We start from the raw sequence: 72,089 nt of genomic DNA, 5'->3' as shown, positions 1-72,089 counted from the left end.
ACACAAACTTCCTATCAACTTCTCTGTACTGAAAGATATTGAAATGCTGTCAAGAGTTCTCATGAGGAGTGGGTTAATAGACAAGAAGTTTCCTCATTAGGCAAATATTGTAGTTATAACTGAATTATCTAATAAAGGGCTACTTCTGTTAGGGTTGGATCTCCCACCATAACAGCGAAACAGGGCTGCCAGTCATCCATCCTGACAGCACCAAACATGCACGCTTGTCCTCTTTTCACTCAGAGAAAAGGACAACGTTGACTCCACAGCTTCAGCTAGAAAAGAGACCACCTTCCAGCTCTCTAGACCATACTGACCTAACTCTCCCTACAACTTTTGCTCAGAAAGCAGCAAAACTCTGGTGCATGCACAGAAACCGTGAAAACCTTCAGAATGGTGGCAGGCACCAAGAGAAAACATTCTAAGGCTTTCGTATTAAATAAAAACCCCTCTCCGTAGAAGTCACCCTGTTCTCACTCTCCGTGTTTGCCAAGCCAGTAGGGAGCCAGATGCAAGCAGACTGAAGCTGTCTACACAGGATTCCCCAGGTCACATTCCTAGAACAAAGCCCTTCCAGTCCCGTAGTGAGAAGGACAAGGCTGTTGAGACTGGCCAATCAGGCTGGTAATGTGACCTGAATGGGAATCTCGGGACCCCGGGGATGCTGCACTCGGAGTCCTGGGAACGCGCTCCACTCTGAGCGGTTCAGAAGAACAAGAGAGCGTCTTGTTGAGATGTCTCTTATCTCCCTTTTTGTTTGCCTGCACTGGGCTCGAGGCACTAGACAGGCACACAAAGATCACAGGCTTTTTATTTTTCCCTTTTACGATCTTTCAGTGTGTAAGAAAACAGAAACCCCTTGGTATTCGAGTGTATGCTTCTTCTAGCAGTCTTTCCCTCTAGTGATGTCGCGAAAGGGCTACTTTTAAACGGGTTAGCAACCGAGGAGCCGAGTCTTTGGACAGCCATTCTTTGTTGTGGCTTTGTTGTTTGTTTGTTTTTATTTTTAAAGCAATCTCTTCTCATTCTTACACACCAATCCCAGTTCCCACTCACTCCCCTTCTCCTGTTCCCCCCACCCAGCATCCATTACTCAGAGAGGGTAAGGCTTCCCATGAGGAGTCAACAAAGTCTGGCAAGGCCCCCAGCACTAGATCTAGCACAACCATTCCTACCTGAGGCATAATTTCATCCTTGTGTTCTGAAAACACCAAATGAAGACAAATGCATCACCTATGTGTCTACCTAAAAATATAATAAATTTTAGCATTTTACTATATGAGCTTCAGAGTTTTATTTTTTTAAAGAATGACATTTTAATTATAACAATGATCCCCCCCCACTTCCTCATGCTTTAACTCCCTCCTTGCTTAGAAGATTATTCTCCTGAATTTGAGCTTTATAGATATTTGTAACTTTTATTTCAGTCTCATATGATTGCATGTAATTTATAATTTTGCTTCTATAACAAAATTTACTCAACATCTATCATTTGGGAAATAAACTTTGCACACTGACTTTCCTTATTTTTTTTAAAGATTTATTTATTTATTATGTATACAACATTCTGCCTCCATGTATGCCCACACGCCAGAGGAGAGCGCCATATCTCATTACAGATGGTTGTGAGCCACCATGTGGTTGCTGGGAATTGCACTCAGGACCTCTGGAAGAGCAGCCGGTGCTCTAAACCACTGAGCCATCTCTCCAGCCCCTGACTTTCCTTATTTAATATTATGTTTCCAAGATTTTTTTTTCATGTTATTCTGTGTGCTTGGTGTAACTACCATGTGACTGTTTCTCTATCCATATTTCTATTTGTGGCCTAATCAGATGGCCTCCTATTCTTGTGATAATCATGTGCGGAGCCTGGAGAGATTACTCGGTTGTTAAGGGCACCTGCTGCTCCTGCAGAGGACTGGAGCTTGGTTCTCTGCACCTGTGTCCAACCAACCCTCTGTAACTCTAGTTCCAGAGAGTCCGACACCCTCTTCTGGCTTCCGTAGGCACCTGATCTCACTTGAGCATGTACACACACACAAAGGACTGATAAACACACTTGTCTTCTCAGTGTTTGAGAGACTGAGGCAGAAGGATTACAAGTTCAAGGTCATCCCAGACCACTTAACAAGACTCCATCTCAAAAGATTAAAAACAACACAAAAATCCTCTTCTCCTTGAGGAGTCCTGTGCTTCTTTCTCAATCATCATTTGTTTTCTAGTATTTATCACTTTTTTCCTTTTAGAGATGCTAATAAAAACAACATTAAAAAGCAGAATCAAGAGGTTAAGTTTATCTCTCTTGGTAATTTTCCTGTGTTGTCAGCAGCAAACATGGCCTATGCTTTCCTAAGCTGGAGAAACAACAGAGCATCCTCATCTCGGAAGGACCTGCTGTGACAAAAGCAAAGAGCCCTGCATTCATGAACTCACTGAGGATTCTGATTTGCCTAGGGGTTCATCATTCCTTGATCCTCAGTGAAATATTTGTACACATATCGAATAAATTCTTCTAGAACATGGCTTGTTCCTGACTTTTAGCAATGCATTTATTTCCCCTGTGTCATCTTGAAACTGTGTTTCCAACAGTTGCAGCTGCTGAGATACTGAGCCATGTGTTACACTCTCTGTTCCAAGCCTGGGAGATAATTCCTTCCAAATATACAATGTATTTCCTGCCCAAGCTCTGCAATAACAGTCTGGTCCCTGCAGTTGATCAGACACTGGGCCACAGGGCCCGCAATGTTCCTGGTCACTTCTGGGAAAGGTGGTGTGCCAGAGGGTGCCTCTGGGCTGTTCTTGGGAGCCAGTCTCTGAGCAGCTGTGGGAGATCACTGCCTGGGGCGCCCTTAATGAAAGAGGAGAGATCTGGAAGCCTGTGTGTGAGAAGAGGGATGTGATAACGTTTTAGAACAAGATATGGGGTTTTGGTGATTTCTTCTTTTCAGGAGAAAATCGGCCTGCATTTTGAAGTCAAATCAGAAGCAGGACTGTGCCTCTTGGGTTTCCTTACATGAAGGGTTGCTCTCAGTCCCAGCCCCTCCCATGGGGGGCTGCTCTCAATCCCAGCCCCTCCCATGGGGCGCTGCTCTCAGTCCCCTCACATGGGAGGTTGTTCTCACTCAAGGCTATTTCCTTACACTTACTTACTCCTCAAAGGCCTGGCTCTCCCATAACCCACAGCAGCGCTCCTCACCCCCCTCTTCTTCTACAAAGCAGCCCACAGGCAGTCTGACCTGTCTTCGTGTCACGGCAACCAGCAAATAAGACGCCATGCTGAAAGTCTGCTGTGAATCCCTCTCCCTCAGGCAAAGGATTCAGCTGTGTCTCTAGACCTCTTCTGATTCTGCAAATGCCCGTCATCACCTGAGAAGGCCCTTGCCAAGTTTCATGACCTCGCCTCACCCTGTACTGGACACTTCTATCCAAACACATCCATCCAACCCCACTACCACGCTGGCGAGTTTGTCCCTAAAGAATTCATCCTCCAAAAGCTTGTTCAGCAAGCAACTTGGCTGGTAGCTCAGGAACATCAGTGGCATCAGCAACCACCTGTGGTTTGGTTCCTACAGAAAGTGCCGCTGTGGGTCTCCTGCAACCAGGAGGAGACCACAGCCCAAGCCTTAGCAGGAGCCTGCAAATGCTGAGGTGACAGACAGCGCTGTACAACAGTGCAGACAGACCAAGCTTCCCCCGCAGGTCTCCATGACTACCAAGGTAGAGAAAGGAGGTTCAGGGAGAGCTGTGGGAACAGCGTTGTGAGCACAGCAAGCAGCTCACACAGAGGCTAGAGAGCAAGGGAAGGCAAGCCAAGCATCAAAGCACTCTGTAGCCTAGTGGTGAAAGGAAATAATATAATATTCTCATAAGTAATAGACCAAGCACATTTTGGGTCTTCAAAACTGTGGAAACGTGATCGTGTTCACTTAGCATCATGCAGAAAATAGTTACTAGCAACAAATACAGACTTAGGGCCCGGGCTACAACCTGTGGCAATAGATACTCAAATAGAACAAAGGGCAGAAAATTTCTTCCATGCTGACAAGACTGAGGGGACCCACTGCCTATTTCCTGCAAACTGGGTGACAGGGCAGGACTAACTCAGCCAGCCCGTGATTTTTCAGGTGAGATGGTGCTGGGTCTTCAAGAGCCCAAAAGCGAGTAAATTGAAACAGTTAAGTTTCATTCCTAGAGCCAAGACAGATGTAAGCGGCCATGACTGAACAGTGTAAGCGCGTCCTATTACACAGATTGAGTTTGTTTACTTGTGGGTTAGGAAGATCCTCTCCCAAGCACCTCGGAGGCAAAGTGCGCAGATGGCAGCTCCTCCGCAGGGCAGCGCTTGCTCGTGAACATGGGTCAGAAGAGTCATCGTTTCTCACAGAGGTGACAGAGCACACCGGTCAGCACACACAGGAGCCGGCTGGTGGGAGTCACCGTCAGGGCGGAAATGCAGACTGTTGGCGATGACTCCAACAGGGTGTTCCTGACCGCCAGATCATCAGGACCCACCATTACTGAGGATTGCCTGGACTTCCTAGCCAAGAACATAGGCCCGAGAGGACCAAAGGAGGAAATGGAAAAGGAAAGAGAGAAGCCAGGGACAAAGTACTTGATCTTTTTGTTTAATCTTGGATTAAACAAGCAATATCGGAGCTCTTTGGTTTTGAAAGACTGACTTAACTGCCAAGCGCAAGCCACTTTTTGCTTCTTCTCATTCGCTAGAGTAATTCACTCACGCCTAGGAAAGCAAGCCAGCGGCTTAAGCCTCTCTATACCTTGGGTAGATGCTGCCCTCCTGAGGACTCAACTGGTATTGCTGTTTGTCTCGTGCTTATGGTAAAAAAAAAAAAAAAAAAAAACCTGGAGATTGCACCGCTATTTATCCATTTGTACCTACAGTCAAGTTTCTACTAATCCATTCCGAAGCTATTATTTCTGCGTAAACATAATTTTATGATTGTCTATGAATAAATTTATTCAGATTAAATATTAAGAAAAAGAAGTGTTTTTTTTTCTTATATAAAACTATATTCCAAATCATGGGTCATGAAATCCTTGTTCAAAGTAGTCATGACCTGCTTTTAACAGAAATAATACAAAATAGAAAAATGTTAGAATTACTCGGCTGTCTTGAAGGCCGAGTGAATAAAAAAATGATCCCTTTGAGTAAGACTGATAACATGAAATTTTTCATCAGTGGGTGCCTTGATCCTTTCTGTTTACTTGACCATTAATTAGCACATGAAGCATGATAGGCGGTGTCCCAGGATTACTGCCCCCTAGTGGACAGTTTGTATAATTTCTCAAGTACCCACTAAAATGTGCTTCTTACAGACTTCTTGACTTCTGGGTTCACGTTTATCCGATTTGAGTCAGACAAGTTAGGTCTTAAAGGAGCCCGGATCTCTGCATAAAGTCTCTTGGAAGCCGGAGCAATAGCGGAAGGGCTCCAGGAACATACAGCTGGGCCCTGGGAGAAGCAGCCAGCAAAACAAGTTTCGATCCCACAGCTCCTAGCTTTTTGAAGACCTTGATCACTAAAAAGGAAAGCAATCACCGTGACATTCCAGGGTCAGCTTTGTAACAGGGCTATTCAGTTCAGCTGGGCTCTGACTTACAGGATGCTGTAAAACTCAGCTCTTCTGCAAAAGCAGTCCTTATTTTTAACTGCTTGTTTATGTTTTTATTAGTCTGGATGTTATTTTAAAACTAAGTTATTGTGACTATTGTTGACCATTGCACGACTTTATGAAACACTTATAAAATGGAGTCGAGTACCCGATCTTTGAAAGAGGTGTTTTATAGAACCATGTAGAATGTTAAAAAAAGAAAGCCTTGAAGAAACGTTTAGAATTTGTTTTAATACTTATATATTGCTATATATTTCTAGTATAGGAAATATATAATAATGCTGCTATATATTTCTAGTATAGGAAAATACATGAAATCAAAGAATGTTAGTCAATTATTCTGGAGAAATGGAGGATGTGAAACATTACAAAGGAGGTGAATGGCAGGATCCCAGGTCTGTCCCCTTCCTGAACATACAATGCCCTGTCCCCTGCTCGTTTTGCAGTGGAGAGGGGCCAGCAACAGACAGAGGAGGGTAACAGGTCTGTCAGTGAAGGACAGCAAAGTCAGCACGCGAAACTTCACTTTCTCTTCTGGCTTGGACTCCAGCGCCCCCTACTGGCTTTACAAAGTGACACACTTGAACTCGGAGTACAAGTGAGAACGGTTGTTTTGAACCTGAGACGAGGATTATTGTGATAAAAATCATGCCAATCAGAGATTGACCAGTCCTTTCCATAAAGTCACATTAGTGACTATTTCAGGCTTTGGAAGCCATAGAGTTTTCATGTCTATAAAAATCTAAAAACTCATTCTTCACCTGTAAAGTATAAAAGGCAGCTGGGGGCAGGATTTAATCTATGAGTCACAGCTTGACAACCCTGATTTAGACCGCTGTGGATGGCTCTTTAGTGACTGACAGATTGGCCCTCTAACACGAGGGCTCTGGAGGAACTCTCACACTCCTAGAGGCACACTTTCGCCACCCACTGATGGGGTGCTGCCCTAGCTGGTTTTCCAGTGTTGTTGATATAAAACCGTGACCAAAGCAACTTGGGGAGGAAAGGGTGTAATTGGCTTATGTGGGCCCGCCCCAGTCCTATTCTGGACCATCACTGAGAGAAGTCAGGGTAAGAACTCAAGGCAGGAACCTGGAGTCAGTTAGCAGAAGCCAGAACAGAATCAGTCTGTCTCAGCTCCTTTTCCTACAGCTCCCAGGACATTCTATCTATTCTATCTAGGGGTGCTACCACCCCTAGTGGACTGATGTTGGGAGCACAGCATGAAGATCCTGGCACCTCCAAATCTGCAGAAAAGCCAGAAATGTTAAGCACACAGGTTTATCCTCTCAGAGGAGTAGACATAAAACGGTTCTTCCACCCCAAAGACATGGCATCAGAAGTTACTAAACAGCCTGGTGATCTGTGCTATCTTTCAGGCAAAGCCATATCAAGCATCGGTAACCAGGACCAGAGGTGGCTAATAGCCCAAATGACCTCTGTGCTGTCTGTATTACCGAGACCAGGTCAGAACTGTCCCTAGGTCGTTAAGCTAGTAAAGGCAACCTCTCTCCAGAACCCATCTTCTTGAATGGCATGTACCCTGATCGAGTTGTGGTAATTATGTGTAATCATACTTCCTGATGCACCTGGGACTGTATTATACCAGGAACTTTCCCCCAAATTATGCTGTGTTTAAGTTTGTTGGGTAAGTAAGCCACCAGGCATCAGACTCCCTGAAGTCACAATTTGCTTCCCTGCCTGCTGTGACCACCTGCAGGGTCCCCCTCTGGCCCTCAAATATCAGTAATTAATCAAGAAACTGCCCCCACAAACTATCTCCAGGACAATCTGACAGAGGCATTTCCTCAGTTGAGGTTCCATCTTCCCAAGAGACCCGAGACTGTGCCAAGTTGACAAAAAGATCTAGCCAACACAGACATGTTATGAAAACAGCTCAGCTCTAGCGTGTATGTGATGCAGGTGTTGAAACTGTCTTCAGAAGTTCCTTGTGGGCCTAAGCTGGTTGCCCACAGCGGCATCTTGCTTAATCCGGCTCTTTAATCCTCCCTTTCTCACCTGCACTCCCTGCACTTCTCCTCTAAACCACTTAGCCTGGCTCAGGGTCTTCTTTGGATCCGACACTGTATTGGTCTTTAATAAAAGAACTGGCGCAGGAAGTAGGGTGCTTCTCTAGCTTAATGTGCCAGGCAACTTGCCCATTCAGCTGTCAAGCAGTGAGATTAGGAAAATGGCTATCAGAGGTTTGGCTGGCCACAGTATGCTGCGATAAGGCTTGTGTTAAAGCTGTGATACCATCAGATTGTGGGGGGACAGACCACTGTCCTTTCTCATCTCTTTGGAGCAAAAGCTGTGACACACAAATCACCCTACTGACTTTGCTCTGTTGAAAGCCAACCTTCCACTAAGCCTGTCCACCTTACCATGCTCATGCTTCTTCTATATTCCCCTTCCAATTCATCCGGGTCTTCGTGACTACAATCATCCTCTGAACAGAATATTTCTTGGGCACGTCTCAGATCTGTATCTATCCATCTCTCTTTTAGACTAAATTAATGCTCACCAATGGACATCCCTGCCATAAAATATGACTCTTCAAAAGAACACGATGTTTCTGTTAGCAAGCACAGCTGTGGGGGGCAGTCCCTTTACTCTGTGACAGTGATGTTGGAAGTCCTGTTTCTGGTCACAGTTTTTTTAAGGTGGTCAACACATGATTTATCCACATTGGGTGGTACAGATCTGGCTGAGACAGATGCAGCTATAATCCCTGGCCCTGGCAAATGCAGTATTTGAATGGAAATTGGTTCCAGTAGCAACTTAAGACTTGTCTTTCCTACCCCATGGCAGATACCCTGGCAGGCTGGGTCTATTGATGCTAAGTGGGAAGCCATCCTCAGAGGCACAGCTACCCTGGTTATGGCCTGTCCAATGATCTGGAGGCACTAAATACCTCTTATCAAATCCTGCCTTATTTCACTTAATTTCCTGCAAGTTCAACCAGATTTCACAATTTTTTTTCCCTAAAGCTGAATAGGATTCCAGTGTGTGTGTGTGTGTGTGTGTGTGTGTGTGTGTGTGTGTGTGTGTATGTGACATATTGTGGTCATTGCAAGTAATCCTGCAATGATCAAGAGCAGGGAGCAGCTGGTATCTTTGGGGTGTATTTATTTCAGTTCCTGAGGTATGTATTGACATTTAAATTGCTAGTGCAAAGAGACAAATGCCACATGATCTCACTTACACATGGAATAAAAACAATGAGCTCATAGAAGCAGACAGCAGAATGGTTGCTATGGTGGTGGGCCATGGAAGATAACGGAGATGCTGGCACACGAGCTCAGGGACAGTTAGCAGGGAGGGTAATCTCTGGTGTAACATTGTATGATACATACTAACAAGGCACGGTTATGAGTACTGAAAAAATTGTCTTAAATGTTTAACCGGAATAATAAATAGTTGACATGATGGGGAAGATGGTTTTAAAATTCAGTGAGTCCTCACCCCTTCCCTTGGAGATGCTGCTCACCATTCTTACCTTGCCTGGGCACAGTTCTTCCAAATTCTCCTCCTGCCCATCTCCCCAGTTGAACTTTATGGTACCTCCCCCACCCAACAACGCAGAGAATTCAGTCCATCCAGAGTTGAATTTTATTCTTTGCACACACTGTTTTTTTCTACATGTTATCCCCTCAAGACCGAAAGCCCATGAGTATTTTGTCCCTGCTTCCACCCTGAGCTCTCTGCAACCCATTCTCATAGAAAGGTGAAGTGGGTTACTGAATTCATATTTGCTCAAGTCGGTTCTTTCATGTTAAAAAAAAAAATAAAAACCTGGCTTTGAATGCAGGCTCTGTCTCTAAACAACTCCGTGACCCAGACAAACTATTTGACCTTTCTTTCCCGAACTGCCTCATGGCAAAAGCAGGACACTACCACTTCACTCTCTGAGGCTGGCAGTGGATGTCACGAGTTGCATTTCCAGAGAACTAAGGAGCACCCTGCCCGTGGGCTTGCACAGTGTGAGCTTCCCATCTTGTTGCGGAATGTTTAACTCTGCAAAGACGTGCTGCATTTGTTGAATTACGTAAACATGTGTTGTCGTTTTACCTTATCTGGAAGAGGAGGAATTCAGGCTCAGGGAGAAGAAAGCAAAAGAGACACCAGGGAGACACCAGGAACCAGACAGACAGACACGGAGGGAGCAGGAAAGCAGGACATACAGAATGAAAGAAAAGTAAAAAGGCCCAAGGCAAAAGGTAGATGAACAGAAACAGGTTAGATTAAGTTAAAAGAGCTGGTGGGACAAGCTTAAGCTAAGGCTGAGACTTCATAATCAATAATAAAAAACATCCAACAACACCATCTGACTTGTAATAAAACACAAGCCATGAACACAGACCTGAGGTTTAAAGGAATCTTGCCCAGCATCTTATTCAAACTCATTTCTTACACACACACACAGGAGAACAAGTGCTCACTCCATGGACACACGCTCACAGGAGAACAGGAGCTCACTCCATGGACACACAGGATGCACACACAGGAGAACAGGAGCTCACCCCATGGACACACATAGGAGAACAGGAGCTCACTCCATGGACACACATAGGAGAACAGGAGCTCACTCCGTGCACGCTCACAGGAGAACAGGAGCTCACCCCATGGACACACACAGAACTTTTCTATCTCCACTTTTGGGTTCTGAATGTTTCCACTGATGGGCACCGCATCCCATCTTGCACTAGTCCTATAAATTGTGCAGCCCGTCTTCCACAACCACTCAGGTCTAGACACATCACCTGTCTTCTGGCCTTTCCAACACCTCAAATTCTTCTCCATCTCTCCTAGATAATCACTCCCCTCCTGGAATCCCCACACTTAAGAAATGCCACTGATGAGAAACACTTGTGTGCTCAGCTTTCTCTTCTGAACCACATCTGTTACCTCCACAGCATCTAGCACAAAACCAGGTTCTGAATAAACATTTGTTCGGAGAAAGGACTCAGAACCTCATTTAATGTTACATGTGAAAGTGCATGTTTGTAATCCGAGTACTGGGGCGGCTCAGGCACGACAATGACCAGTTCACCATAGACTTCATATGGGAATAACAGAAATTAAACAATTACACAGAAGCAGCCTGAGAAACCGCTGAGCCCACCGAAGCTGTCTGTCCTCTCAGCCCCATCACAACACTGTGAACCTTTCTCTAAATCTCTTATCCTAAATGCTGATGGTGTTCTCTGAGGTCCCAAGATGCCCACTGTTTACAATGAACCCTTTCCCCAGTTTCTACCTGGAACTTGAATTGCATACACTAAGATGAGATGGAAGAAACTAGGGAATCTCGTGGTGCCTAAAAGGATGACGAAGCTAAGTAAAGATTAATGGTATATATATGGAGAAACTTTTAAGATATCAATTATAAAAAGCATAAAGGTTAAATTCCTATAAATTCATCTGATAAATCATGAAGAAGTCCTCTATGAGGATTTTGTACATTTAATAAGAGATTAAGGAACCCTTGAATAAAAGTTAGCCCATGCTCATGAAGTTTAAGATTTAAAATCATAAAGATTAAGTTTATCCCAAATTAAAGGCACTCCCAGTAAAACTCTAGGCAGATGCCAACAAGAACTTGACAAATTTGAGTAAACTTGAGTGTGTGTGTGTGTGTGTGTGTGTGTGTGTTTATAAAAATGCATTAGCCATGACACCAGAAACAAAACAAGGTAGCAGACTGTTCTGCTATTTAAAAGCACATAAAGGTACAGTGATTGCAACTATATGGTTCTAACGAGAGCACAGATGGACAGACACATAATGACAACCGATGTGTAGCAAAGAGAAGAAGAGAATAAGACCAGATATCCACATGGAAGATATAAAATATGATTGTTCCTCTACTTCACATAGCACATACAAACCAAGGCTGACTATAAACCTGTGTATGAAAGAAATAATAAAACTTCAAAAATATAGAATACATATTTTTTAATTGACCACAGGATGAGGGCCTATTCTTTTAAAAGACACAAGGATTAACCTTTAAGAACAGCATGGTGGGGCTGCAGCGATAGGTCAATGTTTAAAGCATTGCTGCTCTTGCAGAGGACACAGCTTGGGTTCCCAGCACCCACAGTAGGCTGCACGCTGCTTACAACTGCTCATAAAGGGGCTCTGATGTCTCCACGTTCCTCAGGAACCTGTTTGAGCATTTTCTCTCTTTCTCTCTCCCCTTCCCCACCCCACAAGCACACTTAAATTAACAAAAATTAAATAGCAAAACAAGCAAAAAACCTAACAGCATGACAAACTGTATAAAATTAAAATGAGTATTTCTACTCAACAAAACACCCTATTAAGAAAATTAAAAACAGCATACGTAAATGAAAAGACTTAGAAAAATATATAAATGGCATTACAAACCACTAAAAAAAAACCTCTCATGAAAAACTGGATCTGAACAGGAATCTAAATGATTCTATACAAGTGTTCAATGAATGAGTGAAAACGAAAGGATATTTAATCTCACTAGCAACCCAGGAACCCACAGGCACTAACACACCTGCAATTAAAACATTGAAAGGCTAGCAAACAATGCCGACCCTTTGGAACAACTGGAATTCTTGTAAACTACCGGAAAACACATAGAATTGTACCACTTTCACAGATCAGATGGGCACACACCTGGTAAAGAAAAGTTTCTATGTTTTTACAGGACCCTCACCGTTTTTATTTCCTTATACTTACATTCTTGTATAGCATCGTCCTCTTGAAGACTGGACCTAGTGACAAGCTCCTTGTGAACTGACCGCCAAAGTGACAGCACATCCCTTTGAAGAGTCGGTGGAAGACCCTCTGCTTGCACCTTGTTGGTGTCCACAGCTAGGCTCTTACTGTGGCCCATCCTCCACAAATGCCAGTCAGGGTCACACCAAAACCTCTGCTTCTCAAGATCAGGAACAGGCTTTCTTTTTCTGAGAAACATCAAAGTCCTCATCGTAGCCTGCTGTGACCAACCTGCCTGACTTCATCCCCATGACTGTCATCCCTGTTCTCCAAATCCTCCAAAGACCCTTCACCTGGTGTGGGGACCACAGTCTGATGACCACCACCTGCTTATCTACCGTGAACTAGGTTTTAAGTTGTTTCCTGTGATTCTACAGTGAGCTATAAAGACATCCATGCTTTTGTGTTATGCAGAATTTCCAGGTTAAAAAACGTCATGAAGTCTCTTTAGGGCTGAGTCTCCCTCAGTTCCTGTCCAGTGCAGGTCAGTAATGTCACCTGCCCAGCTGCCTCTGAGCATGGGTTATAAGGATACCTGTGTACTCTCAAATTCCCTTACCACGGCTCCCTTACCCCGCATGACTCTCCAAATGGAGCATGCTATGGTTTACTAACTTGTTGAAGGTTTTACACTCTCTTTCTAGAACAAGATTATAAAATCTGAGAAGAAGAGACCTTCTCTTTTATTCCCTCAAGGGAACTAGAACTTAAAAAAATTGAAATTAAACAGCCAAACTGAAACTTAACTAAATCCTTTAACTTCTTCAGAATAAAATATATTGGCTGATTCATGTCTTGTATACGATATATGCATATATGGACTAACTTAACGACACAAGTTCACGGGAAAGAATATAGGAGTGAGGCAAACGACCCGAACAAAAGGCAGCGTCACTGTTTGCCAGACACATGCTCGCCCAAGACTGACCTTTTTCCCCCTCTCTGGGACTCAGGGTCTTCGTCTTTAAAGGGGGAACAACAGTGGGTGACTAGATATGAAATTCAATGGATGTAGACAAAACGCTTCACATGGCTGCTACCACTGGAGACGTGCTTGCTAATCATCATTTCCTTTTTTATATATCCATCTCCACACGCCTACTCTTCATTTTCAGTGACCACCATCTTTAAAAGTCCTTTCAACTCTATAGGAACTGCACGGATGAACATTAAAAGTTATTAACCATAGACATCCTTGTTGAAACTTTTCATGACCTCTTCGGATGAGATTATCCAGAACAGCGATTTGAGATTTCCCTGATTCTGAGAAAGCCTGCAAATCCAACCCCCCCAATGGCTATTCCAATCCCCACATACACAGTTCATTTGTACATATGTCCTGCCAGCAAGCTACTTCAGCTCTAGTGGCTTTTCTGAGACCAAGTCTGGTCACAAAACTAAAAGCCGTGTACCTCCTATCAAACGCATTTCAGAAAAACAAAAAGAAAACGCAGTATTCATGACATGGGTTTTCTAAGTGTCTCCGCAATGACCTTATCCAGGAGCATGGCCACAGTGCCTGCTTTTACAGCTGCAACGAAACGAGCAGGGAGGTCTCCCTTTTGAGGCTGCACACTCATGCGTGACCTGATATTGCTGAAATAGAGTCTTTATTTCCGAACATTCCAAAACAGCAGTGTACACAGTAACAAATAGTAAGTCACAGACCATAAGAAAGCATTCGTTAGTGCAAATGGGTTTTGTAAAAGGTCTATCAAAAAGATTTATTTGCTTTAAAATGCATCCATTTCCAGAAGCATCGTTAATAAAACATTACAGTTTCATCCTTTGTAATAAAGTATTGAAAATCAATTGTGGTTGAGTAGCAAACATTGCAGGTCTTAAGTGCAATGTGCTTGTGATATCGTCATAAATATGAAACTCATGTAAGACAATAAATTAACAATGAAAAAGACAAGACCGTTTAACTCTGCCGTCTGGCTGTCTCCTTGCAATGCTTTAGATTAAATTGTGCTCATTCAACGTAAAATTATGTCTCAAATTGTATGGTGTATTTTTGCTGATATATCCCGAGAGCTAAAAAAATAGTACCTTACCACAAAAATATTTTTATGGCACAAATTTTAAGTTGTTCCATAGTGGTTTACATAGGCATAAAAAGAAATAGGCACAAAAAATAAAATTCCTGTAAACTATAAAAAAATTAAAATTCAAACCATGTCATAGAACCTAGTTGTAAATATGCAATGTATTAAAATGTAGAACGTGTAATGGAAAGATGTTCAGAACATATAAGTAAAACGAACAAGGTACTTTAAAAACCTCATATGGCAAAGCATTATTGATACGTCTCAAGTCTCTCAAAAAGTATTCAGGTACAGAGCAGTTCTACAAAAACTTCCTAGATCTAAGTGTCACGATACCGCAGCCGTGGGTTTGAGAATGCCGCGGTATCTCGGGCAGAGAATAAGTGCAATCATTAGTCTCTGTGATTGGTCCATGGAAAAACAACGCAGTATGCATGTTAACGTGTGAAAGGGGAAGAATATCCCAGCATCCTCTGTTACCCAGCCAGCTAGGTAACACAACCCTCATTTTCACTTCTGTCTTATTCTTCAAGGGTCCATAAGACGGCATCAGTAGCAGCCGTCTCTCCAGTTCCCATCCCTCAGTGTGCTGAGCGAAGACAGGGGCTTCGGGGGCTGCAGGAAACTAGGAGGAGAGGAGGAAAGCAGAGGGGCCGTTAATAATCCCCAGGGTCCCATCACGCTGCTCCCCTCTCCCATCAGCTCCTCCATTCAGTCACGACAAGCTGTTGGCCCTGTCCCAAATGTGTGTCAAGTTACAGCTTTCTGGGTTCTCAGAGTGCGTGCCCATCTGCTGGAGCCCGAGGCCAGAACACAAGGCCACCGGTGTCCCATGCACACAAGTGAACTTTCAATACATGGAAAGGTTTATGACAGAGAAGGAAAAGGTGAAGGCAGTTTAAAACATAGAGCAACTTGATTAGATATATAAGCTCAGGCACACATTGTTAGCTGTTGAAATAAAGATTTTTCTTTCGTAGTAGCAAAGAGCTTGAAAAATATTGAAAAAGTAAATTTAGAAAACCCAATGTTTTCTCAAGTTTGAAGGAAACAGACTCTCTCATACTCTCTGATTGTACTGAGAGTAGAAATCTTCCTCCTTCAAGGGGTGTGTGTGTGTGTGTGTGTGTGTGTGTGTGTGTTTCTTCAGGAAAAAAAAATGGAGGTCCCCAACAATGACTATAAAAGTCACATAATTCTGTCCAGACATAAACATGGTACATCTCTGCATCTACGAAGGAAAATGAGCCATGATTTACTATCACCACCCTTGTCTAAAATGTACCCTTAGAAGGAATTTGATAGTTTTAAGCTGAGAAAAAAAAAATTGCCAGAGTCATCTGGAATTTACCAATACAAACTGACCAGTTCCTGATGAATGAAATTAAGATGCTTCAAACCTTGGACAGAGGCATCTTCGTGAGCACAGACCTGAGGAGGGAGGAATCAAACCACAGGGAACTTGGGGCAGCGGGACGAAAAGCTCTATGGATGGGTGGAGGGACAAGGATGAGGAGGGAGAAAGGCCAATCTGACTACACAGAGACCTAACTGAGAAAGAGAGACCCGGGGTGAGCCGTTAGGGAGAGTGAGCGATGATTAAACTTAGCCGGAGAAAAGTGAGGCTGACCTGCATACATTCTGAATGTCCAAGTATAGAAAGTTATCTGAACTAAATAAACTACAACTGAAGTTATTCTTACCTTCTGACAGGTTGTGCAATTTTGCTCCGAGGCAGGTTGCTCCCATTTATTGCCAGTGAAGGTCTTGGAAGGGCACTGCGGCCCAGGATCCCAGACGCTGCAGCTTTGTTGGGAGTAGGGATTCCCGTGCTGCCATACAGCTGCATGCTGTTGGACGAAGGCACGCTGCTGCTGCCTTGAACGGTTGGACTCACGTAGGCTGTGGCTTTCAGGGGCTGCCGGACAGGCACCGGGAAATGCCCCACGCTGTGAACTCTGTGCTGAATCTGTCCTGGTGATGGGACTGCAGGAGACAAGGAAAGCTGTGTGAAGGACTCTCAACTGCCTCCCAGTTAGATGTGTTTTGTTCACATCCAGAGGAAACTACACTGTCTGAAGAGGTAAGTGATGGACAGGTTCTAAACAAGCATGAGCACACACATTAGGGAAACTCCCCCGATGAAGGTCTCCCATTCTGTCTGTCAGCAACACTATGCCTAAATACACCTGACCCATGAATAACATGAAGGGCAAAAACCAGGTCATAACTTGTGATTTCCCCAAACTTACATCAGTATCCCCCCCTTAACACAAAGCCTTATCAATTAACATTGTCAGATTATACGTAAAATAATTAGGATTTACATGGAACTTTATATTTGTTTGAGTTTCCCTGGCATATGGGGTTGCGTATGGTTTATAAGTGTGCACGTAAATTATTTTTTTTTATTTTTTATCCATGTAAATTAGAACTTCAACTGTTTATAACAGATTTGAAGATATTTATGGTATTAAATACTAAAAATACAATAGCATCTATCTTTATACATTAATTACATATTCTTTTCAACTTTCTCAATTTTTCTAAATTGCAATATTTACCTGCAAGCTTATTCAAATTTTTTTTTCAAATCTCATGAAAAAAAAGAGGTATAAAAGGACCTGCTCAGATCAAATATGTGCTGCTCAAAGGTCAGCTGAATTTAGAAGGCAATTCTACACACAATGTTTTTCCTTCTAGAAAATTTAAGAGACTCTGAATTATTTCAAGACAAATTTGTGTTTGCTTAGAAATTATTAGGATTCCTTTTAAGAGCTGCTATTTTTATTTATTTATTTATTTATTTATTTATTTATTTGTGTGTGTGTGTGTGTGTATGTGCACGCCAGCGTGTGTGCACCAGATGGCTATAAGCCACCTGATGTGAATGCAGGGGACTGTGTCTACTAGACAAACAGGAAGTGCTCTCAACAACTGAGCCATCTCTCCAGACCCCATTAGCATTTCTTGATAGTTGCTCTGAGGATAGCCTCGTGAAAACAAAACATGGGGACAATTTAATAGCTTTAATTATTGAGGAAGTCGGGGTGATGTTTGTAGGCACATTCCTTAAGTAGCATTCATTATGACACTATCTCAGGGTTTATCTGAAAACTAAATTCACTAAAGCTGCTTAAAGCCTTTGTACCTAAAGCCCTTAGTAACCACTTAATTAAAAAAGCACGATTTTGACCTTTGTAGCAGTGGCAAAAATCTGTAAAACGAAGCAAGCAACCTGAGTAACAAGCCTTAAGTTTTTCTCAACATTGGGGATCATTTTACAGTCAAGAGCAATAAACAGGCAGAAATATTTAAGTTTGTGCTCCTTTTCTCTAAGGATGAAGAGGCACAGTTTAGCCTTCGTGCAAAAATTTTTTGTTAATAGATTTTAAATGGAAAAAGGTCTGTTAATTAAAACACAGTTCAATATGTGAATCTGGCTCAACTTCCTTTAAAGCACTATGTATAATAAACCTTAAGCACATATGTTGGTGACTTTCTACAGGGAACACATTAGTGTCCCCATCTCAAGACACACAGCTTCACTAAGTCCTCACAGATGGCCACACGCTGCCTCCCAGGGAAACACCTCCAAAGATAACACATTCCCTCCCTCATCACACTCTGGCCAGTTCGACATCGGAATCACATCCTACGTTTCTTTCTGTGTCTGGATTCCTTTATCCCATATAATGCTGATATGAATACCACATGCTATGATATATAATGTCATAATTATCTGTTTTCCTGATGGTGGAAGACCGAACATTCTCCATTATGCTTTGTTGATACTATGAACAACTAGGTTGGGTATATATAGAGTACCTCAACTGTTAAGGTAAGTGAATTCAGCCGGGTCCCTAGATATTATACCAAAATACAATGATCAACTATATTCTAAATGTCATCTGTAACAGTTGCTCTTCCCTGTCAACTTAAGCAGACTAAAATCACCATGGAAACACATGTCTGGTGTATTAATGAGCATTTTTCTAGAAAGGTTTAATTGAGGAGGAAAGACCTATCCTAAACATGGACAGTGCCATCCTATAGGGTGGGTCCTGGGCAGCAGAGAAAGAGGGCGGCTGGCTGAGTACCAGCATTCACCCCCCTGTGCAGTTGTAATGTGACTGGTCACCTGCTCCATGCCTTCCTCCCATGATAGGCTACACTCTCAATTTGTGAGCCAAGATAACGCTCCCATCCTTAATTGTGTTCTCTTATAGAAACAAGGAAATTAATACACCAAGAAACTAGAGGAAGCTAAATTTGAAGTAAAATACTATTTGCAAAAAATAAATAATTAAATACTTGGAAGTAAGGTTAATTTGAGAGATGTGAAGTCTCTCAAATTACCAAAGATAGAAATCAATGAAAGACTATTCTATATTACGCAGAACACTAAACATGCACCAACACACCCAAAAGTGACCCACAGATTCAACGTGGCTTGAATCTAAGCCACAGATTCAAGGCTTAGGTCGTGGGGGGACTTTGAACTTGGAGCTCTGAGCACTTTAAGAACTGTGAAGACCATGGGAATTTATGGAGATAGGTTAAAAATCTTTTGTATTACCAAATGAACAAGAGCTGGCCAGGGACAAAATATTATTGTTCAAATACAAAAGGGTACCCACAGGCATAGGTGTCAAAGGCTTGGTTGCTATTTTGAAGGTGACAGAAATTTTAGGACTTGTGAGTGGAAGAGGCAGGTCATGGGGTAGGTCACTGAAGGAATATAGCCACTCCCTGTTTATCTTCTGTGTCCTTGCCAATGTGAACTGGGCAGCCATCTTCTCCACAAGTTCATTAACATCTCCCTTGTCTCAGGCACAAAACAATAGAGCCACCATGGACCAAAAAGTTCCTCTGAAAACGTGAACTAAACACATCTTTCTTCCTGAAAAGCACACACCAGGGTTAACACTACATCGCTCATTGACGGGGAAGACAGACAGTAAGTGAGCAACGACCCTGTGGTATACTGGGATGGAAGAGATACAAAGTACCTTAGACACACTAAAATAGATCATCTTTGGGGGGAAATGCTCGGAATGGTAAAAAAAATAATGTGACCAAAGTAACGGCTGGACCAAACTAGAGCGCTTCTCTCTAATAAAGTTGACAGACTGACTGACCGAAAGAAGAGAGTCTGCATGGGTAAGAGGTTTGTATAATGATCAAACTCGTGATTACTTTGCAGGTCTGTTATCCTGGGGTGTGAAGGTGCCCTATAACTTATTAGTAGTAGCAACTGGCAACATGAACCCTGGAGGAAATACTGCTAGATTATAGTGAAAACTAAGTTACAAGACGGAGAAAAGCCTCTCTCATGTGCCTAAGTGAAAGAAAAAAGCAATGGGAAACTAAGTTTTTCCTACTGGTGTTTTGACTAATTAGAATGATCAGCACCATCACTGGGTTACACTTACTGCAGGATGGTACCCTTGAGATCCCACTTCCAGCTCCATGCAAGCTGGAGTCAAAACTCTGACTGCTCCTCACGGTCACGGGAGAGCTAAGGTTGCTGCTGACTGCTGCGGTGCTTGGTGTCCGGGCCAGGTTAGGCATACTTCTTCGTAGCTTATCTAAAAGAAGAACGGGTTTTTCTTAAGTTAAAAACCACACATGAATGCCCCTCCAATCAGAACATGTGCTTTCAAAAGTAAATAAGTAAAACTGTCATTTTGATCAGTGGCACACAGAAAATAGCAAACGGGCTAAGAACTGACCTCTTGTAAGGGCAATATACACCCTAGAAAATGCTAACAGATACGTTGTTGACAAGAGAAAACACAGCATCCTAATCAACTTGCTGTTTGTTATACACCGTAAGTGCATAACACTACATCAGATAAGGTTTGAAATTAACCTTGGAGTCATTTAGAAATGAAAACACTAAAAATAAAGGCACATGCTAATTTAAAAAATAATATGAGAGTCAAAACCAACACTAACTAAATCTTTTGCTAACACGTCAAAATGGAATAAATTAATAAAATTCCCCTCCTCCTTTAAATTTCAATCTAAACTGTCTTATGATGGCCACAAGTTGAATTAACTTCTTCACAGTGTTAACCCTCCCAGTATGCAAGCGGTTTGCACACTCCAGGGGAAAGACCAAAAGACTGAATGGCCTGATTTTGTTTCTTTCCTGCTAGGTGAGTTTTCTGCCACCAGAAGGTGACAGAGAGTTACACATAAACAGCCTGGCTCAGATTTGAAAGTGCCAAACATCTGTTGAAGGTAATTGGTTCTTTACTGAACCTCCGCCTGCCCCATTACCATCAAGTGGGACATCCGGCCACTGAGGCCAACCCGGACCAAGCACTAAACTGAACTTCATCCCTTTCCATTTCAGCTTGGCCTACTCCCCTCCTTTTGGACTTCAGACCCCAGATCCTGTCAGTTCTAATACTCATCAGGCCGGCCACCATCACACAGGTCACGGCCCTTTTCTGTCACCATTTCCACACAATCCACTTCATTGGTTTCCAGGGACCCTGCCACACTTTTCTCAAACACGGGGACACACCGAGCTCAGCTCTACTTCCAATCCATTTTATCGCAATCCCAAAGCCTAAAATTCTGAACAAGGGTCAGATTAGGCCTCCAGATTATAGGCTCAACAGACACAAGACTTATCTCCCGATCGATGCCCCAGTACTGCCATTCAGGCCGTACCAATGGACGGAAGGAATGAAGAGAAGAAATACTTATGGTGCAGAGACTAAATGCCAAGTAGTCTATATACACTAGGGATGCCAAATGAATGAGCCCACCAGTTTCTAAATCTCACTGAACTTATGGTTTAAACCAGCACTTCTTATTGTTTGTTCCATTATCAATCCTAGAGAGAAAAATTAACATGAACTTAAATTCAGTTTCTCCAAAGTGAAGGAAATTAAATATTAACGAATAACATTTTGAAAAGTAGAGTAGAGCTGAAATTTTGAAAGATCACAAACATGGTAATGCCTAAATTTGCAGGAATTCTTTTCTTCACTAAAATCTGTTAAGAATTATCTCCACAAAATATACTCTAATATACACTGGAGTATGCATAACAGGACATACGTCTCATGGTCACTTTATTTTTCAAGCTAAATCAGAAACCAGTGACATACTTGACTCCTCATGATGGACTGAAAATCAAACCAGAGCACTTCACATTTCTCTCCTGATAAACTACAGCATCTTCACTGCTTATATTCCCCAACTCTACCTCTGTCTAGCAACGGTTTGCTCTTTGGTGTAGTCTAGGAACCGACAGATAATCAAGCAAGTGTAAAAAGCACATTACATAATACATATGTACAACAAGGGATTTTGGAAAGTAGTTAAGCCAACCTGCAAACCCACGTTAATACATTAAGAATATATTCAACTCCTGCTTCACAGAGGGGCTCTTCTACACACCTGCTGGCTGCGGAATCTGCCGCTCCCACCTCCCCGCCTCCTGCCATAGACTCTCCTGTCTCCTGATTACTTTTTCCATTATAGTCATTTCCTACTGCTCTCAGAAGATTCCTTCCAATATCCCAGCTATCTAAAACCATTGATAGTTATAGTTCCAAAACACGCATACTGTTTTTCTTGCACTTTCATACCTATAATAAAGGATCGATTAAAATTTTAGAACAAGTCGATAGTAAAAATTATTTAAAACCTACTGTTTATGTCTTAGTTAGGGTTGCTAGTGCTGTGATGAAACACCATGACTAAAAGCAAGCTGCGGAGGAAGGGATTTATTCAGCTTACAACTTCCACATCACTGTTCATCATGGAAGGAAGTCAGAACAGGAATTCAAACAGGGTAGGAACCTGGAGGCAGGAACTGATGCAGAGACCATGGAGAGGCACCATATATAGAATCCAGGACTCAGGGGTGGCCCCGCCCACAATGGGATGGACCTTCCCCCATCAATCACTAAGAAAACACTCTGCAATCTTGCCCACAGGCCGATTCTTCCTCTTTGTTTTTTTCAAAATAGGGTTTCTCTGTAGTAGCTGTCCTGGAACTAGCTCTGCAAACCAGGCTGGCCTCAAACTCAGTGATCTACCTGCCTCTGCCTCCCAATGCAGGGATTAAAGGAATATGTGACCATCTGGCCCTATAGCCCAAACTTATGGAGGCATTTTCTCAATCTAGGCTTCCTTCTCTCTAGTTACTAAAACTAGCCAGCACAATCCACTTCTGATGCTTTCCATTTACTATCTTCTGAACTCAGTACACAGGGTAATAATGCACAGAAAACAAACCTTGGATTCAGGGAAGACCACCTCGAGGCTTCCCTGACCCCCAGAGTTGAGAATAAGCCCAAGGCTTCTCAAGTACAGCACGCACTCTATCAATGACCTTCACACCCAACCCTATGAGAGGTCTATTTTTAATAGTATGTCTTAAATCTTCCCATTCCTATTAAAGGCCCCAGCCCCATACAGCAGGCACTTAAAATAGTCAACAAAGGGTGTGTGTGTGTGTGTGTGTGTGTGTGTGTGTGTGTGCAGAGTATGTGATAAAAGCAAGACATTTAAAAAAAAAACCACAGCTAGGTCTCTTGAACACCACCAAACTGGTGAGAAGAAGAACCTACATCAGTATGAGACTATTTTCACCATATATTGTTTTATATAGCATAGAAGCAGAGGGAAACAATCATATACTATTTATTAGAAAATTGAGCTTCTACTTTTTGAAATTTTAATTCCAGGAGTCGATACTGTGGCTCAGTGGTAGAATGGTTTGTCTAGCACAGGTTGGGCCCTAGGTTGCATTCCCAGTAGTATTAATTAATTAATTGCTAATTAAATAAAACAAACTTAAATGTATTTATTTGCAAAAATCTCCCATAAAAGTTTTAAACACAGCAATGAAAGACTATACCATGAGCACATGCATGTTTTCTTCCTGGAGCTACCAGCTCTTTCCATTCTGCCATAGTTAGTTCATCGTAACATGTACATCTGTTTACTTCCAACTGTATGAAAGCTTCAGACACTCTTGATACTTTAACCCTAAATGCATCTGGATCTCCTAAGAGGAAGAAATGTCTATAGAATCACAATACTTGTTATCACATTTAAGCACAGGAGCATCATAATTCATAAGCAAAAATCTTCCAAATATCTCAAGAATGCCATTTATTACATTCCCTCCCCAACCCATGATCCAGATAAGGTACATACATCATGTGTGGCTAATCTCCATTAATCAAGACACACGGATCTTTAAAAGCAGTCTTTACTCACATTTGGGTTGCAAGCCAATTTCCTAACTCCATAATCCTGAAATATGCCCTTACTAATAAGCTGTCTGAATACAAATCCTTAGGACACTGTGGGCTGAGCTGTGGCCTGTGGTTGAATCAGACCATCAGGAAATATGGTTCACTTCACTGGCAAACAATCTGGAATGTACTCACACACTTTAAAGTCCAAGGACTAAAAAGTAATGTCCTAATTTCATCTTCTTAAGAAATCAGAGATTTTATCTTCAAGGGCCAATAAACAGCAGAAGAAAGAGACTGAGAATAGAATTCAGATGCTCAGGGTCAGGGGGCAGCAGAACTCAGCCTATTGTGGAGCACAGACAGCTCAGGAATCAAGGAGAGTAGTTTCACCTGCCAACACAGGCCTCCTCCCCCCCCACGGAAGGTCACTGTGCTACCAATGACTGCATCCCACTCCTCAAACCCTGAAAGAGTACAGGAGAGTGGGAAAGAATCTACTAAGGTTAGTTACTTCTGTTATCTGATGAAGCATTTACTGTCTGACAAACAAGTCCCAATTCAATGATTCCCCAAAAAATGCATGAAGAACCTTTATGAGCTTTCACTTTTGAAATTAGATAGTGTACGAGCCACAAAAACAATATTTTAAAATTTTATTTCTATATGGTATTTTCTAGCTCCATCCATTTGCCTGCAAATTTCAAGATGTCATTATTTTTTTCTGCTGTGTAAATGTACCACATTTTCCTTATTCATTCTTCAGTCAAGGGCATTTAGGTTGTTTCTAGGTTCTGGCTATGACAAACAATGCTGCTATGAACAGTGAGTGAGGTAACCCAGACCCAGAAAGACAAATATCATATCACTATGTAGGTGTGGCTGGCCTAGAACTCATCATATACCAAGCTGGTCTTGAACTTATTGATCCACCTGCCTCTGCCTCCCCAATGCTAGAATTAAAGGTGTGTGCTACCATGCCAGTTGGGTTTAGTTTGAGTGAGGTATATTTCATCACGATAATTATACAAAATTCAGTACATTTTAAAAATAACATCTTATTGTTTAAAAATTTTATACATGTATATAATGTTTCTTTATCATATCTACTCCCTTCCCTGCTCCAGTTTACTCCAGGATCCCAACTTCATGTCCTCTTTTAAACTTTTTACTATTTTTAAAAATAGAACCAATAGCTAGTAGTTATTCCCTCCCACTTATATTGTTTTAGGGGTTGAGTAAAGTACTGGATATTCTCAAAGTTACCATTTTTCTTTCATAAGTTGGTTCAAATGACATTCTATGGTAACAAACGGAGGCTCAGATATCTGAGCCATATGTTTTAAAAATGTTCAAAAAAGTGTAGGTGGAGTGGGAGAGAAATTTTATTCAGCATATCTACTCCAGGCAATGTAGTATTTATTATTTAATTTATTCCTCATAATGTATTAAAGTTGGGAGAGACACCAGATGGCTTGATGGGAAATTACAGAGATGTTTTCTGAAAGTCACATGTTATCTCTGCTTTGCTTGGCAGCTTAGAAAACCAAAGTTCAGTGACCTGAGAAACTTCAGCGTGGACGGGCTGTGTGGGAAGGCAGGACTGGACTCAGGCCCCGCTGACTTCACAGCCTGTGCTCTCAGCCACGAAGCGGATTCATCAGAAGCACATCTGGAAAAATACCTTTGCATTCCATGCCCCCTCGCATGCAGAACCTGAAAATTCACAACCAGACCCTGGCTGGAGTACGTGCCTGTTTGCCTGCGAGCAGCATCGTAGCATGGGCTTCAGGGAAACCTAATCCTTTCCGAATGGTGTTTGACCAAAGGGTTATCCCTTTTCTAAGGTAGGACAGGCAGCGGCACGGAAGGGAACAATCCCACTGACGATACCAGTTGTACTGTCTGGGTTTGGGTGTCAACTTGATTCAAGCTAGAGTTATCAGAGAGGAAGGAGCCTCAGTAGAGGAGATGCCTTGATGAGATCCAGCTATAAGGCGTTTTCTCAATAGGTGATCATCACCAGGCCATGGTGGGTGGTGCCACCGCTGGGCTGGTGTTCTGAGTTTTATAAGCAAGCAAGCTGAGCAAGCCCTGTGAAGCAAGGCAGTAAGCAGCTCCCCTCTGCAGCCTCTGCATCAGCTTCTGCCTCCAGATTCCAAAACTGCTTGAGTTCCTGTCCTGACTTCCTTCAGTGATGGACTATAGTGTAAGCCAAATAAACCTTTTCTTCCCCAAGTTGCCTTTGGGTCAGGTGTTTCACAGCAATAGAAACCCTAACCAAGAATAACTGGTACCAGGAGCGGGGTATTGCTGTGACAGACCTGAGTATGTTTTAGCGAGGACTGTGGAAGGACTTTGGGACTTTGGGCTAGAAGAGCTATTGAGTGTTAAGAGTTCTTTGTGTTCTGTGGGAACTTGGGAGAAAAATGTTGAGAGCGGTACAGAGGATGGAGCTCTGGCTTGTGAAGTTTCAGAGGGAAGCTTGAAGACTCTTTCGGGGCCATTTGTTATTCTGAATTAACATCTTTTAGTTCCAGTTAGCTGGGGCTTAAGAGTCAGCTGTGATTAACAAGATATCAGGACTACCAAAGTGAAGCTGTGCTTTAATGGGGTACTTGATGCTGGTCAGCTGGCACTAAGAAATAAGCAATGATCAAGAAGAAACCAGTATCTCTGAAGTGAAGTCTGGGAAGCGATTCCTGAGACCCCAGCGAAGCTGTGTTCCAGAGGCGGCCAAAATTGTGCCTCATGTTGGCAGCCAGACTGGGTAATGTGTAGGAGTCACCCAGGCGGTCCCCGCTTTTAAGGCATGAAGGGGTCATGGTAAGAAACTGAGGCTTGGAACTGTGAGAGTACAGGAGAAGGTATTAGTGAAGGGGTGCAGCCTCCGTGGCAGCTGAAGACTCCAGAGTTTTGTACATGCAAATACCATGGGATGACCACCAAAAACAGCAGCAGCAGTGCAGTGAGCCAGCCCAGCCAGAGCCAAGAAGGGAAGCTGTGTGTGCAGAGAGGGAAGTGGCAGAGAAGTGAAGATCAGGAGTGGATCCCAGACATTGGATGGTTGGAATCTGGTTCTGCTTTGATTTGATTTGACTTTGTCCAGCCTGATCTTTCCCTCCTGGAGTAGGAAAGTATTACTGGAGCCCAGAGTTGAGAGATGAGACTGTAGATTTTAAGAAATTGGTTATTTTAAAGGGACTGGAATTTTAATGTGTTTGAATTTGTAAAGACTGTGGGACTTTCAAATTTATTTATGTTTTTAATGTGACATCTTGGGGATGAATAAGAAAGGACAGGTTGTGGCTTAATAGTGATGTGTTTTGTGTATCAACTTGGCCCAAGCTAGAGTTATTAGAGGGGAAGGAACCTCAGTTGAGGAGATGTCCCCATGAGCTCCAACTGTAAGGCCTTCTTTCAATTAGTGATCATCGCTGGGGGAGGGTCTAGCCCACTGTGGGTGGTGCCATCCCTAAGCTGGTAGTCCTGGGTTCTAAAAGAAAGCAGGCTGAGAAAGCCACGAGGAACAAGCCATAAGCAGCACTCCTCCATGACCTCTGCATCAGCTCCTGCCTCCAGGTTCCTAACCCGACTTACTTGAACAGCAATGTGGAAGTGTAAGCCAAATAAGCCCTTTCTCCTCAACGTGCTTTTTAGTCACAGAGTTTCACCGCAGAAATAGTGACTTAAACGAAGACAGCAGCCAAGATGCAGAGTCAGCAGCTGCATGGCAAACTCAAACTGCGGTGCTGGGAAACATCTTTAAACTGTGACACTGTATCCAGTAAGCACGGAGAATGTAGCGCCATCTGGCTGCCATTCAGAGCTTTACTGTTATGACTCTCTTTAGCCAGACCTTAAACTTAAAATCTGAGACTCTCAAGAGAGAAACTCAGAATATAATGCTTTAAATACTTTCAGACTAACTTCCGGTTTCCGGGATAACACAAGTATGGCAGAAGAAACAATGAAACTAGAATGTGCAGCATCTGATCAGTAATCCAATTTGTAGTCACCTTGGTGACATTCAAATATATTTGTTTACTTCTAGACTTTGGGAAATGGTAGGCTTTGATAATTAAAGGCTCTAACTATAGAGGTTCAAAGCAAGTTAAGTAGTTTCTTCCAGTTTTCTAGGCTCTGCATGGACCTTCTACATACACATACACACATGCATGCATGCACGCATACACACATGTGCATGCATACGTGTGCACACGCACACACGCGCGCACACACACACACACACACACACACACACACCAGCCTTAGGACACTACATGCATGTTCCCTCTGTGGTTCTCAGTAGTCATAGAGTCTAATTCCTTGGAATATGAGAAAGAAAATTGTAAAAAAAGAATATGAAAGAGAATTATACCCCATCACACTAACACTACAGATGAACTTTTCACTGACATGCCACATAGCCCCGTCTCTCCAATCCTACTGCTTCACAGATATTAACTTAAAGTTAGGCATCTGAAGCCTGCTTTAATAGACTCCCCTCGTCCGAGTGTGCAAGAGCAGCATCCTCCCAAAGCCTCATTGTCAACACTTCCTATCAGTCTGCGCTAAAACCCACAGTAAGAGGCTATTGATGTTATCAATGCAACACGGGGCCTTCAACTACATGGAGCTCAGCCATGAAGTCCTCAGGCTGCACAATACTGGCTCCCTACAAACAGTAGGACAAACAGCAACATAAAGATTTCCACACTCGAGAGCTGGAGAGATGGCTCAGTCAGTAAAACATGGGCAGTCAGTAAAACACAGGCATCACAAAGCATGAGAACCTGAGTTCAGATCCACCAGCACCCAAATAAAAAGAATTCCTATAATCTCAGCTCTAGGAAAGCAAACAGACACACCAGGGCCTGTCAGGCAGCCAATATAGCCACAGCAGCAAGTTCCAGATTCAGTGGGATACCTGGTCTCAAAAACTAAGGTGAAGAATCATTAATGAAGCCAACAGCCATTGACCTCTAAGTGAATACATGTGCATGAGTGTGTGTGTGCGCTGTGCACACACAAATACACAAAAAGGTCTCCACATCTCAGTGTGATTCTGAGGTGGGATCATCACGGTAGTCTTTCTGAAGTCAGAAATCTATAAAGCTGAGACATAACTAGAAGATGGTCAATTTTAGATGTAAATTTAGACCAAACTGATAGGGATGAAGTTAGATCCAAGAAACACCTGCCAGCGATGTGTTGACGGTATGGCACAACCTACCTCCGTTGGTCCTATTTGGTTGCTGATCTGGAGTTTGGGCTTGAGGTGAATAATACTGTGGCTGCTGGAAATTATTTGAAGGAAAATACTGGGAACTGGGGCTCCTCCTGCAATCGCGGATGCTGGAAAAAGTCTGTGAGTGGGGAATCCCTCTTTGGAAAGGCGAACACCTCGGAAGGCGAGGCTGAGGTGGTGGCAAATGATCAAATTCTTCCTCGTCCTCCAAGCTGTACCGGTCGTATTCTTGATCGCTACATGTCCCTTTTTTTCCTGAACTCAGTGACACACTGGAGCTGTGTCTGGACACGGACGCTGACGTGGAAGCATAGTCTTGCCTGAGACCTGGTTGAAACCAACAATTCATGTTTTTATTGGAAAAATGACAATAAATTACTCAAACAAGTGTACACCATAATTTGTTTCAAGTTATTAAATTTCCCCCTTCAACACAAACAAAAACATACATTTATCTACCAGACACATGTCTAATGTTAACTCAGTCAACACTGAAAAAGACATATTCCCCCTCCAATAAAGGGCAGACCTACCTGCCATGACTGTAAACATCACTACCTCTAGTAGGAGAGGGCCACTTGTGGTCCCCAGCTGCTCAGCCCCCATCACGCAGAAACTGTATTAATTAATTCACTGTTTGACCCATGAGCTCTAGCTTCTTATTGGCTAAATCTTACATATTAATTTCAACCATATCCATTAATCTGTGTATCGTCACGTGCCTGTGGCTTATCCGGTAATGTTTTGGTGTCTGTCTCCAGTGGGAGCTACATGGCTTCTCCCTGACTCCACCCTTCTTTCTCCCAGCATTCAACCTAGCTTTCCCTGCCTACCTAAGTTCTGCCTTGCTATAGGTCCAAAGCAGTTTCTTTATTAATCAATGGTACAGAGGAAAATCCCACATCAGCTACCTATACAATTCTCCAAATTACCCCCTTTCAAGTTTGGAAATAGTTAGAAAAACAGAGTTAGGAAGAAATCTTCACTATAATTATAGTCCCCTGTGATTAGAACAATTAGAAAAAAAAAAACTAATCCCTGACATAGTAAGGAACCTGTGCCCTCTAGAACCTGGGGTGCAAATATTGTCTGGCAAGGTCACCACTCCTGTATTCTTTTGTTACTAGCTAGTGTTTCCTTCATAGTCTGGTCATGTTTTAATGCTTCAGTGGTCTTAGGTCATCTTCAAAATGACTTTAAAAGAAAAAAGAAAATCTGCAACTTTTTCAGTATTTAACATTGTCTATCTCTTTGGGATTACTTAATATCTGACTGAAACTGACATCCAATCATTTACCACGCTTAGACTGAGCACTTAAATTTACTATTAATGATACAAAATAATCACCTTGATCTTCAACATATATCTTACTAAACCCTCCGTAAGTATCACCTAGTTTTTCATAGTAGTCTTAACTAATTGTAAAAGTAAGAAATTTGTATGTTTAACTATTTCCACTATACTGGCCTGAAAAGACAACCTGAAAACAAGCTTTGCCCGGTTGTGTGATGTCCATCTTGTCGTGCCCTTGACATACAGCACCAGTGCTTCTGAAGTACTTCACATTGACACTTAATAGAGTGCCCCATTTCTAGTAGTCCCTCAGTTATTTACCCGGGAGCATTTTAAGGCCATTTTAATTGAACTTTTTAAAGATCACTAGAGAGCCCCACAAAGTTCCAGGAAATAATACTAGTACTTCACCAAGCTCCCAAGAGTTTTACAAATTTATGGATTAGCATAACAATGTATTAACAGTGATATAATCTACTCATTTTATTCAGTTTTTCATTTCTTTATGTATATACAGGTTTATATTAACTATTTATAAATTTACCAGCTACACACTTTTATGCCATTCAAAATGTATATAGAAGAGAACAGTTCCATACCATGGAAATCCTTTGTGTTACCCTTTAGGAGCACATCTGCTGCCCTCTCCTTTCCAAGACCCCAGCCCCACCCCCATCCACCAACATCCTGCGTTTCTAAAGTTCTATCATTTCAAAATGGTACACAAACGGCATCACACTGCATATCATCTCTTGTGTATCTTGCCTTCACTTTTACGATTCCCTGGAGCTCACCCGAGATGTCCTCTCTACAGCTTGCTCCTGGCTGTGGATGAGTACTATTCCACAGTATGGACAGACAGCCCTTATTTAACCACTCATTGCTGAAGGGCATCTAAACACGGTCCGGTTAGAGACTGGTGGAATGAAGAAGTGTCTTCCCTAGGCTCAGGCATTTGGATACTCGGTCCCCATTGGAGGTTCTGTCTGGGGATATTTAGGAGCTTGAGCCCTGCTGGAGAGGAAGTACTTCACTAGAGGCAAGCCTTGAGAATTCATAATCGTGTCCCAATCCAGTTCACTCTCTGCTTCCAGTTTGTTGCTAAAGATGTGATCTCCCAGCTTCTTTCTCCTGCAACCATGCCTAATTCTTGCTACCATGCTTCCATCAAGCCACGATGGGCTCTCAACCCTCTAGAACTATTGGCAAAGTAAATTCTCTTTCCCTTGAGTTGCCTGTGGCTATGTTGTTTGACCACAACAAGAGAAAAGTAACTGATAGAGACTATTGCAAACACAGATGCTGAGAATGTGTGTGTGTATAGATTTTTATGTGAACACATACTTCTACCGCTCTGAGAGAAATGTTCAAGAATACCTATGGTCTCCAAGAATCAGTACGACCCCGAGAGTATGGCGAGCGCCTACAATATTCTTCAGCCCTTGGACATGGAACTCTTCCAGCCACAGAGGAAGGTGACACAGAACACAGAATCCAGTTGATTACCTACTCCACCCATCACTGATAGTCTAAGTGGAAACCTCATGCCCCTTGATTAAAAAGAACATACTCTCTTCTTGCAGGCGAGCCATGATCTGAACATCAGTGAGGTCCTGTAACTTATATCCCATGGATATAGAATCATCTTCCAGCTCTGAAGTACTCAGCTCACTGTCAATGGACGACTGGGGACTGAGAGGGGAGCCCCTGGAGGGGTAACCTGAAACACAGAGGATAATGTTATAATACTAATAGTTATTATTTAGGAAAATGGTAAGCATGCATTGCTATAATTCATATACAAGTGGCACTTTTGTTTACATGATGTCACACAAAGACTGACATGTTGCCATTTGACAAACAATAAATACATCTTACATGTTCATAATTCCTAAGTATGAAGTAATTTACTGCTTTCTCTTTTAAAATACAACTTGTAGAAAGAAAACACAATCATCCTGTACTGTCCACTAAAAAAATTAATGCCCAAATCTAAGGGTGTGGCGTTTGAGTATACATGCACGCATACATATGTATGTAAATACATACACACAATGCACACTTTTAACTGATAATCAAATATATGTCTCTGGCAACAACTGATTATATATTTCACTATTAAATTTAACACTAGTCCATTTTTAGTGGGCAGACACAGTAGTGTCATTTGTGGAAAAGGTCCTGCATAAAAGACACATTTATGTAAAAACATACACACATCATAATTTAGAGCAGTAAATAATCGCGGGCATCTTGCTGAGACCCAGTGAAAAGTAATCCATAGGTTAAGATAAATGAAGCAAGCAAGGGCGAGCCAGATGAAAGAGCGTTGTGGGTCAGATTCGCGCCAGCGCTGAGACAAGAAAGGCAGCCGTGAGACCAATCTTGTGACAATCCAATACAACCATTCCTTCTCCTGAAGCCAGGATTTAAAATGCTAACAGAAAACACAGGCTGTTTAGAAAAATGACATAAAGCCACGTGACTTTAAAATCAGTACAAAACTACCTAAACTGTGTTCACAACCCATCCAATGCTGGGCATTTGCTAAAGAGGGCAGATGGTCTACCGAGCATGGCTGAGACCAAGCAGTAAGCGAGCACACGGATGTATGTGCTCTCTTCCCAGAGTAAGCGTGTGGCATCGCCTCCGTGACACCAGGTCACTCTCGGGATCCCCAAGGCTGTGAGTTGTGTTTCGTGACTTAAGTAGCAAAGCAAGCAGCTGGTCAGGAAGTTGAAATATTACCTGTTCTTTCGGGTGTTAGTATTGCTTTGTTGGAGGTTTTAGAGGAGCTGGGAGTGCTAATGCCATTGCTATAAGGGCTGAGTCTCGCAACAGGACTATAGGGGAAAGCCAGGGAGGCAGGTGAGGAGAAGAGGCTCCGCCATCGGCTCGCTGTCACAGAAGCAAACACACAGAGGTTAGTTCCACATGGGCAGGTGCTGGTCCATCAGAGGGACAAAAGGACATTGCTTTAAGGAAGGAAAACAAAGCAATTTTTCATATTTTAACCAACTTCCATTTATCCAAGGGAAAATGTGAGAAACCGGGCCATTTCTGAGTGAGGCCCCATTCACACAACCACTGAGAAACAGCAAATCTGTCTCAGTCCGATGAAAGTCAATGTGAGTGTATAAAAGGGAAAACTCAAATTTATACATCAGAAAAAATTTCCATTTCTGAATAAAAATTGTTTTCTGATCACAAACAATACCAAAAGGTCAAAGCAAGAATAAAAAACTTGAAGTTTCTAGAAGTCTGGGGACTTGTTCTTAATATTGACTATTTAGAGCCCTAAACAATTGCTTTGTTCACTTCAATGCAGTTAATTTAAGAACATACTGATCAAAGAATTTTATATAAATGTGTCTGGAGAGATGGCTCAGCAATTAAGAGCACTTGTTGCTCTTGTAGAGACCTTGTGATTCCAGTGCCCCCATGGTGGCTCACAGTCATTCTTAACACCAGGTCTGGAGAGTTTCTGACATCTGTGAGTACCAGGCATGCTTGTGACATACACAGACACATGCAGAAAAACACTCATACAAATTCAATAAATCTATTGTTTTAATTTTATATAGAAAATTGTATTTGGATTGCAAGACAAACTCATAAGGCCTGCTGTGTTCCAACACCCTTGGGTTTCAGATGAGCTTTGGTGAAGGGGTACACACGCCATAGCAATTGGTCCCCACCAACACATCACAACAGCAAACTTAGATGGCAGTGGCCGAGACGACCAGTGATGGCCTTTCTTTTATAAGACTCTACAGACTTTCTGCAGATAACAAGCGGTGTGCATGCAATTTTTAAAGGCAGACTATCAAATTGGTATTTTGATGTGAAATTAAAAAACCATAAACGAATTGTGCCAATAATCAACACAGCATCAAATTCTTCAGTTATCACACACAGCATCCTAACTGGTTTCTTTCCCTCAAAATTACCTCCTCCTTGTTAATTTTAAGCTCATGGAAAAGACCCCACATGACAAAACCCTGGTTGAGCCGCAAACATTTCCAGAGTCACCGCCACGGCAGGCAAACCACTACGGTGGTCAGAGTTTACTTTTCCAAAGGCGATTGATTATTCAGACCCAGAAAGAAGAAAGGAGAAACAAAGTCAGCCTAAACATTTGACAACTTTGAAGGGCATTCCCGGGACCTTTCTAAGGTGGGCGCTAATGAGCACCCGTACCCACGGCTGAAAATTGCTCAATGTGGACAGCAGGATGGGGAGAGCTAAGCAAACGTTGAGCTGTAACACCGGGATCCTGCAGAGCTTGAAAATCCCACCAGAGTCATTTAAAAGAGCACAGTGCTTCCCCTTCCTTCAGTCCAGAGTCTTTGGATGTGACTTCAATTATATAAATGTGGTTTTATTTTCTATATAGGTTAAAAAAAAAAAGGCAACAAAGTAACTATTTACAATAACATTCAGAATCCTCAGGTTGCCTGGGAGACAGTGCCATGAGATCTGGTCCTAACTGACATGGGTCCATCATGCCCCTAGTCAACCTGCGTGTCTGTGCTTCAGCAATTTTCGCTCTGCGTCAGAGTGGACAGGGACCCTAGGGACCTTGGCTCTAACTTGACCCCAGATATATTGCAGAACTGCAGAGAACACGCAGCACACACACACACACGGATAGCTGGCCTTACAATCTCCAGTCTCTATTACTGGGTGTCTGCCGTTACAAATTCTATACCGAAAAAACAAAGTCAATAGTTCTTTGTGACCACTAACTTTCTTAACAGACAATGGTATTTTATAGGAGTTTGATCGCTCGCCAGGCAAACTACAATGACTTCGTGTTCTCGCCCACAGATGCAGGGGACAACAGATCACAAGTAAACAGCGTTCGTAATTCTGCACAATAACCACAGTGACCCAGCCTCCCCACACAATGGCACAGTTATTGTGGCTATGACAGCAAGACCCCAGCTAAGAACACAAATAGCATCTATTGCAAGAAAGAGCATTCTGGATTGTTCTTCAGCAAGCAATTGGCATTTAGGGAGAGGGAGTAGAATTATTGTAGACAGAATCTCTCCAAACAATGTTGCTCTATTAGTGCCCAAGGCTGTGATGGGGAGGGGAGGGAAAGGGAGCAAGGGGCAGGCGGAAGAGAGGCTTCCTCCTCACTCCTCTCTGTGGAGCTGAAGAGCTGCAACAGAGACTTTTATACGTAACTAACAAACAGGGCATTTAAAGGGGGCAGTTTATGTCTTCATTCAAATAATATTTCTGATTTTGTTAACTTGGGATTAATTTTGTTTGTTCCTACTCATACAGCACACACTAGCCTCAAACTTACTACGTAGCTGAGGCTGGCCTTGACTCCTGAGATCCTGTTTCTATGGCCAAAGTGCTGGGATTACAGACGGATGCCATCACACCCAGCTAGCAGAGCTGACTGTCTTAGTATGAAGATGTTAACTTGTCAGATACTCGAAGATGGCCAAAATGACCCTAAGAGGAGGAAGACAATCTTACCAGGGCAGAGAATGGGTGACAAACTCAACTACAATTTTCCTCTACCACTATTCTGAGGAAAAGTTTATCTGTGAGAAAAAAATGGAGATGCTATGGGCTGTGCTTTTCATTCAATTTAAACTCTTTGGAGAAAAAGTCAGATGTACTTAGTCATTGGCTCATTTATTTTCTGTGCATCTCCAGAGTTTTTAAACTTGAAAAATGGATATTTACGAAATTATTTTTCTACCTTATTGTACGTAACTACAAGAAAAAAAATCCTAGGTGAGTCCTCCAGAGATGACAGTAAGACAATCACAAGAGGATGGTGGACAATGGTCAGTTTCAGAAAGAACTTACAGGTTTTGCCTCCCACCCCCAAAGAATTATTGTGTGGATGAGAGAGAAGTTTCCAGAAACATGAATAGTCCTACCTTCCTTCAATCAGCTTTGCCCAAACATACAAAAATACAGAGACGATTCAGATTTTACTGCATACAAGTCTGTGCACAATGTCAAAATCAAACTGAAGAATCAATGTAACCCAATTCACACGAAAGAAAAACATAATCTAATTAAAGTCTCTGTGATGATCCTCCAGAGGTCGGCTCTACACAAAGCTGGGACTTCAAAAACCAAGACATACATGGCGAGAGAGACAGTGGGGGGGGGGGGGAGAGTGGGGGGGCTGCTCTTCCTGAGGACCTGAGCTTGAGGGGCAGCACCCATGCCCAGGGGCTCACAACCACCCCCTATCTCCAGCACCAGCGGATCTGAAGTCCTCTTCTGGCCCCCACGGTTTTACAAAAGCACACATGGCATATAATCACAGAGCTACCCCACCCAAACACATAAATAACAAGGGAAGCAACTAATGCCATCAAATGCCCTCTAGACAGCTGTTTTCACCCTTTCTCTCACGTGGAGAGAAGCATCGCTAGAAGCTCCTAAGCCATTATTAAGGAATGGAGCAGCAGACGGCACACACTAATAATGTTAAAAATGGGAAACGGACTCACATCTCTTGACTTTAAAACTATCTTACCACTCCTGGTTTAACAGCTACAGTATTTTAAGCAGTTCCTTAACGTCTCTGACGACAGAGATAAGTATAACAAGACATTTCAAGCCAGCAACAGATTCAGTGAGGGGAAAAGCCTGTAGAACACAGCTACTATATCACTGAACTTAACCGGGATTAATCTTGTGACTCGCTGTTAATGATTATTATCTTGTTAATGGTGAGAATCTGTGACTGGGGAAACAAACCTGCAAAAATTAGCAGGGAGTCACTGTCTGGGGTAACTGAAAAATTCTGGGCTGCCCAGTTAAAATGAAAACACAAACCAGTTGGCAGCAAACCACACAAAAGGCCAAGAGGGTTTCCTCAATCTTGAAAAGTCAACATCTTCCAAAATCTCTCACAAGTTCAGAACTTCAGTCCTGTTCAAAGGATTCACACACACACACACGCGCGCGCGCGCACACACACACACACACACACACACACACGCACACAGCTGTCCATTACAAGGCATCTGTGTTATTTAATCAGGTAAAGAAGCCCTGGAGGACAGACCTTTGATCTCTCCCAGGGTGTCTCTCAGTGCTTCACGTTTATTCTGAGCATAGCCCTGATCTCTATCCCTGCCCCCCTCACTGCAGTAACACGCACAGGCAAAGCTGCAGCATGCAGACACTGGGCCAACTCTTACCGCAGCAGTCTCCTAGGGACCCCTTAAAGAAAGCAGGTGACCTAGCGTCAGTGGGCTCCAGGTGGGTAGGATTTGTGGTGCAAATACAGGCATTTTAGTAAAAACTCTATCAGCAAATTTTACTAAACGTTACACACACTCGTTTTCTAAGTACGTAATGACCTTCTATCTTTTAGCTCATGGCCTCTCTTCTCAAATAGCTATACGTATAATCTCTGTCATTTCCTATGGTTTTTGCCTTGTGGTGCTGGCCAACTGTCATGTCAATCTTTGTAGGCAAAGTCCTGTGTGACTCTGAGAGTAAAGGAGGGAGGAAAGGAGGAAAGGAGGGAGGGAGGGAGGGAGGGAGGGAAGGAGAGAGGGAGGGAGGGAGGGAGGAAGCCTACAAAATGATACAGACCGTCAATATTTACAAAACACATTCAGAGCCATTCAGTATTTGCCAAGAGATACAGAAACCAACACAGGTCAGTTCCTAGCGGCTGCTGGATCTCTCAAAGACAAATGCTGCAGACTCTCGGGCTCCCCACTCACACTGGGAAGTATGCCCAGCCCTATGCTCCCACCTGCTTTGTAAAATTCATTTCTCCCTCACTTGTGTGGGCACCCACTATCACACTAGAAAGGACCAGATGCTACAGATACTGAGAGGAAGAAAATACGGGAGATGTTCACCCCTCCCTCCCACTCTAATTTCTAAATAGCAGCTATGACATGACAGAAGAGAAGCAGACAGGCAGGGAAATAAAGCAAGGCAGGAAGGCAGTGAAGCAAATTGGATAGTGCAGTCGGAACAAAGCTCAGACAGGGAGCAGAGGTTCCAACAGAAGACATGGCATAAAGGGGCCGTGGCAGGGGTGGAGCCGTGGCAGGGGCGCAGCCATGGAAGGGGTGGAACCATGGCTGGGTCATAGGCTTTGTGTGCCAAAATGCCATTCTAGAAAGAGAAAACACCCGTGAAAGTGCAAGAGCAGGAAAGCCAAGTCTCCAGCCTAGGGAGGCAAATGTTCAGGCCAAGGCCGAGGGCACAAATGAGAAGAGCTGCACCTAAAGACACCGCTAGAGTTGAAGATACTGTCTCAGGCATGCTATGTACCTCACAGTGAGAATAGGACTTTGACAAGGAGACCATTACAATTAGGTATGTATTTTGCGATGACAGCCACACAGACGGACGAAATGACATACAGACTGACGGCTGGAACAATAACTAAGGAGGCTTCCCCAGCAGATATAGAGAGATGTGGTCCTCACTAAAGTGTGCTCAGAACATTTGGTCAGAATGGGTACAATGAGGTGTCTCTGTGCTAAAGTGGAGACATTTACTAACCAGGGAACACGGGAGTGGAGAAAGGAAGCAAACAGTCACACCATCTACGGAAACAAAGAACATGAGAGACACTCCCTGGATTCAAAGATAAAGCTGAGCTGAGCTGAGGTGGTCACTGAACAGGTCCACATGATGGTGCCCAGTCCAGTTAGACAGATGCAGGGAAGGACAGCAAGACCACAGAGGCAGGAAAGTCCGACATGCAGGTGTGCAGTAAAGGGGAAACCATAGGCAAAAATGGGATCACCACCGAAGAGTAAGAGTATCTCATGGAACTTTCGCCAAAATTGACAGAATACTCAGACACAAGCAAGTCTCAACAGATACAAGAAAACTGAATAATATCTGCATTCTATCAGACCATTATGGATTAAAACTGGGTATCAACAACAGAAATAACAGAAAGTTTACAAACTCATGTAAACTGAATAGCTCTCCACTGAATGGAAAATGAGTCAAGACAGAAATTAAAGAAGAAATTAAAGACTTTCTAGAATTCAATGGCAATAAAGATACAGCAGTGATGTGGGAGTGTCATATATCAATCTGTTGATTTCATTGGTTAAGCAATAAAGAAACTGCCTGGCCCTGATAGGTTAAAACATAGGTGGGAGGAGTAAACAGAACAGAATGCTGGGAGGAAGAGGAAGAGAGCTCAGAGAGATGCTACGCTCCCCTCTCCCCTGGCGGACGCGAGAGCTCTGCTCTCTGAGGCACACGCGATGAAGCTCCGACCCAGGATGGACGTAGGCTAGAATCTTTCCCGGTAAGACTGATGCTACACAGATTATTAGAAATGGGCTAGTCCAGGTGCAAGAGTTAGCCAAGAAGAGGCTAGATATAATGGGCCACGCAGTGCTGCATATCTGGGCTAGGCCTTTCTCCATCTGTCCAGACACCTGGGACAGGCTGTCCCCCTGACCTGATCCTCTAGAGCAGCTGCTGAAGACCCCGTGGATTCTCATATCTCCTCTCGCAGGTCGCACCTTCAGGAAGCCATCCCTGGCAATCCCCGAGGCTCGGGTCTTCTGCTAGCCTCACTGTGCTGGCTTTATAAAAATCAAGTTTAATTCCATTCATCTTATTGACAGGGATTTGGGAAGAGGTCACAGGCCACAGTGCACATGTGGAGATCAGGAAGAAAACATACAGGAACTGGCTCTTTCTTCCCACCACTTGAATCCAAGGACTGAACTCAAGTCTTCAGGCACCTTTGCTACCTGTGCCTTCTCAGTAGCCCCATTCATAATGCTTTGAGGAAGAAGAGATAGAACAAGAGCAGTTACCTGCATCATCCGTCCCTTGAATAAGTTTGGCAAGTTCAAAGGCCAGGCACTGAGTTTCTCTGGCAATCAGCCCACAGCACCATGCCTGCCGCTAGTAGCACCAATCAAGCTCTAGCATTTCCTAAAGGAAAAACCTAGAAGTCTTAAGAGTAACTGCACATTTTAGAAGCCCCAGGAATAGGGCAAGACTATCTACCACAGCCAACTTCATCCATATGGAATCAAATTTAACCATCATAGTAGCATTAAAGTAGGGAAAAATATGTGGGGGACTTGGACACAGAAACCACATGCAGCACAAGCTTAGTACTCACCAGGTATAGGTTCAACCCCTAATACACACACATGCACACTCATATGCAAACATACACACAAATGCGCACATGTACACACACGCACATACACATGCACACACACCCACTGCTTTGGTGAAACTATTGATTTTATTTTTCTTTTTAAGTAATAAAATAGAAGCTCAATAATAATTTCACTGCAATAACTACTTTGCACTGCCATGAGTTTCTTGTTAATAAATACCTTTCTAACCTTGGTGGAAACGCAAGACAAAATTAATACCACATAAACACACACATATTTGGTTTAAAAAAAAAAAAGAAAGTAGGGTTGTCTAAGGATATTTGGCAAGTGTATCTAGGTTGCTGGCTAGAATGGGTCGAAGTGGCAGATTGACGAGGGGCCCAGTCCTAGGTAACGTGTAACTTACTGTACTAAATCATGGCCCGAGGTGACACGCAAGCATGAAGGCTATTTTGAACATAGCAGCGGAGCAAGCACACGATGGAACCCCACAGCTGGGGCAATGTGTCTTCAATTATCAGCACACAGAAATATGCAAATGCCGGGAGACCCTGCTCTGTACAAAATGCTTCGCGTGATTCCAAATTATTTTTTTCCTACAAGAAAGAATCTTTTTGGGAAGCTTACCTAAAATGAACTCTACTTGCTAAGTTTTAATTTGGTGCTCCCAATGTGACAGAGCACCTCAAGAGTTGAAACACGAGCTGGCAAGGATAACATCTGGGCCATGCGAGGAGACGCTGGACAGGTTCCAGGAGACAGATACTTGATAAGCTCGTAATGGCTCGGTTCAATCTGTATGGCTTCTACAAATGAAAAGGCCACCTTCAGATCACTGGGTCACATCAGAGGCTCTGCTTGTCTGAATAAACTCAGGAATTAACACAGCCTCGGAACAAGGGAGGCAAGCCTCACACAAAGATGTAAGGAAAAGCCCAACAGAGGCCAGTGTTTCTCCACATTCCTCAGCCTATGACCCTAAGGGAAATGAGATGTGGTCACAGCAAAACACGACCAAGGACGGTAACTGTGCGTGCGGACTGCACTGTCTGTGAAAACGACACTCACACGCCTCAGATGTGACCTGTCCTGATTCAGGTGGACATCCGAGCACCTTGAGTCAGATAAGCTTTTATTAACTGGACCCAAATTAAGTGAGCCACATATTGGGTGCTTCAAATTACTTAGATAAGCATTTTGATCATTATTTGGTTAACATTCCAGCCTCGCGACATGGATTTACCTCTACATTATCATTATTCCAATTCGGGCTATCAAGTGAGTGGACCCTGACTATCAGAGCTCCTTGTGGTTTTGCAATTTGCATTTAAAAGGGTGGGAGACAGAAAAGCCTTTCCAAAATGGGTTGAGTTGTCCTTATCTGAAATGCATGGGACCTGAATATTTTAATTCATGGAAGTCCTTAGTGATAGGAAGGACCCAAGTCTAAATACAAAATTCATTTGTTTCATACACTTTGTACATAGCAGACTAAAGGTGGTCATATATAGTACTGTGAAGAATTTCATGCCCGAAATAAAATGCATAGCATGAAATTTTCTGCTTGCAACATTTTGTTGGCTTTCAAAAATCTCCCCCCAATTTTAGAGTACTTCATAACCATTTTCAGGTTAGGGATGCCCAGCTTGTACCTATAGTCCTAAGAAGAATCAGAAGAGAAGGGAGAGACCAAGAAGGGCTTTGAATTTTCCACTATGTTTAAACAAACTATCTCTCTAAAATCCTTCAGATTAAAAATCCTAACTCAAATAATGATGCTTGTGTGTGAAATACAACAGATCCCACCCCTCGGAAGGGAATGACACTTCCTCTATGAAGCACAGGCAACCACACAAAGAGGAATCCTGTGTGCTAGCTTCAAGTCCTGACAAATGAAGACCCGCACAGCAGAAACGTCTGTGTGTTCACATCACTTCACAGTTTACAGAGTTAATTCACATCCAGCGCCCCTGAACTCGTTCTACTAGCCTCGTGATGTCTTTCGATGTTCCTTCCTAGCACGTGAGACGCTGGAAACTCACTAGGAGCCGAATAAGGCTGAGGCATGGAGGACACTGAGCCTAGTCACTTGGTAAAAACTCCCCGCACAGTACTCACCCATTCAGTAATTAGCGCTCAACACCCACCACGCAATAGCAGCTACTCTAGCGAGCAAGGAGGCTACAGTAGTGAACGAGACAGATTTAAACCCCATCCAGCCACACAACTACCATTTAATGAGTATGGACATATGACTTGTGGGCTTTTGTCTTGATTAGCAGGATGTCATTGACAACACCAAATGTTCGACGAAAACTGTTTCTTTTGTGCGTCTAAGAAAACTCAATGCATCAAATCAGACAATTAGAAAACCAAGGAGCCAACACTTGAACATGCTAAACGCTGTATTAAGCATTGGTAATCCAAGAGAAAGTTGAGGCACAGATCCTCGATCTGCTCAGAAAAGACGTGGATGGAAGAATGAATAAAACGGAGTTCCTGTGAATGCAGAACAAACATTTCTCAGCCCATCTTCAAACCAGGAAAACAAGCACCAGATTTCTCTGAGACCACAGTGAGATCAGTGCTCAGAAACAAACAAACATCACTCTAGGCTGATATTATCAACTAGCCTTATACTGCCAGACTATAGATTTGAGATACTGGGAAAGGAGAGTAATCATTTTACCTTAAACATTATTCCAAAAAAATATATAAGGCAGCGATGATGTCATCACTATCTTCCTAAAACACCTTACAACATACCATTCCTCTCTCTCATTTTCTTCAAAAGTCCTAGATTTTTAGTTTATTCTCATAGCTTCAAACCAGAGCCTAGAAATTTTCCATAAACACTCACGCAGTTTTTCCATGCTTTGTGATCTCCAGCCATAAAGTCAAAGGTGTGCTGTAGGAAGATGCTTAGCAGCCCTTTAATAAGTTAGAATCTGAAGGAGCCCAGAGACAGTAAACCTGAAGAGAATCCTGGAAGAAAGGCAGCCAAATGTGCCTACTGAAACCACGCAGGAGACAGGTGTGCAGCTCAGGCCTGCAGGCTCAGCATGGATGGACAGCTGAAGCAGAAGGCCAAGTCAAGGACAGCTTGTTTAGAGTGAATTCCAGGTCAACCCAGGCCACACAGAAAGAACATGTCTCGAGAAGGAAAAATATCAAGTGAGTGGGGACAGACCATGATAAAGCCTCTGGAGACACATCCCTGGGGTGGTTTCCCTCTTACCAGGAGAGCTGCCTGTCACCACAGTTAAGTATAGGACCAAGAAGCCTAGGGCAAAAAAGGTCAAACCGAGGGAAGGAGAAAGGGAGAAAGGCCTGTCGACCAGATATCCTCAGTCACCTCCTGGCCAGGCCCTGTCCACACTTTCTCATGAATTAAGTCTTTAAGTTTTAAGTACCTTTCTCTCCAAAAGCAGCAAGGTCAAAAACGAGAAGCCAACTGTCTAAACTGTTTGCTCTCTAAGAATCAGCCCTTTGTTGGAAGTGCTGAGATAACAGGAAGAAGAAAGTAAGTACAAGCTTCTGACTGTCGGTTTTGTGACGGACATGATACAACTGACTTTGCAAACCACACAAGTCTCAGATAAAGTGCACATTGACACCTGTCATTTGAAATGAAACCCACACAAAAAGAAAATGGCTGATTTAGAGCCAATGGAACTTTAAAATATGGAGAGCAAACCTGACTCCAGTGTTTGCACTGTGAGGAGCATAGAGCCAGAACGCTAATTTTTCATCTCTACTATCACTGACAAAAAATAATAATGTCCTTTACTTAGAGGCCAGTAATTTTTCAAAAGGAAAGATTAAGTAGAAAGCCCTAATTTTCTTACAAAACCATGTCAGGGCAGCAAGGAAAGCTTCAGACCCCAGGCAAGACTGAAAGTGAGGACACCTGACTAGAGGGTCACAGCACCGCAAAGACAGATCAAGACGAGGTAGCAGATGGGACTCCAGCGCTCTCTATTATGAGCCCACAGTGAGGGAAGTCATGAGGAAGCTGGAAGGGTCTGGAATAGTCGCTGCAAGGGACACAGTGGCTTGTAAGTTCTGAACACGCAGGAAAACATTCAACCCCCCAGCTTCCCCTCAGCATAGCCAACTCCTGCTCCCTTCATTTTAACAAACACAGATTTTCTATCTGGGAAAAAAAAAAAACCACTCCAACAGAAACTCAATAGGTACCAAATACAAACGAGGACACCTTACACAAGCGAAAGGAGGAGGCCACGACAGGGCCAGACACGTGGGAGGTACTTAAACACAAGGCAACAACTTGCAAGATGAGTCATTAAAGTGCGTGAGAAAAAAAATATAAAGAAAGTCAAGGATGTTATAAAGCATATAGAAAACACAGAAATTTTCGACATCCATCTAGGGATTGCATACCCGGCCATCAGGAATACCAAGAACAAACAGAGAAAATGGGAGGGGCAGAGAGCTTATAAAGAACTAAGGCAAGAAGTGTTTGTGCAGCTCACATTTCCTGGCTCAAAGCGACACTGGACGAGCAAAACCACGACATTAATGACTAAGTTCAAAATGCTCCAAATATAGGACTGCATTCTAAAACACCTATGATCTTTTAAGCAGTAGGAACATAAGTATAAAGTGAGAAAGAAGACAGCAATACCATGCCTCCAACAGCAGTCCTGGAGGTGACATGAACGGAATGAGCCTTTTAAGTCCTCTAGGAAACCCCTAACTCAGGACCCCATGTGCAGCCCAGCAGCTGAGTAGGTGAGCAAGGCCATCTTCAGTTGCACAAGTTCTCAAACTTCCCTTGTGCCTACTCTTTTGTCCTTTCTCCTTCCAGAGGCAATCCAACAATAGCGGGGATCTGGAAGAGGGACCAGACATCTGAGGCCACTGAGGCGAGGCTGGGAGAATGTTTGGAATAAAACAGAGGAAGAGTACACCATGACAGCTGTCGAGGCAACAGAGGCCTGGTGCTAAACAGGACAGAGGGAGCAGCCAGGAACAAGAAATCAAACCCCTTGGGCTCAGGGTCCACCCTTAGGGTCTGGAAAAAACTAATTACAAAGACTAAGGAAACTAGCTCATTATCTTTAGCAGCTGACTAAAAGACAAGGTGGGACACAGAGGATGATGAAGTACATCAACGCCTAGATAGAAGCATTCCTACCATAAAAATAGTCATGCATCCTGTAATTGACAAAAAGCCAGATTGGAAAGCTATCCCAAGAAAACATAAAGAGGGCGGTTGAAAAATTAAATCTCACAACCCAAAACCAAAAGCCCATGTAAGACAGAGAGAGAGGATGTGTGTGTAAGAATAGTTAAGAAGAAAAGGTCATAAATTTGAGAAGCAGTAGGGGAACACAAGAGCTGAGCAGAAAGAGGAAGCCGTGGAAATGATGTAACTACAGTATTCATGTATGAAATTCTAAAAAAAAAAAAATCTTAAAATGATAATGTAACTCCACAGTCATCTAACAAATGAATTTTAAATAGCATAAACAGACAAACAAACAGCTTCTGTTAAATAATGCATCTGGGAAATTAAACAGGAAAAGAATGAGGCAATTTTTGAAGCTATTTTTTCTGAAACTACTCATATGATTAATATTTTTCAAGATGAAGAGATTATTTTATAAAGCATATGCTCGTTTTAAAATGACCATCCAATAAACATTTGCATTATTTGTTTTGTTGTTTTGTTTTGTTTTTCAAGACAGGGCTTCTTTATAGCTTTGGAGCCTGTTCTGGAACTAGCTCTTGTAGACCAGGCTGGCCTCGAACTCACAGAGTTCTGCCTCCAAGATCAAAGGTATGTGCCACAATACCCAGCTTCATTTGTACTTTAATAAATAAAGCTTGCCTGAAGATCAGAGAGTGAAACAGCCCCACTGATCAGTTTTACAGACCAGGCAGTGGTAACACACACCTTTAATCCCAGTAGCCACACTAGTTTGCCATAGAAACCAGGAGGTGCCTGTCGTTAATCCCAGTGGTGCACACCTTTAAACCCAGCCCTAGAGAGCAATATAAGACGGGAGGGGACAGCTCACAGACAGAGTCTCATTCTGAGATTCTCAGAGGCAGGATCTCCACTTCGGACTCAGGTAGAGGAAAGAGCCAGTGACTGGCTATTGGGCTTTTCTGACCTTCAGATTGAACCCCAACTTCTGCCTCTGAGGTTTTATTAATTGTGCTTCATTAACCTATATTTGACATAATGCAGAGGTAGGATCCAAGGTGCTGATGCATGCCAGACAGCATGCTACCAGGGGGCTCTATGCTTCCACCCCACCCCAGATCTGCAGCCCAAATTGGCAAGTTATCTTACAATGAAATTATAGATCTTTGAAACAAAAGCATTAACTTCACAGCAAAAGTTTACAGATTGATACACAAATTTAGTCAGGTACTGATTTTGGTTTTGAAAACCTAGTTCTCTACCTAAAATGTTTGCTATAAAAATTCAAATAAACTCAAGCACAAATAAAAATATATCATTTCACTGCATGTCCTCATGACTTCACATCTGCCAATAAAGACAAAATTATATAATCAGACACCTGGTCAAAAATATTAATGAGATTTGTATGAAGTTTACTAAAAGTTTCTTCTCTTTCTCAAAACTCAACCCATCAGACTAACTTTTGTGGTGGTCATCTGAAGCAGGGACTGTGGTGGGCCACATCCAGCTGCCTTCTGTTTTTGTGATATCGGCTATGAACTGTTTTTACATTTAAGAGGAGGGGGATATCTCATGACAGAAAAAATGTCTCTTGAAATTCTGATCTGTGTCCATAAATGAAGTGTCATTGGGACAGGGCTCTGGTCACTTAATCTTAAATCTGCTGCTGCTTTCAGGCAATGAAGGATAAGGCTGCAGACACCACAGAGTGTGGAGGCTGAAAACTTAAGACAGCTCCTTCATGATCCTCTGCAGAAAAACACTGATTGATCTCCAAGTTAAAATATTATAATTCTTGAATCTCATTTGACTTTGCTTCAAATGATTAAGCCACATTCATACCTCAACACATCCACACAGTATGATCATAGGTCATGGACCACTTGAGTAAGAAGGTGAGACTCATTCATACCTCAACATATCCACACAGTAAGATCATAAGTCATGGACCACTTGAGTAAGAAGGTGAGACTCATTCATACCTCAACATATCCACACAGTAAGACCATAGGTCATGGACCACTTGAGTAAGACAGTGAGACTCAGCTGGACTGGCTGGCTTGTTGAGAGTCAGTGTTGTGCAGAAGCAGAACTGATAAAAGATTCCTTGGACATCAGGGTACCACACCACTAATGCCCAGTGTTTACTCCAGTACATCCTTGTTCCTATGACCCTCTTCAGCATGCTACCCATAAATCAATAGCTAAAAAATGTTCATGAAGCATGTGCCTAATTCCATCTTCCCCGAATATTTAAGCTAGATTTCTGCTGACAGTAACTTATACCCAGCCAATATAGCAAGCAGTACAGAATCTTGTAGTAATAAGGGCGGCGGGGCTGCGTCTCCGGCACCCGGCCGCCCCCACGGCTAGCTTTACCCAAAATAATTACACAGAAACTGTATTCTTTTAAACACTGCTTGGCCCTTTAGCTCTAGCACTTACAGGCTAATTCTCACATCCCGATCAACCCATCTCTAATAATCTGTGAGCACCGGTCTTACCAGGAAAGATTCAGCATGTCTAACCTGGCGGCTTGCTTCATTGTGTGTGTCTGCCCGGGAGAGCAGGAGCATGGCGTCTCTCTGAGGCGTCTGCTCCCGAGAGGAGAGCTGTGGAGTCTGAGCTCACTCCCTCTTCCTCCCAGCATTCTGTTCTGTTTACTCCACCTACGTATGTTCTAACCAATAAAATGGGCCAAGGCAGTTCCTTTATTAGCCAATGACCCTCCTCCATCAGAATCTATGTGCTGTTAAGGATTGTATCTCTGATGTCAGAAAGACCCCAACTCTGACCCTGTCCCCCAATACCCTTCTGGCTTAGCAATCCTCTTAAATCATTCAACTTCACCCTTTTCACCTCTACAGGAGAGTAAAATACAAGTGACTGACTCACATGAGGTCAACATGAATGAGTTTTGTGGAGCTAAGAGGTGAAGACTCTATCTACGCTGGTCTTCCACTCAGGTATCTCATACCCATCCTTTATCCTTAAGGAGCTTGAGAGCAGCATCTACACGTCAGGGTGCCTAAGCACTGGTCCTGATCCCATCCTGCAGATCCCCTCTGCCCATCCCTCACAGGCACCCATTCTTTTCCCTGGAGAGAGGCAGGGCCTGTGATGTCAACTTCAGATAGGATGTAGTGGGTGCATGGGCAGAAAGAGTTCCTAGATAATGAACAGACACTGGGAGGTTAAAGAACAGGGCAAAAGTCCAACCGATCACAGCCCTGAGTTAGTGAACATGCAGGAAAGGTAAGGAGCTACAAACTACTCCTTTCCTTACTGGTTCTACGGCTCTCCATCCATCTCTCTCTGCTGTCTCTGTCCCCACCATCTGTCTCTGTCAGTGTGTCTGTCTGTCTCTGCTGTGTGTGTGTGTGTGTGTGTGTGTGTGTGTGTGTGTGTGGTGTACTAACATTTCCACATCTGCTGGTGTCTATCAGTTAACTAATGTTACATCCATTACTAGGACTAGTTCCTAATTCATGGAGCTTATCACTTCCAATTATGCATCCAGCTAAGCAGGGAGGCAGCACACGAAGTGGCCCTCAACGAGGTTAGTCCTGTGGTCTCAAAAGACTCCCAGTTTCGACGTAGAATTGAGCCACAGACCCTAAACCCCAATGTAGGAAAGTGAAGACAGATCCATTTCCTTTACTGACGTGTTTTTGAAACACTCACACAAACACAAATGTGCTCCATATGATAAGCCAAATATCAGGCTACAAGTCGTCCCGAAAGTCAATAGAGACCACACTGAGGAATCCTTGTGTGTAGTACAGGATAGGGAGGTTGCATGCTACAACAGCCTGCACTTCAGGGTAAGGGTTCTTCATCTGAAGTTTACTCCTAAACCAAAAACAAAACCAAGACAGAGAAGGAAACCAGAGAAAGAAAGCACACACTTTCACAGTACCTTGCTCCAGTCTGAAGCGGAGGGAGCGTCTGGCTGCTTCCATCTCAGGAGTTGGGTTATCTAGGATATGTCTACACCACTGCAAAGGACTCAGGGATTTCTCTGGTGAAGGGAATACCTTTGAAGAGCCAATATATAACCTTTAAAAAAAGAGAGAGAGAGAGAGAAATCTACATTATAGGTACGCCATAGGTTAGAGAGAAACCTCGATTCTGGTGGAAACGGCATGTACTGAACAGTTCCCGTGGAGACGGAAGAGCGTTTGAGGGCTTCAAAGTCCCGAGAGTCATTTTTAATCGGCAAATATCCCCAAATAGAATAGGTCACTTTCCAATGCATGCTGAGATCTGCTTAACAACCAAACTAAAAATCCCCACTTTAGTAGCAGAAGCTTCTCTTAACCGGAGCTAAACTGGCTTGACATGTCTAGAAATTAATGCCATCTCTCTCGTCTCTAACAGAATCCTTCCAAGTTGCTCTGATTCTAATGAACATATATTCCTGGGACACCAGATGACAGGACGGCCACCTGTTAGAGTGGTGTCAGTGGCCCACAAAGGTGGAAGATGTCGTCTCCTTTGGCAACTCATTCTAATAGCTCAGAGACTGTGAGGGACTAGCTGGCAATGATCCTGGGCTTTGATGTTCAACCTCTGCTGCAACGACTCAACTCTGCTGTTGCAGCCCAGAAGCACTGCAGGCAGAATTCACTCAAGAAGCATGACGTCATCCCTGTACACTTTAATCCCAGCATCGGGGAAGCAGAGGCAGGCAGATCTGGGCCTTCAGGCTGACATGATCTTTGGAGTGAGTTCCGGAATGCTACAGCTACAGTGAGACCTTGTCTCAGAACAAACAAAAGCTTACACACAGTCATTCTCACATCCTTTTGAATATTCCATTACTTAAAAATGTAAAAAGCTATCTTTCCAGCCCATACAAAGCAGGCAGTGAGGCTGACTTTCTCTTTTGCTGACTCTTGTTACAGATGGAAATATCTAGCTAATTTCACAGTGACTGCAATACATCATACTTTTCCTGGAGTGCAGTCCACAGTCCTGAATCCACTAAGCATCGACTGGTCCCCTACTTCATGCTCCCTGCGCCTCCTCTGTACTCCATTAACACAGGTAGGCAATATCCCCTACTCCCATTCCTTGCCGCTGTGTCTAGTACCAGGTACTGCTCTCTGGTCCAAGTAAAGTTCAGGCTGGTCACTTGTTCTTACTCTTTGGTGCTTCAATCACGATTGTTTGAGCATACAGCAGCTCCCGTTTTCAGATTCAGTAGGCTCAGGGTAAGTTCAAGGACTCTAAATGTCTAACAAGTTCCCATGCAATGATGGCCTCTCTGATATCAAGAACACACTTAAGATCCCCTGGGTTAAATCAGTCAAGGTAATTCCACTGCCCGGCCTTGCCCAGAGCCTTGTTCATAGCCAAGGCCCAGATACAACCCACACCATTCTAAGCCAATCCAGGAAGAGAAAATTAACCTAAATGGATATGGAGAGAAAAGCTAAAAAGTAAAAATTATAATTTAAAATTAAAAAGAAAACCCACGTTAAGAAAGTTGATTGTTGAATTCTACCAAATAGCTGAACACGATACCAATCCTTCATAACTCTTCCATATGGGATGGGCAACATCCTGATGTATTTCATGTGGACAGTGTTTTGATGGACTCTATAGCCGGACACAGGCATCACAAGGAGGGGGAAAATCTCTAATGACCACGATCACTCACGAGCTGATGCAGTCTAAATATTTTAGCAAACCGAGTCTCACGCAGAGACATTTCATCTCTACCACATGGAGTTTATTCCAGAAATGAAAGCTTAGTTTAACATTAAGACATCAGTGTAACTTCCTATTTTAACTAAAATGGAAAAAAGCACGTGATGATCTCAATAGACAAAGGAAAAAAGCATTTGACAGCCATAAAAAAAAAAAACTAGTAAAACTGGAAGCTGAGGAAACACCCTCAACCCAACTGAAGAGCTATTTAAAGATGAACACTCTGGGAGAGAGCAAGGTCAGGACACCGGGCTCATTGCTAGTCAACGTTCTACAGAGGTCCTACCACTTCAACTAGGGAATGGACTAGGGATATTTGGACTGAGCAGAAGTAAGCCTGTCTTTCTTCACAGATAACACCATCTACTTAAAACTAGTGAGTCTAGTAGCAATGTCTGTAGGATGCTGGGTCAATGTACTTTGTTGTGCGCATCTGTATGCATCAGCAACAAAATACTGATACCTTCACATTCGCCCCTTTCTGTCTCCAGTAGCATTTTGAAAACTGTCAAGCACATGTACAAACCTAACAAAAACGTGTATAAGATTAACAACATAAGTTAATAGAGAGATATATACCAGGTTTGTGGTTCAAAGGCTGAATACTATTAAGGTGTAGGTTGTCCTTAATGTTATCTTTATAATTAACAAAATTCCAATAGAAACCCTAGCAATGTGTGTGTGTGTGTGTGTGTGTGTGTGTGTGGTGTGTGTGTGTGTGTGTGTGTGTGTGTTTCTAAAATTCACACGGAAATGGGAAGACCCTTCAATAGCCAAACAACTATTAAAGGTAGCAAAGCCGGAGTGTTCTCACAACCAGATGAATCGGGACAGAGCAACAGTAATGAAGACAGATCAGTGTGGCACACAGGTATATACAGCAATGAGAAAAACACAGTCCCCAAATGAAATCAACCATAGAACATGAAATTTCACAGTGCAAAGAAGTCAACGAAGGATGGTCTTCTGAACAAATGACGCAGGGGTGAGGATGGTCACTCACAAAACTGTGAGTTCCAGACACCATACAACGCCCACAGTTAACCAAGAAAGATAAACTGAAAAGGAAAAACCTTTGTTAGAAGCCCTAGGTAAAAGCCTGTGTCCCAAGGTTGGCAAACATCCCTTCGCTGTAGTTCCTAAGACTGACATCATGATTGATCCGGAAGAATGAGCAGTACCAACCACTGGGTCTGACCCTTGGAAAACTCTGCCAGAAGAGTATGAAGTGAACCACGTGTTTGGAGAAGAGATTTGCAAATGAAGTGCCTGACAGAGAACTTCAATGTAAACTATATATACCCCTCCAGCTGTTCCTTAGTGTACCTAAGAAATAAAAATGAGGCATGCCACAAACCTAACGGAATCCAAGAAAGGTAAGCTACCATGGCCCTGGGGGCGGGCATGAAGGGATCACAGGGATGCAGGAACTGGGAGCGCTCTCAGAACATTAGCAGGTGGTTTAAATTCTTTAAAGGAAGTCTTGATGGCTACTTTTCCATAAAAAGAAATGTTTAAAATGTTTCAACACAAAAGTAATGTTAAAATGCTTTTAAAAATCTGTGAATCAGGTCACCTGAAACTCTTTAAAGGCATCCAGCTAAGAGTAATGATGCCTCCGTTTCTCCACCTGGGGTCTCCTCCTGTTGAAGGAAGGGACTCCATGAAGAGTACATCATATGTCCCCAGAAGCACTATGAAGGGCTAATTCTTATTATTTACCAACATATTTGATGACTACAGTTAAATTTCCTTTAATTTAGATTTTTTTTCAAGTCACAATGAGGACTAGACTAATATGCTGGTTCCACTAAATAGTTCTTTTTAAAACTTATTTCAATGCTCTTTGGATTTTTTTTAAGAGACAAAACAGAGTAAAAAAGCTAGTCAAGCATATCCTAATAGTTAGATAACTGTGGTAAAAGACCATTCAGATGAAGCATATATAAATATAAAACCATATTTGGCATGTGTGCTGTATGTAGCCAAGTAAACACCAATACTATAATAAACTCAAGAGCCTATTATGGAGTCACATGCCTGTCATCCCGGCACTCAAAAGCTAAAGCAGTAAGGCAAGAACTCCAGGGCCAGCCTGGGCTACAATGTGAGGCCTTATCTCAAGAAAGACAAAATAATATTAATAGTATTAATAGTAGATTTTTAATTATGCCATATTTTTAAAGGATTGCTCCTTTGCATTTCTATCAAAACTGTAAAATTTCTTCCCACTGTATGTACATCATCATTAAGAAAAGCAAAAGCTCAAATGATTTGAAATTGGCACGAGAGTTTACAGGCATCAGTGCAACAAAAGCCACTACAAGAGCATTTGTCAATACTATACTCAGGCTGGAAGACATTTAGGCTTTACAAAAACAATGTAGTTTAGAAAGAATGGCTTGGAGTTCCAGGGAACGCTGAGCTGTTAGAGCAGAGCAGCACAGGCTGCTCACACAGTTCCCAAAAGCAGAGTCTGAGGCAGACGATAGATGTGCCCACGAAAGGCTTATTACAAATTTTTTAAATTCTCAAATCAAAGTAATTAACAATTACAGTTTATGTGTTTAAAACCTAAAAAGTTTTATTGCTGTGTCAAGTGTAAATAAAAGGAATATTGTGGTTCCTAATACGAAACCAGTAAGATTCTCCAGCTCCCATGTCCCTTCTATGCAACCATGTTAACAAGAGCTCAGGATGACAAAACCTGATTTTCTTAAATAAAAGTACCCAAGACACAAAAAAAGATGCAATTCTTCATCCTGCCTGCTATTCGGAAGTGAATGCTGCACATTTGCCCTGCAGAACTCGAGTTCACTCCTCCAACCACTCCTAGAGTATACCTAGCAAGCAAGCAAACTCGCAGAAGTCCTCCACAAAGGACAAGTGTTCCCGGGCCAAGCAACAGGAAAACACACAACACGAGGTCTGGATACCGGTCCCTCCAAAAAGTCCTCATTCGTGGAACACGGACACCCATCTAACCAAATTCCCATTCCATAACCATCCTTACCATCAACCTTAAAAGTTCCTAAAATTCGATAATAAGGCTTCACTAACAGCACTAGTTAGGGTTCCTATTGTTATGATGAAACACCATGACCAACAGCAGCTCCGGGAGGAAGACCTGTACTTAGCTTACACTTCCACATCACAGTTCATCATCATCAAAGGAAGTCGGGACAGGAACTCAAGCAGGGCAGGAACCTGGAGGCAGGAGCTGATGCAGAGGCCATGGAGGCGGTGCTGCTTACTGGCTCGTTCCTCATGGCTTGCTCAGCCTGCTTTCTTATAGACCCCAGGACCACCAGTCCAGGGATGGTGCCACACACAATGGGCAGCTCCCTTCCCCCAATCATTAGAGAGGAACTTACAGAGGCATGTTATTAATTGAGGCTCCCTCCTCTCTAATAACTCTAGTCTGTGTCAAGTTGACATAAAACTAGCCAGCACAAGCACTTTTCTTCAATCTGGTTTCATTTTTAACATTAATGAAAATCCCTAAGTTCAATTTTTTTGAATAAGTAGCGCCTCCATCTGCTCACTCCATTCCCTAACAAGTCTCCGCTTCCCACACCATTCCTGACATAGAAGGATAGCACGTTTTTAATAACCAAATCAGTACCTGAGAGATTATCAGTGAAACCACAGAAAGAGGGCATGCATAACGGCAACTCAACTGCAAGAGCTGATGTCTGAGAAGACACCCATCACTAGGTGGCTTCAGATACTACCAAGGAGGGCTGCACTCCAACCCTGTCCAACATTTGTTAGAATGGAAAGAACCATAAGCAGTGGAAGGCAGATGCCAAACCTTCCCATCACACACACACACACACACACACACACACACACACACACACACACACACGGGGATAAAGGAGCAGGACTGAATGACAGGATGACATGAGTTGTGCAGTTAAAGCTAACGAGGCGCTTGGGACCCGGTAATCAGCAAAGATCAGAACACAAGGCAGATGGCTGGGATCAGTTCCTCCCCAGTCCCCAGTCGGACCAATAGGCGCTATCAGAAAACAGGTTTCTGTCTTCCTGCAAAGCTGCTCAGGGCTTAGCACCTGCTAGGCCTCTGGGTCCCCTTCCTCCCACGCCCCGCCCCGCGTCCTGGGCCTCAGAACTCTGGGTCTGGGGGATCGCGGCGCAGCAGTCAATACCAGGTGTAGTCGTCCTCCTCGCTCCAGGCGGCCAAGCTGTCCAGGTCCAGCGGCTCCACCTCGTCCAAAAGCGTTGGAGGCGGCAAGGGCGGCGCGGGAGCTTCCCCCGGCGGGGTCCCCGCGGTCCCCGGTTCCGGGCTGCCACCCCCGCCGAAGAAGCCCGCCGCGGGCTTGGAGTAGACGAAGGGCGCGTCTGCGGGCGGCAGGCTGCAGAGCAGGGAGGACGCGGGGCTGGGCAAGCAGTAGGTGCCCGGGAACGCGGGGCCCAGCGCCCCCGGGCCCGAGGAGGTCGTGCCAGCCGGGGCCCTGTGCGGGGTGAGCGGGCTGCAGGCCCCGGCTGGCGGCGGCGCGGAGGGCGGCGGCGGCGGCAGCAGCAGCAGGTGCGGGGCGGCTGCCGCACTGGCCGCCCGGCTGCGCAGCTGCTCGTTCTGCTTCTCCAGCTTGCGCACCAGCTCCTGCAGCTTCTTCACCTCCAGCTCGGCGTTCACTACCGGCCCGGAGCCCGCGCCGGAGCCCGTCCCCGGCGAGGCGCATTTCACCTGCTCCGCCATCATCGCGGGAGCCCCGAGCGCCGCGGCGAGGAGGCTTCCCGGGCCCAGCTCGCGCCGCCTACCAGCATCAGCACCAGGGCCCAGCCTCGGGCCGAGGCAGCGGCAGCTGAGCAGCTCTGCACCGGGCTCTGCTCTAGCGGCTCCGGGTTTTAGCCGCGGCCCCCGGGGCGGGGCGGGGCGGGGCTCGAGGGGCGGAGCTTGCGGTGATGGCTGTGTCGAGGGGGCGGGGCCTACGGTAGGGACCCGCCCTGGGCATCCGCATGCACCCACGCCACCTAACCTCAGGTGCCTGATTGGACCTGACCTGAACTTCCCGCCGCTCGCACTTCCTCCGTCTTCAGGCGAGAGAGCCCCCACTTCGGGTCAGAGCTGAGGGCGGGATCTAAAGAAGTCGCAGCAGGTGCCTGTAGCAAAGAGAAATGTGCCCTGGACCAATGACTTACCCTCTCACAAGAGCACTGTTAGACTTCACCGCACTTCAACAAGCTAATAAAACCTACAGAAAACAGAAGCCTAGGGAGCATGATGCTGAAAAACAGACTTGGAGTGGAAAGGTTTAGAAAAGATGCAGCCAAGAGCATAAAAACAAAATGGTGGGATAGGGAAGGCTGAGGAGGGAAAGTAAGAAATTCCTGTCACTAAGAGGGCCAGGTGTTTACTTCAGCCTATCTAAAATCGTCATATTTGAACTATCTCCACGAGTCCTTCCCTTTTAAACAAGAGTTGCGTTTCCTTACTCCTTCATATTAGACAAAAGATCTTGGAACATCCCCTGTGTGCTCCACTCTTTTCTAAAGAGCTTTTCGACCAAGTCAGTGCAGGCAGAAGTATAGCAAAATTGTAGAGTGCTCCATCCGTTAAATAATTTACACTATTAAAACCAGACATGTCTGAGCAGAAAGGAGAAGGCTCTGATATCACCTGCTTTTTTTTTTAACTTCTTGGAAACCAGGCTTTTTATTTATTTTCACCACCACCAACAACAACAAAAAAATGCTTTTAAGCAGACAAGTTGAACTGTTTTGTTCAGTTAATGCTGACTTGACGTTTTGTGTGTTTAAAACAAAGGGAAACCTGACACTCTGTTTCGAGAAAAATCCATCCACACCGCTGGTTCTCATCCTCAGACAGTATCCTGTCTGGTGAGGGGCCTCGCTCAGGCTCTGTACACACAGAGACACTGAAAAGGTATTACGCGTCTCTGCGGCAAGGCTAGGATGCTGCATCTGTGGTTTTTAGTTTGACCCTGTGCCTAACTGCTCTGAAATACTCCTGTGTATCCTCTCACTTGCCAAGCCACATCTCTCAACTTGTGTGTATGTGTTCTGGATTTAAGTTGGCTGGCAGGAGCTGCATAAGTTAGTCGTAGGGTAAGTACCCTGAAGTTTCCTTCCCAGGAATCCCAGCTGGCCTTCAGACCCCCTAACCACCTGTACCTCCCATCACCTTTCCAAGTTTCATGCTATCTTTTTAGTGTGTTGGTTATTACTAAAACCTGGAGAAGTGGAGTAATACTATCGAAACTCCTAAGTGAAGACTCTATTGAAGGATTTTTCTCCGCATGCTCAGTGGCAGATGCGGGCAGCAGTATCCCTGAAACACAAAGAAAGGGAGAGGACAGACACAATGAGAACAAAGAGCCGCTGGGCTCCACATCAGTGAAAGAAATTGGGAGCCAGCCCACAACTGTGAAGACAACAAGAACAACAAGTGAAGAAAAGCAGTCATTTTTTACTGCAAAATTCATATACTCCAAAGAAGCAGGGAAATAACCAGTTCCCCTCCCGCATGTGCCCTTTATGGTCTACAGAACACATCCCAGAAGCCAGAAGTCGGGCTGTAGAACTGTTTTTTAAGTAACAATTATTGTAAAAATGTCTCGTTGTTCACAGGAAAGCCTACTGGAAAATTTAAGCACAGAATAGAGAGGGAGGATCGTACTGTGGGTTCTGCAGCCTTGGTTCCCCCTTGCTTTTCAAAGGTGAACTAATTCATGCTCAGGAGAAAGGTTAGGTTTATTTTTTTTTCTACTAAAGCTCTTTTCTTCCCTTCAGAAAACTATGCATGTATACATGCTAATGGCGCTCAAAATGCACACTGATTTTTCAGTCGCTGTCCCCAGGGTGCCTACCTCCTTAACACGTAATTGAAGAGGTTGGTGGTGTCAAGGTTTTAATTAAGCAGTCTTGATTTTTTTTATTTTGATGCAAATTTCAAAGCTGTGTGCTTTGAAAGACATTGCATCCATAGCTGCACAACTTATTTTTAGTATTTGAAATGAAATGAAAAGGTGGTTTCAGACTCGACAGAGAAGATATCGACATGAAAGTGCATGCCTCGTTAAAAACTTTCTGGGAAACGTCCATAGACCACAAACTCGAAAGTGGATGCAGAGACGCGTGTTGTCCGGTAGTCCTTACTCAGCACACTTTAAAACCACACAAGGTCACTGAAATGACTCTTAAAAAACTACAATTAATTCACTCACCTGTAACTCTACTGGTACCTACAGCTGTCAATCATCAGTTCAATCACTTATCCAGCGAGAAAATTGCACAGAGCATGTGTTGCCAAGTTTATATCAATTTGATACAAGCTAGGGCCATTGGAGAAGAGGGAGGGTCAACTGAGAAAATACCTCTGTAAGATTGAGCATTGGCAGGCCTTGTAGAGAATTATCTTGACCGGTGTGGGAGGGCCCAGCTCATGGTGGGTGGTGCCACCCCAGGGCTGGTTGTCCTGGTTTCTATAAGAAAGCAGGCTGAGCAAGTCAGTAAGTAATGTGGAAGTGTAAGCCAAATGAACCCTTTCCTCCCCAAGTTGCTGGTGGTCCTGGTATTCCATCACAACAATAATAATCCTGAATAAGACACAGCAAAATATCTTATTGAGCATATGAGTAGAATTAAAAATCTAGAGACACCCTGCCTGTGGTATCCTAGTTCTAAAAGCAAGCCAGGTTCAGTTACCGGCCCAAGCTTAGTCAAGCAGACAAAAGCACTTCTCAACAGTTTCTTCTGGCCCAGCGACTCTCCTTTTTACAGGGCATCAATTCACCACCATGGACCCAATTTGCTCAAGAAATGAAAATTCACCTAAAATGAACGAAGTCTGAGGATCTTCACCTGTATTTTCAAGCTGATCAGAGGTCACAGGTTCAGTGAGCCTGCCTCTCACTGGAAATGCCTGCTGCCCACAAAGGAAAGGGCAGAAAGCTCTCCGCCCCACTACCCATGGGATTCATAGTGCCTATGGGGTGGCCAGCACATGCCAGAGAAACACTGAATTACTTCTTTAAAAAAAGATGAATAAATAAATTCCTGAGTTGCATCTGGAATTGAGATCAGAACCTAATTAGTTATTTGCATATGCCTCATTTATCATGTAGTAGCAAGATGGGAAGATAAGAAGGCTTCTTGCAGACCCTTGATAATCAATTATGTCACATATGACCCAAATAGAACTAGAAAAACACTTGCTACATTGAATGTGCTGTATTTTAAAGCAAGGGGTCATACAGAGAGAAATACTTTGATAATACTCTGTGTTTGGGTTGCATGTCTAAACCTCACTCAACACTCCTACTTAGACTCATGTCAAACAGCCATGTAATTATACCCTATAAAGTCATACAGTAGTGCTTGTAGTAAGAGTAATAGTGATAATAATTGTCTGTTTGTTTGGCAAGCTATACTTCTAAAAGCCCCTTTCAATAAATACTTATTATATGTCTATTATGTTTAAGTCATAGTACTATATAATTTTTAAAATATGAGTAAGACAGTGTCTCCACGGAGACCTTATCTACTGAGGGAAACAAGGACACCAGACGACTAACTATAGACTCAGTGTGACCAGTACAAAGATGAAAATAAAAGTCAGCAGCGTAGGAAGTGCCCAGACACAAGGTGGTTTTAGCTATAAGTTCAGGTAAGGCGACAAGTAGCGAGAGACATGGCTTCATCTGGTTCCTTTGATCCAACTAAAAGCATTAAGGGAAGTATGAGATATGGATATGGATGCATCCATGCAATCAAAAAAAAAATGAGGATGCAGCTCCCAGATCCCAGTACTAAATTCTTAGTATTGTTTCCTCTATGGCCACTTTGCTTTCCTCTTAAAACTCAACCATTGTCATGAGAGATAAATTATATATAGTTTTTCTTAAGAGTAGGGATTGGTGCTTACTAATTGCACAAATATGAACTCATCTGATTATCAAACAACCCTTAGAGTGGTTCTTATTCTATTCATATATGAGGCAACAGCACAGAGAGTTGAATCGGCCCAATGCTTACTTTAACAATAGGTGAGAGTCAGAGCGAGGCATTCTAACCCAGCTTATTCCTGAGATTCCAAGTTCCCAAGCCATGCTATCTCTTCTTAGGTCTTAGGAATCTCTTGCAGAGTTTCCTGATTTGGTCTCCCAGTCTTACTCTGTGTTACTATTGTTATGATGAAACACCATGACAAAAAGCAAGTTGGGTGTGTTGTGGGAAGGGAGGTTACTTGGTTTATGCTTCTGCATCCATAGTCTATCACTGAAGGAAGTCAGGACAGTCACTCAGAATGGTAACCTAAAAGAAGTGGATGCAGAGGCTGCAGAGAGGTGCTGCTTACTGACTTGCACTTTTTGACTTGCATAGTCTGCTTTCTTATGGACCCCAGGACCACCAGCCCAGGGATGGCCCCACCCACAATAGGCTGGGCCCTTCCTCATCAAACACTAAGAAAAATGCCCTACAGGTTTGTCTACAGCCCAGTCTTATGGGGGCATTTTCTTAATCGAGGTTCCCACCTCTCAGAAGACGCTAGCCTGTGTCAAGTTGACATAAAATTAGCCAGCACAATCTACATTATCTGTAAAGAAAAACTATCAACCAATGCAAAGCTCAGTTGCCAGAGATGCCTTGAACAAAGGGACAAGGAAAAATTACTGGAACTTTGAAGGTCACCAGAACAGATTAGAAAACAGCCAGCATCCAAGATCTACAAAGTTGCCAGGGCAGACAATGGCTTTCCCCTCTGCACCCAGTCCTTGCTTCTGAGCAAATGACCAAGAGAGAGTAAATCTTCTCTGCACTGCTTCTCATTTCTGGACATTAGGATTCTTTACAAGCTAATACCTGTCTCAAACATGCCCCAAAGAAACACTGGTATAGCCTTTGATCAACCCAAATAGGTGTCACACTGTTTGAGGAAATGTTTTATTTACGCTGTATATTTAAATTATTTTACTCTTAAATTACTTTATAATTTATATATTTATATGTAGTATATATAATAAAATGGTTTTCAATTAAAACTGTATTTAAAAGTATATTTTAAACTAAAAGTACATAAACTTTTAAAAAGAATTAGAAATGTTTTTACATAGAACAAATAGGCATTTCTTTTTTGACTAGGGGGTTTTCTCTTCTTTAAAGTAAGTACCTAAGATTGTTAAAACCCTGAAGAGTTGCAACTTCCTTAAAGCATCTTTAAATCATGCGCACACCCAAATACCACACATGTTCTCTCATGTGCAGAATAGGAGTGTGTGTGTGTGTGTGTGTGTGTGTGTGTGTGTGTGTGTGTGCGCGCGTGCGCGCCTGTGTATGTCAGGGGGAGAGGAGGGAGGGACAAGAGAGGGAGGTGAGGAAGGAGATAGAGATAAAAGTAGAAAGGGGACTTGGGATGGGGAGAAGGATATCTTAAGATAAAGGGGATAAAAGGGAAGGGAATGGAACTCATCTGAAGTGAGAACTAAAGGAAGGATCATTCTGTGGGGAGAAGGAAATTTGCAAGAGGGGACAAGGGAGGTGACCAAGGGCAGGGTGAGAGCACAGTAAAATGAGACATGATGCATATAAAAATGCTGGAATAATACAGGCCGCTTTATGCTAAGTTACAAACTAATTTAAGATAAATAAGGCAGCGCAGTTCACAACAGCCAGGCTACATAATCAGCCATGGTGACTGTCAGCAGAAGAATGCATAAAGTATGGTCCTTGTTCACAACAGGGAATTGTTCATCCATAAGAAAATAGAGTCCTAAATTATGAAGGCAAAAGGATAGACGTGGCCAGTATACTGTTCAGCAAAGTACTGTAGACATTGAAGGACAAGCGCCAAACACTTCTCTCATCTGTGAGAACGAAATGGCATGGAAGCTATAGAGGGACCGCTAAGAGCCAGGAAGGGAGGCCCTAAGAGAGAGAAGAGAGGCGTGAGGGGAAGGAGGGAGCAGGCACAAGGTAGAGTGACGTAATAGACATTAGAGGCACACTATGTGCCTAGTAGAAAATGGCACAGAGAAATTCAGCTAGTGTCATCAGAGAGGAGGGAGCATCAACTGAGAAAATGGGTAAGCCTGTAGTGTACTTTCTTAATTAGTGATTCACAGAAGAGGGCCCAGCCCATTGTGGGAGGGGCTTCCTCTACCAAGATATCTCTTTCATTACTCTCACCCTCCATCCCTCCCCCAACTTGACCATCCTGATCCCTCATGTTCTTATTCCTCCATACCCCCCCATCCTCCCACCTTCAGTTTACTCAGGATAGCTCGTCTACTTCCTCTTCCCAAGGAGATCCATGTGCCCCTTTTAGGGTTCTCGTTGTTTTCTAGCTTCTCTGGGGCTGTGAATTGTAGCCTGGTTATCCTTTGCTTTACATCTAATGTCCAATTATGAGTGAGTACATACCATGTTTGTCTTTCTGGATCTTGGTTACCTCAATTCAGGATGTTTTTTTTTTTTATTTTGCTGTTTTGTTTTTTTAGTTTCATCCATTTGCCTGCAAATTTCATGATATCATTGTTTCCCCCACCCTACTGAGTAATACTACACAATTCATCAATTGTGTAAATGGACCACATTTTCTTTATCCATTCTTTGGTTGAGGGGCATCTAGGTTGTTTCCAGGTTCTAACTGTTACAAATGATGCTGCTATGAACATAGTTGAGCAATACGGTATGATTGAGCATCCTTTGGGTATATGTCCAAGAGTGGTATCACTAGGTCTTGGAGCAGATTGAATCCCAATCTTCTGAGAAACTGCCATACTGATTTCCAAAGTGGTTGTAAAAGTTTGCATTCCCACCAGCAGTGGAAGAGTGTTCCCCTTACTTCATATCTTCTCTAAACATAGGCTGTCATTAGTGTTTTTTATCATAGTCATTCTGACAAGTAGGAAATGGTATCTCAGAATCATTTTGATTTGGATTTCCCTGATACTAAGGATGTTGAACAATTCTTTAAGTGTATCTTGAGATTCTTCTGTTGATAGAAAATTCTATGTTTAAATCTGTACCCCCATTTTAAAATGAGATTATTTGACATTTTGATTCTAGTTTTTTGAGTTCTTTATATATTTTGGATATCGGTCCTCTGTTAGATATAGGGTTGGTGAAGATCTTTTTCCATTCTGTAGGCTGCCATTTTGTCTTATTGATTGTGTCCTTTGCCTTGTAGAAGCTTTCCAGTTTCAGGAGGTACCATTTATTAATTGCAGATCTCAGTGTCTGTGATACTGGTATCATATTTAGAAAGTAGTCTCCTGTGCCCATGTATTAAAGACTACTTCTCACTTTCTCTTTTTATCAGGTTAACTGGATTTATGTTGAGGTCTTTGATCTAACTTGGAATTGAGTTTTGTACAAGGTGATAAATATGGATCTATTTGCATTCTTCTACATGCTGACATCCAGTTATGCCAGCACCATTTGTTGAAGATGCTTTCTTTTTTTCCCATTGTATATTTTTGGCTTCTTTGTCAAAAATCAGGTGTTCATAGGTGTGTGAGTTTATGTCAGGGTCTTCTATTCAACACCTCACTGTGTGCTCCCTTTCTCTCAGATATGACTGAAGATAAGCCTCTGGTGTCCCACACAGTGACTGCTACTCCACCAGCCTGCCTGCTCCCACTCAGAGGAAAGAACACAGCCAAGGCTTTGTAATTCTCCCCTTTACAAAAGAAACAACTTACATGTCATATTTTTCTCCTACAAACAAATTCCACATGTGTTGATGTGCTGACTCACATGTAGTAGACCCAAGTGGGCAGGGGTCGTGGCTGTAGCCCCTGCCTGCAAGAAGTCCTAGATTCTTGATTCTTGCCTCTATATCCTGGTCATCAGCTAGAAACAAATACATATATTTTAATGAAGAGTTGATTTAAAAAAACTGTTTAATATGAGCTGTAACGGATTTTAAAACTTAGGGTAAATGATATTTTTAAAATAAGCAACTCAGAATCATGCTTGTGATGTTTTCTCTTCTTGGCACGGAAAGGAATGGAGAAGATGAGGGAGGTTTACATTTGGACTTGTTTTACATTTTTAAAAGCTGTTCTTTTAAATTTCCCATCTGTTACTTCAGTACTTCAAAGTGGCTATGGTAACTGCTGGGCGAGACCAGACAGCACCATGGCATAATCGGGTATGGCTTGACCCCTCCTGTGCCTTTCTCGTGGAGGGAGATCAGTTCATTGTAAGTCTTGTCACATTTAGAGAGTGTTTCTCTGCAAATGTAGACTCAGATTCCAACTAATGCATGGCAGAGATAAGAACTGGCTATAGACATTTGTACAAGCCGCCTGAATTAAAAGCTGTTAATTCTGAGACCAAAATCCCCCTATCCTCCTCCTGAGCTGGACTTCTAACATAAAACAACATTCCAACAAATTTATTCAGAACTTAAATAACATAAAGACACGATGCTTAAACCATGAAATTAGTCTTTGTTTAGGAATAAATGATCTTCTGTGAGGTACATTAGCACAAACTTTAATCCTGCCACATGGGACGGGGGAGGCAGGAGGATCAGAGGTTCAAGGCTGACCCTTAGCTACATGGTAAGTTTAAAACAAGTCTGGGCTACATGAGACTCCGTCTCAAAAACAAATGGAAGAAGACAAACCAGATTTAGGAAAGGACAGACAGACCATGGCTAGATTTCAGACTCTGTCACTTACTTAGAGATACTTGTGAGTTGAAGGAAGTACCCTGTGGATGGTAGTGGGTTATAGGTGGAGGCTGCTTGTTCATTTCCTGGCTGCCTGGACCCAAAATCTTACCAAACACTAGTTATATTACTTTAAAAAAAGACTTGAGAGACAATTTGTATTAGTTTAAACCATACAAAGACAGAACCATTTCAGTATGGACCAAATACTAACAACTTTCAGCTGAAATACATCAAAAGTGTCTACATCTATTAGGCAAAAATGACCATTTGACTTTTAGGGAATATCAGATTTGACTTAGGATTCAGAAAACTAATAAAGTATAAAACGCTCGCTCTATAAAATATTCATTCCAAGTTGTTATAATAGCAAAACTGACGACAATGCAAAGGGTTCTTTCCACTGGCATCCACTTTTAGTAATTGGAAAAAGGGGAGGGACTACATTTTGAAATTCCTAATAAAGTTTTTAACCTCATAAAATGAGAAGAGTGTCATTATATGTCTCTGGTGGGAGAAACACTTAATGTCGCTTACAAAGAGGATGGGGGTGAGTTGTCCTTAAATGCTTGCTTTGTAATCATGAGGACCTATGTTTTATCCCTAGAACCCAAAAGGCATGGGGGGGGGGGGGGGAGAGAGAGAGAGAGAGAGAGAGAGAGAGAGAGAGAGAGAGAGGTTAGAGAGAGGACCAGGCAAGATGAAATGCACTTGTAACTCCAGGGACAAGGAAGCATAGACAGGTGGATCCCTGGAGATGGCTGTCCAGCCAGCCTCACTCCTTGCTGAGTTCTGATACCAAACATTGTTCTCTGCTCTCCACATGTGCTCATACAGATATGCATGGGGAGAGAGAGGCTGGGGAGAGGAGAGGGATATAGATAGATATAGATATAGATATAGATGATATAGATATAGATGATATAGATATAGAATGAGAGAGAGAGCTTTCACACACCTTATCACCACCTCTACCACCACCATCACAGAAACAGGAGTGGGAAAACATATAAATTAAAAGCACAGAAGCCAGTAAGGTGTTTCAGTGTATAAAGGTGCTTGTCACCAGTCCTGACAACCAGAATGTGATCCCAGCGTCCCACACACTAGATCCCAAAGTCAGGGGAGCGACTCTGATTGTCAACGCTTTCCTGTACTCCTATTCCCTTGCCCCACTGCATCCTCTCTTTATAACAATGAATATAAAATGTTCCCCAAGCTTTGTGAACTTCTCTAGTGAGTTATAATTAACAGTGGTTTGGAGTCATCACTACTGTTATCTGGGAGGCCCCCTATGAGAAGGCAATGCCTGTGGAGCTGTAAAGCTCTTGGAAATAACTCCAGAGTTGGCTTCAGGGCACAGCATCTGCCTTGTTGCACATAGCGACCACTTACAGAATGGAGCCTGTGGACTGTGATTGGTTAGCACGTTACCTCGGGCTGGATAGTGAGTGCTCACACCAGCAGGAAGAAGCACTTGAAGGAGACCCAATGTATGCAGACCTGTCTTCAGGTCAGTGACCATTGGTCCGGGTTACTTCAGAATTCAGTGTTCTGACTTCTGGGGCACGGCATGACATGTTTCTTACTTAGAAACACAGTATGCCAGGTAGGCTGGTTGCCAGGTCATGCCTGATTTTCTCCTACATTTGGGGGGGAGGACCTCTCTGACTTGTAGCTATGTTAGAAGTAAATGGTAGATTTAAGCTCTCCAAACTAGTGTGGATCCATTAAAAGTGAAGACGGCTTTAAAGGCCAACAAACTTTTGCTGAAATGTACTGATAGCTATATTTTTACACACAATTTAAGGGTGGAAATTGCAAGTGAAAGGGGGGAGCTATCTTAGAACAGAATTATAATCCAGTTGAGTGTGATGTACTAAAGTCTGTAGTACAGCTATTTGTATGCCTAAGGCAGGAGGATCCCAAGTTCAAGGTCAACCTTGACTCCACAAACTTACAGACTAAGAAATAAGCTGTACTTTCAGAGAAAATATTAGAATACTCAAATCATTTTTTTCTAGAGTAAATCTACCAATGTGGGTCTAACAGTAATGATTACCATAATGTTTTGGAGGACTAGAATGTATATTATCCATATTAACTTCCAGGGTTTGATGCTGTAATGCATGGTAAATGGGCTCAAAATGATTTTAATTTTAACCAATTCAATAGTGAGACTACGGGGTACAAAAAGCAACCCATGAAAGAAGAAATCTACAAAAATGCAAGATAGAGAAGAACTTTTTTTTTGCAAATAGATGACAATAAGAATCTCATCTAGACAAATGAAAACCATGAGCTCAGTAGGAGTCAGCAGTATGTCACTATAAATCCTGAAGTTACTAAAATACTGCAGCTTCCAAATAAAAGAACGGCATGAAAGGCTTAATCTGTCGCTCTCTCCCATTCTAGTGAGGTCATTTTTAGATTGTTAGAATTATTTTAAAACTCCATATATAGCAAAAGAGATGTTAACCTGTTGAGTGCCAATCATCTTTACCGATGGAAACTGGACTGTGTCATGGTTTTGGTCATGATCAGAGGCCCACAACTCTCTTCATCTTTAAATGTGACAAAAATTGGAGGTATCAGTTCAAAATCATCAATAACCATGTGGATCTAAAACATTTTCCTTAATGCTGGGCAATCGGTTTCAAATGCTCTGGGGATAATGTAACCACAGTATCTGTCTTTAAGGGCGGTGTCCAGCTAGACAGCCTCTGGTGAGTCATAGAACAGGTGAGTGGCACTGTCTTAGAGGGATCTGTGGCTCCCAGAACCTGTGTCTTTATTTGATTTCAGTAGTGAAAGATGCCACACATTTGTGGCGTTATGAATGAAAATGCTCTCTATAGACTAATCTGTTTGAATGCTTGGTTCCCAGATGGTGGATGGACTGTTTAGGAATGACTGCAGATGTGGCCCTGGAGTAGGTGTGTCACTGGGGGGAGGGGGGAGTATGCTTTGAGGTTTTAAAAGCCCATGCCAGCATCAGCCCCTCTCTTTTTCCTTACCCCAAGCCCTCCCTCCCTCTCTCTCTCCTTACAGGGCCCTGTCTACCCATCTGCTGCTGTGTTCCCCACCATGATATTCATAGGCTGGCCCTCAGCAAGCCTCCGATTAAAATGCTCTGTTTTATACATTGCCTTAGTCATGTTCCTCACAGCAGTAGAACTGGAACAAAAGCCTTGGTTTGAGCAGCGGAATGTGGTCAATGTGAGTGACAGCTGGCTGTAAATGAAAGGAAGGCGATAACTCTTCATATTCTTTCTCTTTCTCAGTCATTGGCCAGTGGGAAGTTGTTAAGTCAATGTTGATCATAAGGCATTAGAGCAGGACAGAGTCACAACATGCTCTGGACAGTTTTGTGTACAAAACCAACTTTGTTTTCCTGTGAGAAACAATGAGAAAAACCTCCCTGTCTGAAGTACTGCATGTAGGTGTTCCTTGTGATAGACACTTAGTCATGCCATAACAAATAAAGGTTCATATTTATATAAAAACAGACTCTAGAAGCCAGGGGCTTTCAAAAAATCATAAAAGAGAGTGTTGCCTAACTGGTCATAAGGTAGAGAAGGGGGAAATAAAAATTAAAGGCTAGAAATCTAATACACCAGGAAATCAACATTTGAAGACAAGTTTTATTTTTCCCTCTTGGAATGTGATAAATTGCATGTTACAGTGGCTGAAAGCATCTCATAGTGCCAAAAATCGAAAACTACTCAAACACATGGGGGTGAACACAGACAACAATGGACACAGAGGTCATGGTGTAAGGAGAAAACGAAGTACTGCAGGATGTCTTCTGATCTCCCAAAGTGCACCATGGCATATGTATGTGCACAAGCGTGCACACACGTGCACTTTTACACACAAATGAAATGTAATAAAAATAAAATGTAATAAAATTTTAAAATTAAAGCTGAATTATGGGGGGGGGGGAGAGAGAGAGAGAGAGAGAGAGAGAGAGAGGAAAAAACTTGACAAGAGGAAAGAACTGACACTACCTTATCCAGATAATTCAGGTTCCTCTCAATATGATATCCTCAGAATGGGACTATGTAGTCTTCCTTTTCAGTACCCACAACCTGATGATAAAAGCATCGGGGGAAAAAAATCTTTCTGTAGCAAGGTCATCAAAGCCAGCAGAGCCGAAGGAACCTTCGCAAGCAAGAGGAACCAAAGGATGAGCGGTGCAGTGTCAACAGTTGGGATGCTATGGCAGAGAGAAGACTGGAGGGAATCCAAAAGATATGGACGTGAGTCCACCACAGGATCACTAGCTATAGCATGGAAACAGCATACACACGTCAGCGCACCTCTCAGATGTGGCGGCAGCTCACCGCTGTCTGAGTGGCACACTTCAGGGTTCCTCTTGGGGGTAGCGGTAGCTCACTGCTATTTGAGCGGCTCCTCCCTAACAAACGCCACCAAGAACCTTTCATATGACTTTTATGTATCTTCTTTCGTGAAATGTCTGGACAGATCTTTTGTCTCTTTTTAATGAAGATTTTACTTTAATTTTTGTTGTTGTGTTTTGAGAATTATTTTGGAAATATTGGGGACACGTTTCTTAACAGACAAGTGTTTTGAAAATATTTTCCCACTGTCTGTGGCTTATCTTTTCATTCTCTTATCAGCTTTTTTTTATGCAGCAGGGTTTTTATTTTAATTTGTTACAGTTTATTAATTTTTGTTTTGTAAGTAATGGCTCCTAGTGTTCTAGTTAAAACTTCATCAAGCTTAAGAGTATTTGGGTTTTCTCCTACAAATTTTATAATTTTCAATTTTCACATCTAGGTCTATGAGTCATTCTCTGAATCTTTGTAAAATGTGTGAACATACGTGTCAAAACAAAATTACCATGCATTTAGGGATCTTTTATTGACATTATTTGTGACTGAGGGCACTGCCGATACCATATCCTATCAAACAGGGCCCAAAAGACACTGACACTACAGATTTTTCCATTTCTCTTGGGAAAAAAAGGCAAAATTAACAAACTGATTGTCGAGAGGGGTATATCAAGTTCTGAATGTTTCTTCTTAGCAGATATGATTTCATATTGCAACAAGGGAAAAGAACATGTGTCGTTGATAAAATTCCATCAGGATGTCTCTCCTTGGTTAGAAAGAATGGTGCTTTTCTGTTTAACATTTTCACTTAGAAGAACACAGGAGACGAGACATTCCCTCCTCAAAGGAGGTGAGAGATCCTACACCACATCATTCTTTGTTTCCATTCCAGGTGGAACCCAGGTCACTTGCCAGTCACCTGAAAGCCCCTCACACTTGCTTGTGGGCTCCTCTATCTAGAGAGAAATCTCATCCTGGGGCACAGGACTAATTGTTCTTAGCAGAGAGCAGAAAGCCAGCCTGGGTCCTGATGGAGGAAGGTCATTGGTTAAATAAAAAGAAACTGCTTGGCCCTCATTGGTTAGAAGATAGGTGGGAGGAGTAAACAGAACAGAATGCTGGGAGGAAGAGGAAGTGAGCTCAGACTCCACAGCTCTCCTCTCAGGAGCAGACGCCTCAGAGAGATGCCATGCTCCGCTCTCCCGGGCAGACGCAAGCGATGAAGCAAGCCGCCAGGTTAGACATGCTGAATCTTTCCCGGTAAGACCGGTGCTCACAGATTATTAGAGATGGGTTGATCCGGATATCAGAATTAGCCAGTAAGGGCTAGAGCTAACGGGCCAAGCAGTGTCTAAAAGAATAAAGTTTGTGTGTTGTTATTTCGGGGCATAAGCTAGCCGAGCAGGCGGCCGGGGTGCTGGGAATGCAGCCCCGCCGCCCATTTTACTACAAATGGTGCCCAACGTGGGGCTCGAACCCACGACCCTGAGATTAAGAGTCTCATGCTCTACTGACTGAGCTAGCTGGGTCCTGTCTGAATATCATTTTATATGGGGACTAAAGGAAGCTTCAGAATTTTTTTAGCTGACTGTCTCTTTGCATTTAAATTTCTGTCTCATTATGTTGAAAAGAAGTGAAGTTAGACTAACCTAGAATGTGATCTGATTATTGCCAAATCCAAGACAGCTCTTCACCCTAGCTATTTCCCATGCAGGTTCCTGCCACACAGCTCCTGGCCGCCTGGCTAGCTTATGCCCCAAAATAACGACACACAAACTCTTAATGGCTAATTCTCACATCTTGCCTACCCCATATTTAGTAATCTGTGTAGCACCAGTCTTACCAGGAAAGATTCAGCATGTCTGACCTGGCGGCTTGCTTCATCGCATCTGACCCAGAGAGCAGTGGCATGGCGTCTGAGCTCACTTCCTCTTCTTCCCAGCATTCTGTTCTGTTTACTCCACCCACCTATCTAAATTCTGCCCTATCAGATGGGCCAAGGCAGTTTCTTTATTAACCAATGAAATCCCACATCAGCCTATAATAATCTAGGTTTTATTTGAAATAACTCCTCCTCCCTTGCCATATTATGTCCCAAACTGTACCATTCACACAGTCAGCACACTTCATTTCCTGCATGGATTTATTACTGTTCTATCTCTCTCTCTCTCTCCCTCTCTCTCTCTCTCTCTCTCTCTCTCTCTCCCGACCTTCAAACTGCTCCTTTACAACATCCCTTCCCCCTGTAGCTTCCTTCAAATCTTCAGTATGTATGTAACAAAATGGATCATATGCACATAAAGTGAGCAGTAGAAACTGACTTGTAATCTCTGCAATGTTTGAGCCCATGGTCCATTAGAGAGCCAATATTCTAAAGCCACACGTCACACAGGAAGGCATCAAGACGGAGAGAAAGAAGCCTATCCGATTTAAGAAGGATGTTTGTGGATTCCTCTGGGGACACTGCTGACTACTATGAAATAGGTAGAACTCTACAAATCAATTTATTTACATTGTACCAAGATCATTCCACTGGCAACTGACAAGTCACTCTCATTATTAGCTTGTCATGATGTAGATAAATCACTTGTTTTGAAGAGCTCTGAATCCAGCTGAACAGGACATTGTTCTAATCCTTTCCATCTTAGCAAGCAAAATCAGCAAGTCATCAGCAGTGGAAGCTGGACCATCTTGTCCCTCAGAATCAGTTAGCTGAGCCACTGCAGTCAAGGAATGCAGGATATGTTCGTTCTTGATTCAGTTCATCCTTTTGGCCTTCCTTTAGAAGTACACGCTCCTTTAATAAATTCTCTTTCTGAAATCATGGTA

The 72,089-nt window shown here is 43.1% G+C and overlaps 1 protein-coding gene across 2 annotated transcripts; it reads right to left on the bottom strand.

Moving 5' to 3' along the window:
* Nucleotides 1–13,991: 13,991 nt before the first annotated feature.
* Slain1 (SLAIN motif family member 1) lies at nt 13,992–56,098 on the bottom strand. 2 transcript variants are annotated; one of them, XM_041663482.1, is made up of 8 exons: nt 55,409–56,098; nt 49,441–49,580; nt 32,964–33,113; nt 31,786–31,935; nt 28,907–29,248; nt 19,873–20,028; nt 16,141–16,423; nt 13,992–15,062 (listed from the first exon to the last, which is right to left on the bottom strand). In XM_041663482.1, the coding sequence occupies exons 1-8, from the start codon at nt 55,960–55,962 to the stop codon at nt 14,987–14,989; spliced, it is 1,851 nt and encodes a 616-aa protein (XP_041519416.1). In that variant the 5' UTR covers nt 55,963–56,098; the 3' UTR covers nt 13,992–14,986. The 2 variants fall into 2 exon arrangements, with proteins under 2 accessions (XP_041519416.1, XP_041519422.1); XM_041663488.1 differs by lacking the exon at nt 32,964–33,113.
* Nucleotides 56,099–72,089: the final 15,991 nt, after the last annotated feature.

Source organism: Microtus oregoni, unplaced genomic scaffold (genome assembly GCF_018167655.1).
Source record: "Microtus oregoni isolate MIOR12 unplaced genomic scaffold, Mior012 000001F_ref0000356, whole genome shotgun sequence".
In the NCBI taxonomy this organism is placed as follows: Eukaryota; Metazoa; Chordata; class Mammalia; order Rodentia; family Cricetidae; genus Microtus; species Microtus oregoni.
Note: the sequence above shows the minus strand (reverse complement) of the source record. Positions and strands in the feature narration are given on the sequence as shown.

Bases quoted from the DNA above. Each gene is read 5' to 3' on its own strand.
- Slain1 (XM_041663482.1), bottom strand. From the start codon at position 55,962: ATGATGGCGGAGCAGGTGAAATGCGCCTCGCCGGGGACGGGCTCCGGC. The intron at 49,581-55,408 runs GTATTGACTGCT...CTTTTTTTAAAG, and splicing joins GAGGAGGACGACTACACCTG to GTTATATATTGGCTCTTCAA. The intron at 31,936-32,963 runs GTAATATTTCAA...TCTGTGTTTCAG, and splicing joins ACTAACACCCGAAAGAACAG to GTTACCCCTCCAGGGGCTCC.